At 43.3% G+C, this 70707-nt stretch overlaps 3 protein-coding genes and 1 long non-coding RNA gene across 12 annotated transcripts; 2 read left to right on the top strand and 2 right to left on the bottom strand.

The window, feature by feature from the left end:
• Positions 1 to 14364: 14364 nt before the first annotated feature.
• Positions 14365 to 19011, top strand: LOC310825729. Its single transcript, XR_014555492.1, has 3 exons — positions 14365 to 15199; positions 15517 to 18807; positions 18874 to 19011. It is a non-coding gene; the product is annotated as an uncharacterized lncRNA (long non-coding RNA).
• An 815-nt stretch (positions 19012 to 19826) lies between these two features.
• On the bottom strand, positions 19827 to 37794 carry PUS7L (pseudouridine synthase 7 like). 5 transcript variants are annotated; one of them, XM_083699186.1, is made up of 10 exons: positions 37712 to 37754; positions 37286 to 37466; positions 32933 to 33855; positions 30663 to 30822; positions 28634 to 28829; positions 27586 to 27684; positions 26998 to 27079; positions 23484 to 23761; positions 21172 to 21225; positions 19827 to 20235 (listed from the first exon to the last, which is right to left on the bottom strand). In XM_083699186.1, exons 3-10 carry the CDS (start codon positions 33837 to 33839, stop codon positions 19909 to 19911), a joined length of 2103 nt encoding a protein of 700 aa, XP_083555312.1. In that variant the 5' UTR covers positions 33840 to 33855; positions 37286 to 37466; positions 37712 to 37754; the 3' UTR covers positions 19827 to 19908. The 5 variants fall into 5 exon arrangements, with proteins under 5 accessions (XP_083555312.1, XP_083555311.1, XP_083555313.1 ...); XM_083699185.1 differs by lacking the exon at positions 37286 to 37466 and having other exon boundaries at positions 37712 to 37794; XM_083699187.1 differs by lacking the exons at positions 37286 to 37466; positions 37712 to 37754 and adding an exon at positions 36607 to 36675.
• On the top strand, positions 36999 to 51973 carry IRAK4 (interleukin 1 receptor associated kinase 4). Of its 4 annotated transcripts, none has more exons than XM_083699305.1 (12): positions 36999 to 37195; positions 39804 to 39976; positions 40963 to 41108; positions 41911 to 42090; positions 45118 to 45278; positions 46267 to 46331; positions 46790 to 46904; positions 48330 to 48439; positions 48850 to 49033; positions 49313 to 49375; positions 50280 to 50438; positions 50535 to 51973. In XM_083699305.1, the coding sequence occupies exons 1-12, from the start codon at positions 37034 to 37036 to the stop codon at positions 50568 to 50570; spliced, it is 1554 nt and encodes a 517-aa protein (XP_083555431.1). In that variant the 5' UTR covers positions 36999 to 37033; the 3' UTR covers positions 50571 to 51973. The 4 variants fall into 4 exon arrangements, with proteins under 4 accessions (XP_083555431.1, XP_083555430.1, XP_083555433.1 ...); XM_083699307.1 differs by lacking the exon at positions 36999 to 37195 and adding an exon at positions 37855 to 37916; XM_083699304.1 differs by having other exon boundaries at positions 50280 to 51973.
• Positions 51974 to 56715: 4742 nt separating this feature from the next.
• Positions 56716 to 70493, bottom strand: TWF1 (twinfilin actin binding protein 1). Of its 2 annotated transcripts, none has more exons than XM_083699448.1 (9): positions 70366 to 70493; positions 67355 to 67432; positions 65914 to 66092; positions 64296 to 64391; positions 62132 to 62236; positions 60551 to 60676; positions 59258 to 59408; positions 58634 to 58755; positions 56716 to 57696 (listed from the first exon to the last, which is right to left on the bottom strand). In XM_083699448.1, exons 1-9 carry the CDS (start codon positions 70388 to 70390, stop codon positions 57526 to 57528), a joined length of 1053 nt encoding a protein of 350 aa, XP_083555574.1. In that variant the 5' UTR covers positions 70391 to 70493; the 3' UTR covers positions 56716 to 57525. The 2 variants fall into 2 exon arrangements, with proteins under 2 accessions (XP_083555574.1, XP_083555575.1); XM_083699449.1 differs by having other exon boundaries at positions 65914 to 66087; positions 70366 to 70489.
• Positions 70494 to 70707: the final 214 nt, after the last annotated feature.

Genomic DNA, 70707 nt, shown 5'->3' with positions numbered 1-70707 from the left:
GTGTGTGTTGCTGCTATTGTGCCAAACAATAATCTTCCGAGAGTTCAGAAAATAAATGAAAAGGTCAGAGAAGTATAGTTTCCTTGCACTTAAATCTTCAAAGGCAAGAGGCAGCTAATCACCAGGGATGTAGTCTAGCATAGTACAAAGAGCATGAAACAGCTTATTCTAAGAATGGTTTAATAATCAGAGCATTTAGAACGGGGGACGGCAGCAGGCACACAATGGCAAGCTTTTGTCTAAGAGCATCAATCAGAGAATGTGGCATTTCCATATCCTGAACAACCGTTATACCACAAGGTCCAAAAACAAGAGTTAGCATTAGCATTGCCAGTCAAGCAGCTATAGATCTTGCACTGGAGCCTTTGGAAATAATTATTCCCAGTTTTTTAAAAATGTGCTGGTTTTCTCTGCACGATACAAAAGCATTTATGAGGACATTTCCTCACACTGCCACCACATTTGCAGCTCTCCAAGCAGGGCCGTAGCTAGGGGCGCAGGAGATTGGGGGGTGCAAAACTGGCTAAAATATATGTCCATAAATATAAATTATTGCCTCATAAGAAATTGTTTTAAATAGAGGGTGGATTGATTGATTGATTGATTGATTGATTGATTGATTGATTGGATGGAGGGGGAGGGGGTGGAGGAGAGGCAGAAAGAAGAGCTAATTTGTTCGTGGCAACCGGGACAGTTCTGCCGGGGCGCAAGATCATCTAGCTATGGCTCTGTCTCCAAGTAACTTACAGGATTCTGCCTTTTAAAGAACAACTAAAATGACCTAGTATCATCACACTGATGCATGCTGTCTCAATATTTCTCCATCGTATTCTAAAGTGGGAGGCGGACAGTTCTGAACTGAAAAAAGATATTGGATGTCTTTGTGGCAGCAATAAATGGCAACAGGTTTAGGTAGGCTTTTTCAGCAATAACTGCTGTTTTATCTCTTGAGTAGCTATGCTTGCTTGGTTGCTTTAAATCAGTGTTCCCCGAACTTGGATTTCCAGCTGTTTTTGGACTACAACTCCCATCATTCCTAGCTAGCATGACCAGTGGTCAGGGATGATGGGAACTGTAGTTCAAGAACAGCTGGAGACCTAAGTTTGGGAAACACAGCTTTAAATGTATAACATTTTTCTATTACATTGAAGTGCATTGTGGTTGATACCTTGTTATTGGCTTATATGCTGCTGCAGAGGGGCATGGGATGGGCTAGAAAGTGGAATAGAAATTTTATAAACAAGCATATTGGGATACATAGCTATGCAGAGTACTCCAGTCATGAGTCTAGTCCTTAGTATTTTATGCACAAGCAATCATTGGGGGTGGGGGTCAAAAGGGTTAATTGGCTGGAATTCTCCTCTGCTGTATGTCAAATTTAAACTAAAAATAAAGTCCACTTCTCTTATTTTGGGTCGGAGAGCCCCCTTTCTCCAAGTTGCCCTCAGTATTTGTTCACAAACTCTGGCATCTGACAGTTACACATTCATAATCCCTCCAGGACTTCCGCTACTCCTCTGTTTTCATGGTGAGATAAACTTCATTCCACAGCCCTTTGGTAACTATAATTAACTCTCCGAGATTAGTGGAAGAAAAAAAGGGCTGATGGGGAAGATCTGGATTTTGCCTGTTCTGTAATGCGAACAAGCTTCTGTTCAGTGTTCCTTATTTGATTACTGTTGAGTGCAAAAATTCTGATGCAATTGAAAGAAGAGGGTTCTTCTGACTGTTATACACTGTCTTGCTGAGGCTCATCTGCCCTATAAAAATATTCAGCACTCCAGACATTACCATCACCCACATGAATGGACACAATGGCTAAGAACTGAAGTTGCACCTCTGCTTGCCTACCTAGGTAGATCTGTGTAGATCTGTACCCAGAGCACCATATCCTTCGTGGTTCCCAAAGGGGCTGCAGAGGTAATGGAGTACAGGAACGTCTGCTCCACAGGGTGGTGAAATTTTCCATAAGGGAATTGTCTGGGCCAGAGGCACCAGCATGTGAGGGCAGCGGTGTGGGCAATGTCGCATGTGAGCATTGTACGTCCCTTTCAGAAGGAGGCGTTAGGCCTCTGACAGGATGTTGGCTTGCTTCCCAAACCTGGGCGAGCTTTGGGAAGATGGAAGAAGGGCTCTTGGACCCTGTTGGAGAATCATGCCTCCCTCCCTAAGCCAGGCAGGTGGTTCCCGGGCTTTGGGAAGGAGGCGCCAGGCTTTAAGAAGCATCTGAAACAGCGTCTCCATCCCCATTGTTCAGCCCGGACACTGAGGTCCACCTCTGAGGGCATTCTGGCGGTTCCCTCACTGTCAGATGTGAGATTACAGGGAACCAGGCAGAGGGCCTTCTTGGTGGTGGTGCCCACCCTGTAGAATGCCCTCCCATCAGATATCAAGGAAATAAACAACTATCTGACTTTTGGAAGACATCTGAAGGCAGCCCTGTTTAGGGAAGTTTTTAGCATTTGGTGTTTTATCGTGTTTTTAATAATCTGTTGGGAGTCGCCCAGAGTGGCTGGGTGTAAATAAATTATTGTTGTTGCTGCTGCTGCTGCTGCTGCTGCTGCTGCTGTTAAATGCTTTCTCTAATTTGCGAGGAACGTTTAGGGAACTAGCCTAGTTTCCCTGGTCCACTGACTGCATACCACTGCTGCTCCATAAATGTGAAGAAGAAATGCTGTTCCTTTCATGAAAGGAAAGTGAGGATTGGGATCCTGCCACCTGAGGTGGCTGCCTCGCTCTGTCTCATGGCTGAGACGGCCTGCTGAGGTGGACAGGGCCCGATGCAACAGTGGGCAGAAGAGGAACAAATGGTAACTCTTACTTTTGTACCACAGATTTCATTCCAGTCATGCAAAAGTCAGAGGTTTGTATATACCATGTATCTCCTGTTAGAATTCCTGCTCCATGATTGCAGTCATGGCATTGTTGTCTATCGCATGGCGGTATATGTTTTGACTCCACAGAGTGGGAAGTGACGGGGACAGGATGTTTGTATTACTGTGTTCCATGAAGTGGGACTATTGTCTTTTGTTCGTTTTTCTCTTTGGTGTCTGATGCCAGAGAGAGAGGAAGCCACGTTGCAGTGCTCCATGTGTGTTTATATGTAAATAAAGTAGATTAGCCAAAATGCTGAGTTACTGAGGTCTGTTACACAAGCTGCGAAGACTCTGCGGATCCCTAAGTGTGCCGATGTCTGTTGGCATTGGTCGCTGTGATGTTCGGGCAGAAGAAAGCTTTTGAAGCTCCTGAATGATCAACCAGGAGGGAGAGAACATGCCAGTTGGGCATGTGTCTTTGCCAAGGTCCTACTCAAGAGTAGGACGAGCTCCTGACATCTCCATCCTCTTTCCAGGCAACCAGCAGTCATGATCACAGGTCCAGCCAAGCAAATACACTCGAGGGGTGTGTGGCGTGGGACAGGGGTGCCAATTTGAACAAAATATTGAGGGGGTCCAGCTAAGACCCAGCCTGCATAATTGATCACAAGATGCAGTGCACACACACCATTTGAATGGCAATGCCCATCAACTGGAGGGGGGGCTCAAATAGGTTATTGGGGGGCCAAAGTGACCTTGGTCCCTAGGAGTTGGTTTGTATGGCCTGGGGAGAGTCCCAAGAAACTGGGGTCCCATTTGGCCTAGTGTAGTGCTTGATAAAATAATCCCAGAGATTTACTAGGTGGTGATCTAGCAATGGTTAATTACTATGGTCTTGAATGCTAAAATAGAAATGTCATTATTGTATACAATTAGTAAACTGTCCAGAATTTTTGTAAAGGGATTGTTTCATTTCCTTAAAAAGTAATCTTAAACATACTGCCCACTTATGTTAAAAAAACCCAAAAACTAAAACCCAACAACGACCCCTATGGTTTTAATTCTATATGGAACCTTTTCCTTTTTTTCTGAGATAAAACGATTGATAGGAAATTAATACTGAAGAAGAAAAGAATAAGGCACCCAACGTGTTACAATCAGGTTGCAGAGAGGTTTCGCCTTAAAAGCTTAAGTGATAACATGGAATAAAAAGTGCTAATGCTGTTGACATGAGGCACTCATATTAACATCATTGGTGGTACAAGTGTGTGGTCTTCGGTGTTTTTAAAAATTATGTAACAAAACATGGTGCTGTCAAGTGATTAATCTACCCTTGTTTATTATTTTTCTTTCCATCTCACTTCTTTTCATCCCTGTGGCTTTCTTTCATGTCAACTAATACCTTAATTGGCATTAAAAAAAAGTAAAACGACACGGGCCTAGCAGACAAAAAGATTTAACATTGTTTTCATAAGCAGGGATTTTCCTCCATCTGCTGCTTAATTAAGTATCTTCTACTTTCAATAGGTCCGGTGATCTTCTTTTACCACTCATGGTTCTGCTTGACCAGCCAATGGGTACTGGTTCAGAAGATCATAAATCAACCCATGGCCTAGAGAACATTACCTTCAAATGAAAATTGCTTCTGTTAGCCATTTTTCACTTGCCATTTGCCAGAGTGGACTACCAATAAAAACATTTATGATAGGAATATACATTCTATCTTGTGGGCTGGATGCTTTCATATGCAAGAAATGGAAGATACATATAACCACCCGTTACATGGACAGTGCTTTAAAACTGCCTCTGTGGCGGTTCTTACTCCATAATGCAATAAACCAAGGGTGGGGAATCTGCAGCCTGACCTTCAGCTGGACTCATCATCCTGACCATTGGCCTTTCCGGCCAGGCTGATGGTAGTCCAATGAAATCTGGTCCACAGGTTCCCCAGTTCTGCACCATTTCAAATTCTGAGTAGGCAAAGGACAAAGTGCAATGCAGGTAGTTGGACTAGATGACCCCTGAGGTCCCTTTACAGCTCTACGATTCTGTGAAAGTGATGCGTATATAGCTCACTGTACAACTGTAGCCCATGCATATTTCTTCACATGGGCATGGGACTTTTCAAGCAGGCACTATGTAGTAGGTGGAGATTGCGTCTGGAAAAATGACGCTATCCATTTTCAGTGGTTACACAGAGGAAAGTGCCTTATACGGAGCCAGAACATTGGTTTACTTGGCTCAATATTGTCCACATGAAGAGTGTGGAACCTCAAGTCAAAGGCCAACTGTTGCCCTCAGGTCTCTCTGTCTGGCACCTGGGACTCTCTCCATTCAGCCCCAGTGCTCCACCTCCTTAGCTACTGTCCCTTCCTCCAGGTCACACCCCTCACCAGTCTACTGTTACAGATAGGTAGCTGTGTTGGTCTGCCATAGTCAAAACAAAAAAATTCCTTCCAGTAGCACCTTAAAGACCAACTAAGTTAGTTCTTGGTATGAGCTTTCGTGTGCATGCACACTTCTTCAGATACACTGAAACAGAAGTTACCAGACCCTTCTATATAGTGAGAAGGTGGGGAGGGGTATTACTCAGAAGGGTGGTAGGAATGGGTGATTGGCAGATAGCTGTGATGAGCCTGTTGACGACTCTTAACGACTGCAATAGGTCTTACAGGAAAAAGCAAGGGGTGAGAAGGTGAAAAATGGCTTTGTCATGTATAATGAGATAAGAATCCAATGTCTTTGTTCAGACCAGGTTTCTCCATGGTTTTAAGTTTGGTAATAAGTTGCAATTCAGCAGCTTCTCTTTCCAGTCTATTTCTGAAATTCCTTTGTAGTAAAACAGCTACTTTGAGATCTTGTATAGAATGTCCTGGGAGATTGAAGTGTTCTCCTACTGGTTTCTCTGTCTTGTGATTCCTGATGTCAGATTTATGTCCGTTTATTCTTTGGCGTAAGGTTTGGCCTGTTTGTCCAATATAGAGAGCTGAAGGACACTGTTGGCATTTGATGGCATACACAATGTTACTGTGTTACAACATTCTACTGTTACAACATGTTACAACAGTCTACTGTTGTTGTTTTTTACATTTACTCTACTCCTTTTTGAGTGTTTTTGCTTGGCTGGAACATGTTCTGGAACTCTCATCACGCCTCTTGCTTTCCTGGATGAAAGATAGAGAGGGGTGCATGAGTAAGTCTCCCCTCTCAGCCTTGCTGCTGTGGAGATCCATCAGTCATCCTCCCTGACATGCATCTGTGACTCAAGCTGCCATGCAGGCTTGAGCACACATTACTCAGCAGTGTAAACTGCACAACAGATCAGGCTTGAGGCATGGATACAATACTAAACTACACATTTATTCTACATAAATCAGGACAAAGAAAACATAGCTTCTTTCCTTGCTGTTCTTCTCGGAGAGAGAGAAAACAAAAGCAATCTCACGTCAGCAATCTGTGCTGGAATGTAAACAGACATGTGACATGTAACAATCCACATATCTGCAGCAAAGGGTGGAATGGAATTCCCAACACTGTACAACATTTTGTCTCCACCCTCCAGCAGCTTGTGGTCCCAGGAAGCTTGCCTCGAAGGTAACATGTGTCTTGGTTTTAAAAACCCACCCCTGGTCCATACCCTCCAACATTTCTCTGATGAAATAGGGATGTCCTATTACATCATCATCACCATCACCATCATCATTTTATTTTTTTATATCCCGCTCACTGGACTGGATTGCCCCAACCACTTTGAGTGGCTCCTTGACTCAGGGGTTGCATAACTCCATATCCTCCAACATTTCTCCCATGGAAACAGGGACATCCTACCATACCCTCCAACATTTCTCCATCCAAGGTGGATGCATTCTGATCTGAAAGGAGTAAACAAGCATTAGATGCATCTGATTGTCTTGGGAATTTCCATGGAAAGGGTGGGGTATTTTATATTTGAGTTAACAGTTTTACAAAGATCCTTGGATTTTGTCCTCAAGTATTATCAGCTGGTCCAAGACCCTAAAACAGGGTGTTAGCCATTTATTACATTATTGTTTACATTTCTCCCCCCTCCCTTTTCAAGAACTTCAGCGCAGTGTAATGCCCTCCTCCCCCATCATATTATCACAACAATGGACAGTCCCGTGAATTATGTTAGGTAGAGAGATAGTGAGTAGACCGAGGTCACACCATGACCTTTATGGCTGAGCAGGGGTTTAAATATAAATTTCCCTATTTCAAATCGAATACTGTATCTTTCACACCACTCTTGCTCAAAACTGCTTGGGGAATTCCTTAACCTCTGGTGGAATTGGGGCCCCTCCCCCTTGGTGTGTTGACATCATACCAGTCATTTGTCAAAGACATTTAGGCATGGATCATTTCCTGGTTGACAGCTCTCTGCCTGAGGTTGAATACTTAGAGCTGTGCAGGCCAGTCTTTTGTATCGTACTTCCTTTCTTATTAATACGCATCTTAGACTGCCCAGTGGGCAAAGCTCCCTCATGACTGCAAAACTATATCACTATACAAACGGTATCAGATAGATGTTTCATGTATATCATTCAAGCTGTCTGCATTTATTTTACTTTGATACTTGATTTCCATATTTATATACTGCCCAATGACAAAGGAGGGTGGGGATGTTTTAAATTGTTAAATATTACACGTTAATTTAGAGTTCTGTATTTGTGGGCTGGAGTATTGTTTAGGAGCTTTCATCGGGGAGTTTATTGTTTATTAGCGCATATACATTAGTATTGTTAATTGTTTTGATTATTTTGATTATGTTTTGATTATGTTTAATTTTTTTATGTATTTTGTTCTTTGACTACTTATGTATTTTGTGCTTCATATATTGCAATTTTTTGTTGTTATGAACTGCCAGAGACCTATGGGCATAGGGTGGTACACCAATTTAATAAATAGAAAATAGAAATAGAAAGGTTTCTCTGGGTGGCTTACAGAGAAAAATTAAAGTCATATGATGATAAAACATAAGTATGAAATCTAGAATCAGATAAAGCCAGCATCAGAGAACAGTATCAGTAAAATGATATGAAGAAAGATTGTAAGATTAAAAATCTTGGGGGAATACAGCGGCCATCATCTCATGCCAAAATGCTACAGTGTGGGTATTAGGCAAGCCTCTCTGGGGTGGACACTCCACAGCCAGGGTGCCATCGTTGAGAAGGCCCTGTCTAGTGGTCACCTTCCCATTTGTCAGGGAACTCAAAGAAGGGCTTCAGAACCTGATCTTACCTTCTGGTAACTGGATCCAAGTTGTTTAGGGTTTTAAAGATTAACAGCAGCACTTGAATTGGTCCCAGAACCGACCAGTTTAATTTTCCGGCCATATGCATAACCTTTTGCAGTAATCCAAATGAGAGGTTACTATAGAACATGGGCAACTGTAGCAATGCTATCTCTGTCCAGACAAGGTAACACTTTATCAGCCTAAGCTGATAAAAGGCACTCTGAGCTACAGAGGCCACCTGTGCTTCCGGGGTGAATTCAAAAAACACCTCCAAACGATGAGCCTGGTCCTTTATGGGGAATGCAGCCTCCTCCAGAACAGGTTGAATAACAGCTAGGTAGACAAAACACTAATAGTAGGAGCTCTGTCTTACCTAGATTGAGACTGAGTTTATTGTCCTACTTCCAGACCAGATCATTACCATGCTCAGACACTGATTCAGCCTGCTACCTCACCTGAATTTGCTAAAAATGAGAGATAGAGCTGGATGGGTAGAAACCTATTAGTCAAAATACAAGCTATGAAAAAGAAAACTCCAGTGTTTTTCAATACCTTTTTGCTCCCTTCTCATGTCTGATTTCACAACATTAACCTAGCAGATGCTCTAACTTGTCCCAAGTACAGTGGTACCTCAGGTTACATACACTTCAGGTTACATACGCTTCAGGTTACAGACTCCGCTAACCCGGAAATAGTACCTCAGGTTAAGAACTTTGCTTCAGGATGAGAACAGAAATCGTGCTCCTGCTGCGCAGCGGCAACAGGAGGCCCCATTAGCTAAAGTGGTGCTTCAGGTTAAGAACAGTTTCAGATTAAGAACGGACCTCCGGAACAAATTAAGTACTTAACCCGAGGTACCACTGTATCTGCTGTGAAACAATAGACAGGGATGGAACTGCTGTGACATTTAATTCCAGTGTTCATCAACAGGGTACCTTGAACACTTACGGTTCCAACCTTATACCCACTTTCCTGGGAACAAGCCCCATTGAACTCAATGGGGTTTTCCTGGAAGCGATTAACATGGAAATGAGTGCTAAACTTCTGTTACATTCTACTATATTTCCACAAGTGGCTTTTATGGCACGTGAAAGCTAAAACAGAACACAGAGATTAGCAGTTGCTGAAATGTCAGATTTAAATGGAATGAACTACCATGTGAATGCAGATTTACTGTGTTATTCATGGATTGGGAAAATCTGGATTAAATTGGGGACGGGGCATGCAGACTGCCAAGTGGACGAGGACAATGTCATGTGGGTGAAATTGCAGACATCGGACACATCCACTCCACTTTCCCTGGAAGAGGGATTGGAACCAAAATAAAAAACAGCCACCCTTAAGTCTCATCTGTAGACCAGCTGACTTGCCCCAGTCAAATACTCAACAGGTTTTTCAGCACAGCTGCCAATTCCTATCTTTGTCAAGATCTGTGTAAACTCTACAGCAGACCTTCTTGCAGACCAGCAAGAAGCCTCAAATGCTGGGTGTGCTTGCAGAACTGACCTCAGGAAACGTAATACTCTGTCTCAAAGTGAAAGCTGCTCTTGTCTATATGGCTGTACAGTGGTACCTCGGGTTAAGTACTTAATTCGTTCCAGAGGTCCGTTCTTAACCTGAAACTGTTCTTAACCTGAAGCACCACTTTAGCTAATGGGGCCTCCTGCTGCTGCCGTGCCACCAGAGCACAATTTCTATTCTCATCCTGAAGCAAAGTTCTTAACCTGAGGTACTATTTCTGGGTTAGCGGAGTCTGTAACCAGAAGTGTATGTAACCTGAAGCGTATATAACCCGAGGTACCACTGTATAGGTCCTTTGGCCACTGTGAGAGGAAACACAAAGTCACACACACACACCTTGTTTATGGGGATACTTTGCCAAAGAACCCCAACCTGAGCTATATAGCTTAATAGATGCAAGGAGAACTCAGGGGAAGTTCACACTGAAACCAGAGACGGCTGCAGTATGGAGGAGTGTGACAGGGAACGCGAAGCAGGATGGCCGACATTAAAGGTCACATTTTTTGCCTAGCAACTACAGTACTATTTACAGGCTCCTAAGGTGAGGGCACTGAAGGGTGTATAAGGAGATGGCTTTGAGGGAAAGGAGCAAAGCTGGAGTTAAACAAAACAGAAGGAAAAACTAATGCTTCATTCAGACAAACTTGTTTGGCTCAAAGAGGCCAAAGGGGAGGAAAAAAGCCAACACCTTCCTCTTTATAGAGTATGAACTGAAAATCCATGATATAAAGGCCAGAATGACATGCCACCACAAGATGGTCTTGCAGTAACAAGCCAAAGAGTTGGGGTCATTCTCTCCTCCCCTTTTTCTTCTTCTCTCTTTACCACACTTGCTTTTCCTCTGGTGGCAGCTTTTTCTAGGGGCTCCTCCACGTGACCCATTTATTGAGCATTGTCCTGATTTGCTTGCACAAAGCTTATGGTTAGACGACGGAGAGGTTAGACCAGTCTTTACTGAGCCTTTGTTCCAATTTGTTTATGGAGACGCTATATGACAATGGGCATTCATCCTGGTTTGCTTACCGAGTGTTTTAAGAATTCCCATTAACCCTCCCCCCTTTTCAATGCAATTCTATGTCAGTTCCATAACCACAAAAGTCTGCTTTTTTGGATTTTAAAGCAGATCTGTATTTTCCAGGGACGTCCCTGATTTAGAGAAACCATCCTGGTTTCTGACTGGATCCCAGAATATCCCACTTTCCCTTAGGATGTCCCTGTTTTCATTGGAGAAATGTTGGAGGGTATGGAGTTCTCCGACCCCCCAAGCCGTCTGAAGGCAATTTTATATAGGGGAGTTTTTGGGGTTTTTTAAGTGTTTAATGTTTTATTATGTTTTTGTATATGTTGGAAGCTGCCTGGAGTGCTGGGGCAACCCAATAGGATGTGTGGGTACAAGTAGTAAAATTATCATTATGCAAAGGGAGGTCACTATTTTCATCGGAGAAATGTTGGAGGGTATGGTACAGCGCCAGTACCACTGTTAGGTGGCAGTGAGTGTCCCATGGGTGGTGATGTGGCGGAGCAGGGTGGCACTTCCTGTTTTGCCCCAAGTGGCAAAATGGGACGTACTACCCCTGACCTCAGGATCCCAGAATTTACAGCTGTCAGTTCTGAGGGAAGGCAGGCAAGGAACCACAGCCCAGGTTGTTAGCCCCGGTGTGTGATTCCTCAGCTGGAGAAGGCTCAGGTGACGTTCACATGCCTCATCAAGCCCAGAAGCTATAACAGGCAAGCCGTCTTGGCCAGGCCTACGTCTCTGCAGAGAAATGTTGGAAGGTATGAAATATCACAGGGGAGGCGGGTGGCGCTGTGGTTTAAACCACTGAGCCTCTTGGGCTTGCTGATCAGAAGGTCGGCAGTTCGAATCCCCGCAATGGGGTGAGCTCCGTTGCTCGGTCCCAGCTCCTGCCAACCTAGCAGTTCGAAAGCATGCCAAAAAGTGAAAGTAGATAAATAGGTACCACTGCGGCAGGAAGGTAAACAGTGTTTCTGTGCGCTGCTCTGGTTTTGGTGCACCAGAAGCATCTTAGTCATGCTGGCCACATGACCCGGAAAAACTGTCTGTGGACAAACACTGGCTCCCTCAGCCTATAAAGCGAGATGAGCGCTGCAACCCCAGAGTTGTCTGCAACTGGACTTCACTGTCAGGGGTTCTTTACCTTTTTATGAAATATCACAAGCTGAAACCAACCCCAATTTCTGCAGAAATGCATCCTGAAAATAAAATAAAATACTAGAATGGTTTTAGAGGCCTTTTCCTAAGTCAAGGCCCTTTTCCTCCTAAACAACATTTAACTAATGAAGAGAAAGAGATACATTGTGGGGAAATTTAACTGAGTAGGCGACTTATGAAATCTTGCACAACAGTGGAAATCTTACTTGTCACAGAGGCCCCTTTCACTTAAATGGCCTTTTTTGTAATTCCTATGCAAATAAAAGGATGAAGACAGTGAAGTCGAGAAAACGTATTTGCCATTTCTCTCTCACACTAGAGCAACAGTAATTCAAAAAGTGCAGCGTAATATGTAGTTGAATGACTTCTGTCACTGGCAGACCTACATTTGGGGGCCCTGAAGCCTGAAGAGTTGTGAGGGGCCCTTCACAACTAGCAATGAGGTCTAGGCATAGCTGCCAACTTACAGATTTGAAAATAAGGGACCTGCAGCCTCACCTGTTCCAGGCACTCCAGTCTTCCTGTCCTCCTGCAGTCTGGTCAAACTCATGCTGGTAGCTTCGAGAACACTGTCCAACCAACTTTGTAACCAGAGGTTCAACTGACTAGAAACTGAATCACATGCACCACAAGGCCTATGCAGTCTCAACTTAAGATGGCTCCCCGACCTGGCTTTGCACTGCAAGGTTTGCAGCAGCATGTGCAACAAAATGGCATCCAACATTCAAAAAACCCCTCAGCTTGCATTAACTATCCACACACAAGGCATGCAAGCTCCACCCCCAAGTTGTTCTTAGACTTCTTATTGTGTGAGCAACACGGCCAAGCAACACAGTTGGAGCCTCCCACCTCCCTGGCCGGCAGGAAGGGAGGGAGAGGAGCTGCTTCCTTTGAAATTTAAGGGACATCATTTAAGGGACATTTAAGGGACATCCATCAATAAGGGACAGCAGTGGGACATGGCGCTGGGATAAGGGACTGTCCCTTCAAATAAGGGACACTTGACAGCTATGGGTCTGGGTAGCCACAGTTATCTTCTTCAATGGGTTTGTTCACAACACCCTTTACAACATCTGTGCTACTGACTCTCAAACTTTGGGATCATTGACATATATAAATCTACTACAACAACAACAACACAAATCAATTTGTGTTTTGCAACTCAACTTGCGTTGGCTCGTCCCTAATTCAGTTTCATTAGTTTCTTAATTGCTGCTGAGAGCTCTGCTTAAGAAGGCTGAAGCCAGCTAGTTCTCATCAGCACCTTCTCTTGTGTCCTTGGAGCCTGATCAGCTGCAGATGGAGTCACTCCCCCTTCAGGCTGCTGTTCAACAGGCAAAGCTGACTCCTGACACCCCATTCCTGATGTAGAACTTCCCTGACACCTTCTTCACTGAAGGGGAATGGGGGGTGCTCTTTTGGGACCCGTCTCAAGTGCCAAAATGTATTCTGCTAGTCCTCCCCACCTTTGTATTGGGCATTAGAAACTACCTTTCATTCCTTGACACCAACCTGAGACGTGACATCTCTCATAGCACAGTGTGTGTGGGTGTGGGTGTGTGTAGGGCCGGATTTAGGTTTTATGAGGCCCTAAGCTACTGAAGGTAATGGGGCCCTTTATATTTCCAGCTGTCCTTTGTCAACAACAAATTGTCGCTATTTTTTGTGTTGAATATATGCTATATGGTAATTTATGGACCTAATAGGTATCTAAAGCCATTTGCACATGTTGCCATGCAATCAGTCCATGCAGAATGTAGGCACCCTATATATAGAAAGGGGCAAACCAGTGATATTTTAGGGAGCAGGCTAGCAGGTGGGGCCCATTGCTTACATCATAGGAGCCTACACAACACAAAACACTGTTGATGTATGTAGGTTTTATTTTATTTGTTTTTTATCTTTTATTTTGGAAATGTACATCCAGGTTTTTTCCCCTTTAAATTTTTTTGGGGGCCCCAAGAGAGTGGGGCCCTAAGGTATAGCTTGTTTAGCTTATATGTAAATCCGGCACAGTGTTTGTGTGTGTGTGTGTGTGTGTGTGTGTGTGTGTGTGTGTGGAGGACCAGACTACTGGCAGTGGCCCAGAGGTGACCAATGGCCATACCTGCTTTAAATTATACTGACATAACCTCCCCAAGTTCCACTTCCATTTTGTTTTCTTCTCTATTTTTTGGATCTTTTAAAGAAGCCTGCATTTTCAATATGCTTACACTATGCTAAATCACCGGAGGAAGAACTTGTATTAACTCACATTCCAGACTCAGACTAAAATACAATACAGTCAATAGAAGCATCTCTAAATATATATATTAAAAAATGGATACTCAGATGTGAATACCTCTTGCCATTTTTGAAGGGGAGGGTTGGCACGTATGTCATTCCAAATTAAGTTTTCCTAGGTTGCTCTGAATTTCTCAGATATGACCTATGAACTTGAAGTCACAAGTTATTAATGGTTTCTACAGCAAAAAGAACTGAGGAAAGAGGCCGGGGTAAGGGTGGGAAAGAGTTATTTGCTGTCTTTATTTTTGAGTACATTTTTTTTAAAATGGCCATTAAGGAAATAAGGAGTAAAGGCATAATTCATGCCTTTGCTATTATTTAAGAACAAAGCCACTTGCTAGAAATAAATCTTTCATATGCAATGAATATTATAGTCAAATAGTACCACAGGGCAGTTGTGCTCCATATTTAAATGGGCATAAAGTATCTGTTTTAAAGATGATGGAACTGCATGAATCTGAACATGTTTTATTATTGTTATTATTATTTGAATTTATATCCTGCCCTATACCCGGAGGTTACACACCAATAACATTTACTTGTTAATATTACTAATGTTATATTTATTTCATCAAGGAGATAATCATTAGCTGCATGTGCAAGTCTGGATTTGCAATCTGTATAGAAAAGGTTCGCTAGATGCAAGCTGACTGCAATGTAGTTACACTAATTTAGGATCTAGCTGTAAATTACATATACCCTTAGCCTCTGAAAATCTGTAATGTATACCATATGTCACGATCAGAGGAATAGGAAGAGCAGGGAACAGCCAAATTGAACTAAATTTATCAACATGTGCAGGAGTAATCAGAACTTCAAGCTTGAGGTTGTCAAACAGAGGTTACATTCACAGCAAGGAATGGTCTATATAGTCAGAGTTTGTGAAAACAGTACTGGGCCATAAGTGAAAAAGCAGGGAGAGATTGAAGCAGGGTTAGCCTGGAGTAGCAAATCAATGGCTTAAAGACATCTCATCAGGAGCATTTCTCTGGTGGGTTATGTTCAACTTGCAATGAGCTAAGCTGAACTTAACCCACTAGGTGGATTTATAACCAACCCTGCTGGGGTAGCTCAGTCAGTAGAGCATGAGACTCTCAATCTCAAGGTTGTCGGTTTGAGCCCCACGTTGGGCAAAAGAACAAGACAATTCAAGTTTAGGGTGGATTCATAGTTGCACAAGAATGGTGTAATAAAACAAGGAGCCAGTGTGGTGTAGTGGTTAAGAGCGGCAAACTCATAATCTGGGGAACCGGGTTCGTGTCTCCGCTCCTCCACATGTAGCTGCTGGGTGACCTTGGGCTAGTCATACTTCTCTGAAGTCTCTCAGCCCCACTCAACTCACAGAGTGTTTGTTGTGGGGGAGGAAGGGAAAGGAGAATACTAGCTGCTTTGAGACTCCTTTGGATAGTGATAAAGCAGGATATCAAATCCAAACTCCTCCTCTTCTTCTTCTTCTTCCTGCATTTCAGGTGGTTGGACTAGATCACACTTGGTCACCTTCGACACCACAACCTGGAAAGATTCTTGGACAGAGGATTCAGAAGAACTGCAAGAACCTCACACATGCATCCATTCTTCCGGCTGTTGTGCAGAAGGGAGCTGCACATATCTCCTGCTGTGAGACAATTTTATATTCCATGCAAGGAAGAACATCGTTTACATGGAGATTTCTGTGTGATTCCCAATTCACGCAAGTGAAGCCACTATCAGGCAATGATATTGTTCACACGTTATCTGTACATATGCTGAACTGTTCCTAAGAAAAAGTGTGATTTTTTTAGCTGATTTTTAGAATGACTAAGTGAAGCTGTTTCCGGAATAAAGTTATGTTTTGCTCATGCATACATGCAATCTGTCCACACAGCTGTGGTTGTGAGCACACAATGGGGAATGGAGAAGCTTGTCGACTCTAGAACATGCACCAGCGCCCGTTGAGCTTTGGCTCAGACTAGCATAGCTTCAGCATTAGTATTTCCTGATCCGAAACTCAATAATGACTGATCTGAAGCTCAAGAATTGCAACTTTCACATATCACTGCTATATGCTGAACAAGACAATTCAAGTTTAGGGTGGATTCATAGTTGCACAAGAATGGTGTAATAAAACAAGTAACAATGCCCTGGGAGATTTGCCTCATCAAGGATTAAATAGCCTAGGATTGTATATAAAACAAACAGAATTTATTTTCCAGGACTTAATGCAATATATTTTTCATCTACAAAAAATGTTGTAATTCCCAAAGAATTAAACAAAACTTCTGTAAGGCAATTCCTTTGATTGGACCAATTTCTTTTGCTGGTAAAAGGATGCAAGCTTTGTGATTTCACAGATTGGTTTCATCGGGCTGAAGAGATTGGCAATTTAAATTCTCAGATATATGAGGAATAAAGGGTGCTTTTTTATGTAACACAAATAGTGGCATACTAACTCTTTTAGCCTAACACAAATGCCTATGATAAAATCTAAACAGCATCTGTATATAGATGGTTATTGTCCAAAGGCAAATGGTCAACCATGGTTTTTTATTTGATAGTCACAAACCTACATTTCTGAAGGACCATTAAAATACAGAATGCTCCATTTCCATTCATCATCTATCGAAAACCCCTCTGACACATTGTCCAATACCGTAACTCAAATTTGGTGGGGATGTAATGGGTAAAGTCTGTGCTTCCAAAACTCACTTCTTGTTCTCAGGAAATCCTATAGCCTTTAGAAATAGAATCAGAGGCTGAACCCCATAGAATAAGATGCATCAACCTAGGAAAAATCTGAAATAATACCAACAGCATTCTACACGTCATTTAAATAAATGGCTGGCATTGCTTCCCTCCCCCATTAGTTCCTGCAAAGTTACAGCGCCACCTGCAGATGAAGCAGAATGCATGCAACTAATGTCTATACGCTGCCTTACATAATATTTTTAATCTTTTTAAAACTGGTTAAGATTCCAAATCATCCTGCTTGTGATTTGTGGCTGCATCTCCCCACCCTTTTTTTTTGGCAGGGGTTCACACACTGCACAGTGACATCCTTCCCCTCTCAGATATGCTCTAAAAACATTGGGAATACAGCTAACTGTTGTGCCTTTTAAGAACAGGGTGTGTATTCCCACTGAAAAGGTTCGCAATGAGTAGTCGTTTAAAAGGCTCATCTTTTTGGTTGCTGATTTAAGATAACTAAGGACGCTCGTAAGAGGGGGCCACAGTGTTGTTGTTGCTTCTTAAACTGTAATGGAGAATCCACTTGTGGAAATGAAGGAACTCAGTCTCCTCCCCATATAGGCGCTGATGCAGTAGGTTGAGTTAATGACTGCTGTAAGGCAAATTACGCAGTATTATTTAACTGGAGATCATGTTGTGCGAGTATGTGAACTCCATTCACTCTACTGCACTATAGCTTATATCAGAGGTGGGTGGATTTCAAGCTAGTGGGTTTTATTTTGATTTTTGCGTACAACAGCCCTAATGTCTACTAGCTGGAACCAAGTGGAAAACAGTTATTTTCATGGAATTGCATAATTAGAAGGGACCATGAGGATCATCTAGTCCAACCCCCTGCAATGCAGGAATATGCAGTTGTCCCATACAGGGGTCGAACCTGCAACAGTTGCATTATCAGCACCACAGCATTATTAGCTCTAGCCCACTGAGCTATCCAGCTCTTTGAAAGAGGGGTGAACATATACTTAGAATAAGGGGAAAGGGAACCTCAGAATACATCTCAACCCAGAAATTTCATTTTCAGTAGCAGACTTGACCTTGAAGTCCTTTAAACACAAAAACCCATTCCTGGTTTACATTATATTTTCATTCCATTATACAACAGTTTAGTATTCACATAGGCTAATATGACAGTGCAGCCTGTGTTGAAGCGTCAGAGCCTATTAATATAACACAACTGCCCACTTGGAACAATGCAATTCTCTGATGTGTCATTCTGGAGCCAGGGCCCAAAGCCTTATCTTAATAGCTGTTACTCCAGTCCATATAGGGCTTCTTCATTTACTCACACTAGAAGGATCTCAGGGCTTAGCGACAGTTTGTGGATAAACAAACACAAGGAGGTCTCTTAGGACGATATGCTGAACCGTAGTCAATTCAAACCCAACAACCCCACATGTGTTCCCTGTGCTTTATGCAAAGAGAGCTGTGTGATCTGGGGTCAAACCCAATGGCTCCATTTTCCTGACTTGCAGAAGGCGGTATTGAACTGGAAGTATAAAGGAAGGGCAGAGCAGGCAATGGAGTGAGGGGAGCAAAGACCTTAGATATGGATGGAAGAACCAAAGACCTAAAAAAGAGAAAGAGAAGAGAAACAAGCAGCTGAGGAAAAGAGGAGCCAAAGGAAAGGGGGCTGTGGACAGGAAGGAGAGTGTGGTTTTGACAGGATGCAGCAGCAAGACAGACTAGGGAACTTAAGTCCAAAAGGCAGAGGGTCAGGAGGACAATATGCTCCTACCTAATGATGCTATGTCAGAAGGTAGCGCTGAGTGACCACTGCATTTCCACCCCCATCGTTCTGCCAGGACACTGAGGTCCAGCTCTGGGGGCCTTCTGGTGGTTCCCTCACTGCGAGAAGCCAAGTTACAGGGAACCAGGCAAGAAGGCCTTCTTGGTGGTGGCCCCCGCCCTGTGGAACGCTCTCCCATCAGATGTCAAGGAAATAAACAACTATCTGACTTTTAGAAGGCATCTGGAGGCAGCCCTGTTTAGGGAAGTTTTTAAGGTTTGATATTTTATTGTGTTTTTAATATTCTGTTGGGAGCTGCCCAGTGTGGCTGGGGAAACCTAGTCAGATGGGCGGGGTATAAATAATAAGTTAGTCTTATTCTTATTATTTACCATGCAGGATTTGTCTACGGCACTTCAAATAATTTTCCTAGCACTACGATGCAATGGCTGGGACAGAATAAGTTCAGAGTTAGTATCATCAACTTGCAGGTGACACACACAGTTCTGTTCGGGGCCGTCTTACCCATAGGTGCTAGGGGTGTGGGGCACCCGGGCGCCGGACTCTCAGGGGTGCCAGGCTGAAAGTCCAGGGCCTGAGAGTTGAGTTCGGGGAAGCGCTTGCTCATCGGTCGGAGCGCCGTGACGGGCTCTTCTGCTGTGGGTGGCTCTGCACCGCAAGTTGGGGGGCAACCGAGCCAGCGAGACACTGAGGCAGCCGTCTGGCTCTGCCCTCCTGTGCGCCTGGGACTGGGGGGAGCGCCAGGCAGATCTTTGCACCCCGGCGCCGCATATGCTTAAGACAGCCCTGGTTCTGTTTTTCATTCCATTTTGTTATCTGCACTTTCACCCTGCTCTTCGGCCCCAAACAAGTCCCAAGACCAGGCTGCCATAATGGCCAATAAAAACAAAGCGATTAAAAGCAGAGTGGAGCGGGGGGCGGGGGGAGAATCAGTGTTAAAAGAACACTGAAAGCCAGATTTCGAAAATCAGGCACGTACGGTTTTCACCCAGTGCCAAAGAGCAATTGGAAAGCTCCAGAGAGTTGCATGAAATGCAGGGCCTGTGTTATGAATACCTGGATGCAGGCTAGGTGAGCAATAACAAGCTGAAACATAATGTGTGGACAAGACAAAGAATTAGACGCTGGTCCAATTTAGGAGCACAGGGATGTTGGGTTTACCTGTTTGGGAAGCATAAGGCTGACAGCTTGGCTGTACTCCTGCACTGTCTTGTTACAGTAGATCCAAGGTGGGATGATTTGGTCCAATACATTTTGCAGCCTGAGGAGCAGCCCCCACCTCCCCCAAGCCAAGGTGCAGCACCATTTCTTTTCTACGCAGCCCCATGCCATTTTTATTGAGCATGCCATATTTATACACAGCAAAGCTCTGCCTTTTCTTTTTCTTTTAAAGATTGCACTTCATTATTTCCCCCAAACAAACAGTTGCGTAACACGAAGGATCGAGCCAAAACGACACCGAAAGAGAAGTTTCGGGATCTTTGGGGGAAATGTCCCCAGTTCCCACCGGTTCTTCGCCGCTTTTTAAGAAACTGTACGACAGATCGCGCGGATACTTCAGGAGATGTCGGTAGCACCCAGGCACATTCAGCTGTAATGAAGGAAGCCTGAACTGGTGCATCTGCAACCCATCACGGGCAAGTCTTTTGTGATACCACTCCCCGACTTTGTTAGTGGGATAGCGGACATTGTAGCCAGCCATTGGGATAATCACCTTTGGGAAGAAAAAAGTAAGGTGAGCGTATCTGTGGAAGGGAAGCAGGCTTGCATAAAAGCACATGTATACATGCCCAGGAACACGGGTGGTGCTGTGGGTTAAACCACAGAGCCTAGGATTGCCGATCAGAAGGTCGGCGGTTCGAATCCCCGTGACGGGGTAGGCTCCCATTGCTCGGTCCCTGCTCCTGCCCACCTAGCAGTTCAAAAGCACGTCAAAGTGCAAGTAGATAATTAGGTACCACTCCGGCGGGAAGGTACACAGCATTTCCATGCGCTGCTCTGGTTTGCCAGAAGTGGCTTAGTTATGCTGGCCACATGACCCGGAAGTTGTCTGCGGACAAATGCCTGCTCCCTTGGCCTATAGAACGAGATGAGCGCACAACCCCAGAGTCGGTCACGACTGGACCTAATGGTCAGGGATCCCTTCACCTTTACCTTTATACATGCCCAGGAGATGTCAGAACAAAGGAACACAGAGGAATTGTTGGTTACGGGGCGAGGGGAATGGAGGAAGGGTGGCAGCGAGAGAACCCTGCAAAATACACACAGATCTGGATTTTTGGTTTGGGCTGGCATTTCATTCTATAGTCATACCTTGCATCTTGAATGCCTTGGCTCCCAAACAAATCAGCTCCCAAACAATCGGAACCCGGAAGTGAGTGTTCCAGTTTTCAAACGATTTTGGAAGCCGAACGTCCGGCGTGGTTTCCGATTGGCTGCAGGAGCTTCCTGCAGCCAATCAGAAGCCACGCTTTGGTTTCTGAACGTTTTGGAAGTCAAACGGATTTCTGGAACGGATTCTGTTCGACTTCCAAGGTACAACTGTATTTATATTTTCCAGTGATCAAGCTATGCCTGTAACTTACAAGTATAGGTCATAAGCCTAGTGCTCCTTTAATACTTTAAAGAAATGCATTTTCCCAAAACGTACCTGATTTATTGCATATTCATTGGCCTCTTCTTCTGCAGCTGTTACTACATGGACCTGGTATAAAAAAATGGGGGAAAGTATGTAACATGTTTTTATTGACTTATTCCAGACATTTCTATTACCACCCTTCAAATAATTCCCAGGCCAGTTTGCAATGCAGTATTGAAGGTTAAAAACATAAATGCAGGGATTCAGGCTGCAATCCTAACCCCAGTTACCAGGCAGTAAGCCCCAGCGGGTCTTGCTCAGAGTAGACATGGCTAGGCTAGGCTTGTACTGTTAGAGCTCAACTAGTAAAGGGAAGGAAGAGACTGTGTTAGCCATCAAGATATAGCTGCTTCAATCCTACTGGTTCCCCAAGAGGGAACAGATGCCCAAAAAACTGTCTGGTCTTTAGATCTGATATTAGATTTAGGGCTATTTTGGGATATTAACTGGCATGCTCACTTCATTTTTTGTGATATATTTCAAAAGAAAAATGAATTGTTGATCTGTTAGTGCTGCAGCGATGCTATCATTTTGATGGCAATTTTGATTATGCACAATGGTTGTTGAATTATTGTATTCATAGGGTTGCTTCTTATAAACTGCTTTCAGCACAACATGTGAAAAATACAGTCTATAAACAGGCTAAGGATGGATCTACACACAGGAAAAAATGCTATAAATAAGTCAGAAATTAAATCGTTATAAAAAAGGGGGAATCACTACGGACAATTGCACAGAATTTATTTTACCCTCTGTCGCCACCTGGTGTTGCATATTTATAATGAATTCAATACGGTATTTCCATACTAAGTTAAAGGTAAAGGGACCCTTGACAATTAAGTCCAGTTGTGAACGACTCTGGGGTTGCGGTGCTCATCTCACTTTACAGGCCAAGGGAGCTGGTGTTTGTCCGCTTCCGCTGACAGTTTTTCCAGGAGATGTGGCCAGCATGACTAAGCCGCTTCTGGTGAAACCAGAGCAGCGCATGGAAACGCCGTTTACCTTCCCGCCAGAGTGGTACCTATTTATCTACTTGCACTGGTGTGCTTTCGAACTGCTAGGTTGGCAGGAGCTGGGACTGAACAACAGGAGCTCACCCTGTCGCAGGGATTTGAACCACTGACCATTCAATCAGCAAGCCCAAGCGGCACAGTGTTTTAACCCATAGGAGCTTCTCTTGAGTGGAATTTCACTACTTGGACATTGCCACTGGTGAGAGGCAGTGGAATTTCTGTAGAATGCGAAGCAATCATATACCAACTGTATGCCTACAATGCAGTTCTATGCACGCTTACTCAGAATTCAATTCCATTGATTCAATGGAGCTTACTTTCAGGTGAACTGGTATAAGATTGCAACCCTCACCATCCTTTAAGAGAAAACATTTCCAAGTTATTTATTGCAAAGGCAAATGGTTGGCTTCAACCAACACAAAATTAGAAACAACTGTTTGACTTGGCTGTGTACTTATCCCATTTGTAATCACAGAAAACACCACTTTAAATGGTAAAGAATGTGAAATTAATGTTAGCCATGCTGAAATAACTTCATGATTAAAGACTACATGGGCTTCCAACTGGATGACGTCTTTTGATTTTTATTTTTCTGAAATAGCATTTTGAATAATCCAGAGTTTATTTTATGTTTTTAACCTATCTAAATATCTTTGCCCTGCCTTTCAGCCCAGGTGAAATATAGCTGTGTTAACTGGGCAGTGCTGATTCTTCTGAGATGCCATCCACATACAATTTCATTGGCTCCCTAGCCATTATTTTTGAGAAGATCCAATTAAACTAAGCAAAAACAACAACAACAAAACCAAACCAAATACACGGTTCTAGTCCACATGATAGGGATGAGTTTGAAAGCAAGCTGGTAGTATCTACAGAAGACATTATGCACATGGATAAAGGTTTTTATTGGTTTATTATTATTTTTTGCAGAAAACAAATATAATTATAGGTTGTTCTGATTGATAAGGGGGTATGTTACCTGAACTTGCACCATCAATTTATTAAACATGTTGACATCATGAATTGATATCCATTCATCTTATTCCAAAAGGAGCACTATCCCATTTCATGCATGCAACATCCTGGGCCACATTATAGTTCACACAAAAAAGGCTTGGTTCTCATAAACATGCATAGCAAAATAATCTATATCTGACTGGTTCTGCCAAACCAGACTGCACCTTTTGTAAACACAGCATGTTTATTTATGGAGTACCAGGAAGATGAAAGGCCTCGTTCGAATTTTAATGAAATTTAACAGACCCAGAGAGGATCAGATTTGCTATCCGTGCCTTTCAAGCTCCTGTTTACCTTGTCATTCAGCGAACAGCTTTCAGAACGTGTTGCCAAAAAGATGAGGTCGCCAGCCACAACTCTTGTACCGTAGATCTTAATCCGGTACGAAGCGGCTTCGTTCCAAATCTTACTGCAATATGCATGGACGTAAAAAATACGCATGGAGTGAGGAATACTGAGCCACCCTCGTGCACATCCCTCGTGATTTATACCATAGCGATTCAAGGCACGCAGTAGCATCGTCTCTCTGACTTTGAAGTCAGGCAGCATTGCGAGAGTACCTTTGGCGTCCTCTGAAAAACAGAGAAAACTGATCGTGAGCTTCTACACATTCTGCTTCTATGGTCCACCTTCATAGCACAACTTCTGTTTCTCCTCCACATATCATATGAGAAGCAGTGGGTGTTTGAAAGGTGCTGGTTGCTTCTTTTGCCCACTGATTTCCCCCCTTTTGAGTCCTCTCCACCACGTCCATTATGCTCTGTGTTTGTTCCCGGTTGAGATTGTGCCCTCTTGGCTTCGCAAAGATGCTTAGACTACCAAGATTCAAGGAGCCCCCACTCTAAGCTGTCGGATTTATTCATTCATTGGTTTGAAAAAAGCCTGAAAGGATCCCTTTTAAAAGCAAAGGAGGCTAATGTGCAGATTTGCTCTCCACTTTTCATTGTTAAAAATAGCACTTTTGGGGCAGATAAATATTTATCTCAACTACTATGATGATGATGATGATGATGATGATGATTGATGATGATTTTTTACTTGTTTCATTTCCTCCCCCCCCCCCCCCGTCCCAGTTTACTTAACAACGACAACAACAATTTATTATTTCTACCCCATTCATCTGGCTGGGTTTCCCCAAACACTCTGGCAGGCTCCCAACAGAATATTAAAAACACAATAAATACATCAAACATTAAAAACTTCCCTAAACAGGGCTGCCTTCAGACCTTTTCTAAAAGTCAGATAGTTGTTTATTTCCTCGACATCTGATGGGAGAGAGTTCCACAGAGGCGGCACCACTACCGAGAAGGCCCTCTGCCTGGTTCCCTGTAAACTCACTTCTCGCAGTGAGGGAACTGCCAGAAGACCCTCGGAGCTGGACCTCAGTGTCCGGGCTGAGAGGAGGGGGTGGAGATGCTTCTTCAAGTATACTAGGCCGAGGCTGTTTAGGGCTTTAAACAGGCATAGGCAAACTCAGCCCTCCAGAAGTTTTGGGACTACAACTCCCATCATCCCTATCTAACAAAACCAGTGGTCAGGGACTTTGAATTGTGCCAACACTTTGTATTGTGCTCGGAAACGTACTGGGAGACAATGTAGGTCTTTCAGGACCAGTGTTATGTGGTCTCAGCGGCCACTCCCAGTCACCAGTCTACCTGCCTTGCTCTAGACGAACCATAAGTTGTACCCAAGGTTTGTTCCTGGCTTGCTGTTCATGGTTGTCTGGGGAAGACAAACTATGAGCCTGGGTTTGGACACAATACTAACATAAAACCATGGCTTAGCTTCAGGAGACCAAGGTGAGAAGCAAAGCGGCCATGATTTCTGCTGCAGCTACGTGCATGCAGATGCATTAGCTTAGCCATGGTTTGGCTTAGTGTCACGTACAAACTGGCTCACTGTTTCCTTTCCACTTTCTGCACCATTTCTTCCTGCAACTTCTTATCTTCTTATCCCCACCTTGGCAATTTCAGGTGATCTGGGATCACAAGGGAATAGGGTATCATCCTGGCACTATGCAGCCCATGTGATTTGACTACATCACGGCATCGTTAAGGACAAGCGAAGTCAATGGAAACTGAGAGCCAGAGAAGGCAGTGAGAATGAAAAGAGTTGCATTTCCATAAGGAAAGCAGGAAAATCATTAAGAAAAAGAAGTGCTCTTTTTGGCATGGGTGGTAACATTTGTGGGAAAAGAGGGAGTACTTCAGATTTCAAACTTAGAGAAAACTAATATTTCTGTTTCCAATTCGTCACCCACACACACCCCTTAATTCCTCTAACCAAGGAATGTTAGGTAAACGTGCTTTTGCTTCAAGTAAGTAATGCTTAGAGAGTCCACTCTTCTGAATGTGTTAGAGGCAAGGGGAATACTAAATGTGTCCATCAACTCAGCTCAAAGGGGGAAATTATGTATCAAAAAATAAAAAAAGTTTTTCCTTATTTTGCTTGATTTTCATCACTGAAGAACAGCATCATTACAGCAGAATCTGAAACATCATTTTCAGAAAACCCCTTTCCCAGAAAAAAACAGCAACACTCGCACCTGCAGATGCTATCAGACACGGCCATTCCCCTCAGTTACTCACTTCCTTTCTGCTAACCTCCTAACATGGGCAAATGTATAATCTTGTGAGGAGAGGGGGTCCTTTCTGCAAATAGTGCCCCCCCCATTAAAAAGGTGCTGAAAATGATGTAATGCTGTGGTATATATTCTGCAGCTCACTGCTCAATTAGGTGATGATTACTTCCCTTTTTCTATGCAGCTCTTCAGGGCATGGGAAAGCAATTAATTCCTGGCTGTCTGAAGAAAAGGTTAGTTACATCACTGAAGCAGCCAACTCTCTAAGGAGCTCCAGTTACACTGAGAGCGACAAAGAAAAGCCCTGTGGAAGAAAGGGCAATATGGAATGGAAACTTTGCAGCAAACGTTCAGAAATGAAAGCAAGTGTTTAAAATTAGAGGAGAGATTTTCGTGGGCAAAGACCTAAGGTGGGTCGCTGAAGGGTGACAGTAATTGCCGCAGTCACATAAAAGGGCACCATGCCCATATAATAGCTTGTCAAAACAACTAAGCCATATCTTGTCATTGTAGTTCTACTACTTGCACTTGTATTTTTAAATAAATAAATAAGGTCTGGTGGAGACAGATGTGGAAGATGTGCTAACTCAAGACATGGGCCAAGTACTGTGTAATTTAACCCATTGTTCTCAACGCAGAGCAGAAAAAGGCACACACACTGCCCTCCAAGGAACTTCAAGCATCAAACAAAGACTTTCCTATTTCAACAGGCATTCTGAGGGAATTTTCAGCCTTTAAATAAATGAATTGAATTGTTCTTATTCCTTGTACGCTTTAAATACAGTCATACCTTGCTTGTCGAATGCCCTGGAACTCATACATTTTGGCTCTTGAACGTTGCAAACCCGGAAGTGATTGTTCCGGTTTGCAAACGTTCTTTAGGAACCTGAATGTCCAATGGGGTTTCTGCGGCTTCCGATTGGCTGCAGGAGTTTCCTGCAGCCAATCAGAAGCCGCGATTTGGTTTTCAAATGTTTTGGAAGTATACATTATGAAATTCTGAATATATACATTATGAAATTCTGAATATTAAGCAGTATATCAATATCTTTAAAAAAGCAAATACTGAGAACCTTTTAAGATACACATACACACGCGAGTGCATAACTATTTACCCACTTCCTCTGATTTTAATATTGCTTCTGTTAATAAACCCAAACTATTTTTCCTCACTACGCAGCAAGGTTTTCTTCCTGCGATATGTTTCATAGGAGATGGCATATTTACCGGTCTGAAGGAAGTATTTCTTCGCTTTATTTACAGGATCATCTGAATCTTCTGGCGTGAAAAACAATTTCACCGCTTTGACCTTTAAGGCAAGTAAACGCAAATGACATGTTGCTCTGTGTGTTCTTAAAAGTTTATTATGTTAGTACCAGCTTTGATTCCGAATGACTGGACTTTTACAAGGGCAATCTATGTCCAAATGTGGCACACACTAAGTCCTCATGGGCTGTTTGTGGTTTCTTCCCCTCCCACTTTGCATTTTCTAAAGATTTTTATGTACTTCTGCAAACCTTGGGAGTCCCCCTATGTCTGCACAGTGGGTGCTGTTTTGGCTACATAAGGAACAACACTCACAGTGTAAACAATGGAAATTGAGGGAATGATAATCCAATTTTTAAAAAAGAGCCTGCTCTCTCACACACCGCCATAAAGCTCACTGAGTGACCGTGGGCCAGTGCATCTCTTTCAGACTAACCTAGCTCACAAAACTGTTGCAATGTTAGAATAGGGAAGGAGAACTTAGTGTGACCCCACCCCAATAGCTCTTAGGAGGAAGGGAAGTATAAAATTATATATGTATGTGTGTACCAGTTCTTCATTCAGCAAAGCCAATCCAATTTGATCTGTCTGTATAGTCTGCCTTTGTCCAAATCGCTGAGGTCCATAGAAATTTATAAAACCATTTTTCTGCAAAGCAGAATATGAAAAGTTAAACAAAGAATCGTAGCATTTTAGCATTAGAAGGGACCTAGGTGGCTGTGTAGCCCAACCCCATGTTCAATACAAGAAGCTTGCAACTACACCTGATCATTTTGCATCGGCTTGAATACCTCCAGTGAAGGAGACCATCGGCTCTTACTGTTAGGAAGTTTCTGCTAAGGTTTCGCTGGAATCTGCTTCCCTGCAATTTCTTTCCCTGGGCTCTAGGTCCTGCTATCTGGAGCAACAGAGAAGAAGTCTGCTCCATCCTATTTATTACTATTCGTTTTCTTACATTTATATATCACCTTTTCCTTCTATATCTACAGTTCCCAGGTGGTTTCCCATCCAAACACTGACCAGATCCATTGCTGCTTAGTTTCAGAAAGATGGTGGCCCCATGTGCCTTCTGGCCATTACTCTGAGACAGCCCTTCAGATATCTGAAGAAAACAAATCATGGTCCTCTTTAACCTTCTCCAGCCTTCAACCATTCCTCATAGGGCTTGTTCTCTAGACCACTTGGCTACCCCTCTCTGGATATACTCCAATTTATCAATATCCTTCTTCAAATGTAGCACTCAGTGTTCCCCCAATGCAGAATAGCATGGAACTATTACTTCTTGTGATGTTGTTGTTGTTACTATTACTACTACTACAGTAGTTTATTTCCCACCCTTCATCCTAAGGTTCTGGGGCAGATTACGACTATTAAAACACAACATTAATATTAATATACAGTGTTACACAGTATTAAACACAGTTTAGACTTACAAAAATTAGGTGGATCCAAAAATACACACCTCAGGTGCCCAAAGCTAAGGCAAAGAGGTGCATCTTTAGCTTGCAATGCTGATCGGGACACTATGTAGTATTTTAAAATCACAGAGGCATGGAAAGCTAGAGGCAGCATCTTTTGAAATGTACTACTGCTTTACCTTGACGTTCTCAGTTGCTTCATATACTCTCTCCTTTAGGCTCGCAGAACAGTCATTGCTTTTAAGTTTTAAATCTCTTACAATTATATCAAAATGGTTTCCTTGCAATTGACCAAGTCTCAGCGGCTGACTGGCAGAGTGTACATTAGACACACCAATTCCTTTTTTCCCAATGGTGTTTCCAAGTTCTTTCAATCTGCAGAAAGGAAACATTGGAAATGCAATGTCATTTTCTAGACGCTGAATATTTTAACAAAGAAGCAGTTTTCAAAAAATGAGCTTCCTATAGCATTTTATTGGCAATGGTTTTGCTGGGGGAAGGGGAAAGCATGCCCTTGCTTGGACCTTCCAACTTTTGATATTTCGTTGCTACCACTTAACACTGCTGAAAAATACGCATTAGCAGAAATTCTGCAATAATGTGCTCTCAGCCCCACAATGTGCTAAGATTGTGGCCTGATTTTTGCAGGAGGAAGGCTAAACAAAATGTACTTAGTGATAAAAGCATTGCACGCACACCTTGCCACTTTTTAATGTGCATACCATATGTGTCCATATGAAGACCACCCAGACAATCAATTTTTAGAGTGCTAATATTGTACATGTATTACCCAGCTCATGATAAGTGCATAGGAGCAGGCAAAGCATGGGCGTAGTCAGGGAGCAGGCTGTGTGTGGTGGTCGAAACTACAGAACTCCATTTGGTTTCTCTCCCTGTTGTCATTCCTATGCCGCTTGAAAATATTCCTGTTTTTGCTCTTTGGGCTGATTCTACTACCTATTTTTGTCTCTCAGCTCAAACTGTGTTTTTAATTGTGGTTGTATATTTGCACAGTCGTATCCTACTTTCCCATTTTTAATTTTTGCAAAATGTCCTGGACAACTAACAACCACAAAGAAGTAAAAACAACCAGTGTGCAGATTATTGGAAATGAGAGAATAAGACTTTCTCAAGCTGTGGAAGACAAGCTAAAGAAGACACTGTATTCAAGTTCTGTTTGTTTATTTGTTCACTATATAGGGACATGCATTGTAAGCAATATGCATGATGACTAAATAAAAGTAGTGCAACTGATACATAGAAAGGTATCCTTGCACCGAGGAATAAGAATTTAACCAAGACTGGCAGGCAAAGTTGGGGAGTGAGAACAGCGTAGTATTCAATAAAAAAGTATAAGCAGAAATGGCTTAAAAAGGGAGGGCTAACTAGTAACAGACTCTACAAAATACTTTTGCAAGAGAGAGGAAAAAAGGGACTTAATCGACATTGCATTTTCAATGTGTTGCCCCAATCTCACACACAATTCTGTGGCAGTTCTACTTGGAAAAACATTTCTTGGCTTGAATGGGGATTTCATGTGTGTTAGAAGTAAAAGATTAAATGAACACTTCAAGGTCAGATATTTGAACTGTCAGCTGTGTTTTCAATTACAAGCATGTACATTACACACCCAAGGAGAGAAATGGTCCTGCGAGTTTATTTTTGTAAGGCCGACAAGGAAAGAGTCATTATGCTTTAGAGAGCGTTGCAGACAAAGTTTCCCTTTGATGAACAACAGATTCTTGGGGATCAGAACGATGAGAATGCAAGTGAAAGGTTCAGCCGATTAACCGTGAAAATTGCTTTAAGACAAGTAACATTACACCATTTTGCTACATATGCAGCTGTAGAAATAAACACCCAGATCAACATGTTTCTCATGTACTAAATGAGCAACGCTTTGAAAAGAAAGGAAATTATTTCTATCTTAATGGTACTCAAGAACACAGCTTATTAATCAAGAGTCCAGAGAGCCGGACAGAAAAGTTGGGAAGTTCACATTTGGCTCCTGGGTTCCTACCCCTGCTCTAGATGCAAAGCATACCAAAGGACTTTTAACTTTATGTATTGCTTCAAGTGTTAAGAACTCAAAACAAAATGGAACTCCTTTCTAACCAGCAAAATTAAATACTAGATCTGAATTTAAAAAGAGAGCTAGAGTCTAATTCAAACCATGATGTTAAAGTGCAACCACAAATCTCTCATTACCTTTCAAGCGTCACCTTCTTCACAACCATAGCTTGGTACGTAATGGCCTTCTTGTCTTTAATGCCTGCGTAACTGAAGTCTGAAGGGAGCACGCCAAGTTCAGCAGACAAGAAGCTAATGGCTTCAAGCGTCTCCAGGTTCTCTTTCCGGAGAGTAAAAGCTGAAACCACATTATTGCAGAGTCAGTGGACCCAAGTGGATGGCGTTGCTCAGAAAACATGAATGGTGTCCTCCCCAAATGACTGAGCTAATGGAAGATCTGTTGATAGGACAGTGTAGGCATCGGCTAAGCAATTGAGAAAAATCGGTTATTTACTTATTAATCCTTGTTCTATGGAAATCAGTAAAACTAAGCTGGAGTAGAAATACCCTGTTTGAAGCAATTTCTAAATGTTAGCAGATGCAGTATCAAAGTTATTGCTGCTGTCTGTAGGTAACCAGGGTGGATAAAAATCATTTTTTAAAAAACTTTTTTTTTAAAAAAATGATTTTTTAAAATTTAAATCACTTTTTAAATTTAAATTGGATTTTGAAAATAAAATGCTTTTGGAGGAAAAATCTTTCTAAAGATAGTTTCCTTTTCAAGTTACATTATAGTAAAAGGCTATTCATCAGGAAATAAGGATTTGTTTTAAGTTTTTCATGTTTGCTAAAACTCAGTCTGGGTTTTTTTAAAAAATAAAAAAAATATTAAACCACATCAGTTAACAAACATGGATACATATGGATACATGGATACATAATGTTATTGTTTTAGTTAAATAAATTGTTTAAATTGTTATTAAGGAAATGATTATTTTTCTCCTTCCAACGAAGTGCAGCAGAAATGCTGTCCAAATATAAATAGGTAACTTATTAAACCTCACAATAATTTCATAATTACCTGTCTAGGTATTTCTAATAGTATAGCCAAATCAGTAATTTCTGATATAATTGTAAAGACTACTCTGAAAATTTATTATTCCTAAAATGAAACCTTCATCTGGTTGTAAATATTAAGATTATACCAGCAAGAATGAGTCTTTCTGTAAAAAAAAAGAAAGATTTCAATCAAGTCTTACTGACTAGTGATTTAAATCGATTTGATTTAAATCAAATCCACCCTGTAGGTAACCATAGCTCACGTAAACTAGTAACATATTTTACTCTATGCTACACAGCAATTACTTGCAGAAATGATATTCTTGCCTGTGCATCACTGGTTCTACCTAGTGCCCTCCCAATGCTGATAGACTACAACTCTCATCAGTTCCAGCCTGGCTCACATGCAACATTAAACCATAATTTAAAACAAACCATAGTTTAATAAAAACAAGGACTTTGCTCCTCTCCCAGTTCACGACTTTGCCACTAGGGGGCGGAAGCAAGCCAGGAACAAGCAGGTTTGATTTCTTGTGGCATGTGAACCTGGGCTCATCGTTTGTTTTCCTCCAAACAAACCTACAAGCTGAAGCCGAGACGTCTGAGGCAAACATGAGCCCACTCGATTCCTGGTTGTACACATCACAACAAACCAAACTCTGGCTTGTTTCCTCCCCGATGCAGCACAGTCAGGCGTAAGGGAGGAGCAAAGTGCTTGTTAAACCATAGTTTATTTTAAACAATGGTTTAACCTTAAGAGTGAACCATCTTATTGTGACGTGGCTCTTTTTAACAAGTGCTGACTTCATTCAAGCAAGGCTGATCTTACACCTTAATTTACACTGTCTTACACTGACATTTACTATTGTTGTACTGTGTATTTTGGGTCTATGGACTGCAATAAAGCTGTCTGTGTGTGACTTCATTCATGTAGATTTCATTAAGACAGTGATATAGGTAAAGGGTAAAGGGACTCCTGACCATTAGGTCCAGTCGTGACCGACTCTGGGGTTGCGGCGCTCATCTCACTTTATTGGCTGAGGGAGCCAGCGTACAGCTTCTGGGTCATGTGGCCAGCATGACTAAGCCGCTTCTGGCGAACCAGAGCAGCGCACAGAAACGCAGTTTACCTTCCTGCTGGAGTGGTACCTATTTATCTACTTGCACTTTGACATGCTTCCGAACTGCTAGGTTGGCAGGAGCTGGGACTGAGCAATGGGAACTCACCCTGTTGCGGGGATTCGAACCGCCGACCTTCTGATCGGCAAGCCCTAGGCTCTGTGGTTTAAACCACAGCGCCACCTGTGTCCCATTAGACAGTGATACGTTAGTCTATTATGGGTTGGTAGATTTTCAAAGGACATATAAACCCCTCCAAGGAAGTGACAAAATTGTTGTTGCATACTTACCTGTGTAAATTTCTTTTCCCATCCCACTGTCAACAGCAGCCCTTTTCCTTGAACCACTTTTCTCACGAAATCTTACTATAATGGCCACCTTTTGTTGAGCGTCGGTGAAAGACTTGGTTTCCACAAGCTTCCCAAATTTTTTACTGATAAAGTGGTGAACCATCTTCCGGTGTTCCTTATCTCCATCCGGTCTGAAAGCAAACTTTGATTGTTCTAGTTTGGCATCTAAAAATTTCATAAAGCCACATGCTTCCTCTTCAGACACCAGCTGGCAAAGATCTTGGTAGTCCTGATTTGCCTTTACAATAATTTCGCCACATTTTGTCACCGTGGCTAAGAAAGGGTATTCCTGTCTGATGGCACCATGCAAGCTGGCTCGATTCTTCTTGTCAAGGACTCGACCAAGAGAAAATTCATCTGGAGGAACCCCTAGTTCAGATTTAGATTCCCACATGTCTTTCACACGGCAAGCAAACTGACCGAGTTGCTCCCTTAAGGGCTTATCTAATAAGGAGTCCAGGGTAACAGCTTTGGCAAGGTGGTTTTCAGGTACATTATCAGATTTATATTCTTCACTTTCTTCAGCAGAGAAAGAAGGACATTCTGGGGAACAGTGAACATCATCATCATCCCGAATGTTGCAATATTCCTCATCTGTGCACAGTTCTGGACGACTCAGTCTCAGCTTTTTGGGATCCTGTTGACAGAACCCAGCTTGTTCCGACAAGCTCTCACAGGATTTATTAGGAGAATCTGCTGTGATCTCATTAACTAACTGCCCAAATGCATTAATTTCTGTTACTACAAAGTCCTTTGGGAAGGTTTTTAAGCTGCCACAGAAGCCAATGTGATCATTCACGTAAGTGCAAGAGTGGAATGCCACTGCCCTGTCAGAATCTTCTTCCATTCCAAAATTATACAGCCTGGAAAAATGAAGAAAAGATGGAGCCAAGTCTTAGAAAATCATACACAATCACTCTCTGTTAACTTAAATTTGGAGGAAGTAGCTTATATCGCTTTTCTTTCTTTCTTTACACAAATCAGCACAATTTTAACATCTGTATGCTGTACAAAGGCCAAAATCTTAAGCACATAACATTTTCAAAGGATGGTCGAATAAACAGGATCTTTTCTTTAGCACTGAAGACTTAGTATTCGTGCTCACTGTTGCCCTCTGCTGCAACATACCCATAATTCAGTGAGTATATAATGAATGGATAGAAGGAAGTGCTTTGAGCAGGGTCAACAGCTTGGGGCAACTGCTGATGGGCCAGGATCTCAGCAGGCCCCATTAGTTCTGTAGCAGTATCACCTCCTCCCTAGACAGCAGGTCCCCCAGAGAAGATGCTGCCCCTTTTGCCTGCAAAAGGAGACATAAATGAGTTGCAATTGCATGGAACAGCTACCACTGTCTTCCATTGCTCACTTGCTATCTCACTTGCTATTGTGGAAAGGACTGGGTCCATCACGCTGTGCCGAGAGTAGAGGTGAACAGGCAGGGAAGCTTCTGCCTCCTCTTTCCTCTTGCCTTCTCTCTTTGGGTGAAATGCTGGGAGCAGAGCTAGACTGGGCCTACACAGAACTGGCCAGAGAGAAAAGAGAGCAGTACTCTTCCCACTCCTTTGCTCCCTTTAGACATTTAAAGCACACTGCTTCTCACAAAGAATCCTGGGAACTGTATTTTACCCACCATGAAGCCAAAATCCCTAGCATCCGTAACTCCAGGTTGGTACCTTTCATGCAGCTCAGTTGGTAGAGCATGAGACTGATAATGTCAGGGCCATGGGTTCGAGCCCCCCATTGGGCAAAATATTCCTGCATTGCATATCCTATGCCCTTTTAAAATGTGGCTCTACATGGAATTGGCAGAAATGACCGACAGAATCCGAGACCTGGGAGATGAGCAAATGGAAGAGGATTGGAAGAAATTTAAAGACTACTTGCAAAAATATTGCAAAATGTTTGAATGTTAAAATGATGCAGGATATAAAGATATTACAGCATTAGTGGCATAGCTGAAAGAAGTATGTAAAAATGTTTTATAAGAAATAAGGGTGAAAGACTTAGAATAACATTATGTCAAACTTAAATTATGTTAAACTTAAATAATGTTATAAGGGGGAAAATTGGAGGCATAATAGTTGAAAGGTATAATACAGAATAAGATTTGAAAAAGGGTAAGGCACTGCTGAATATGATTGTGTAAAAAGGGAACACAGAAAAGGGAGATGTGAGGAAGTCAGGAAGGAAGGATATGAAAATAATAAGTAAGAAACTGGATTTATATATCTTTTTAAAGTCTTTTTTTCTTCTATTTTTTATGTTTTGTATGGCATTTTTTGTTTTTATTTGATTGTGATAATGCTTTTTCTTTCTTTTTCTTCTCTCTTGGTTTGATTGTGAAGTTTGTTCTTCTGTTTAAAATTCCAATAAACATCTTTTTTTAAAAAAAAATGTGGCTCTTTATTTTGCGTGGGGAAGGGGGTGTTATTGGGTTGTTATTTTTATTACATATGTTGTGGTTTTATATTTTGATTTTGTTCTGTGAACTGCCCTGAGACCTCTGGGTATAGGGTGGTGTATAAATTCAATCCACAACAACAACAACAACATCCTTGTGCTGCCTTCCAAATCTATGATTCTATGTTTCCCCAGTAGTGATGTATGGAAGTGAGAGCTGGACCATAAAGAAGGCTGATTGTCGAAGAATTGATGCTTTCGAATTATGGTGCTGGAGGAGACTCTTGAGAGTCCCATGGACTGCAAGAAGATCAAACCTATCCATTCTGAAGGAACAGATAGGTAGCCGTGTTGGTCTGCCATAGTCAAAACCAAAAAAAATTCCTTCCAGTAGCACCTTAAAGACCAACTAAGTTAGTTCTTGGTATGAGCTTTCGTGTGCATGCAGTGTGTATCTGAAGAAGTGTGCATGCACACGAAAGCTCATACCAAGAACTAACTTAGTTGGTCTTTAAGGTGCTACTGGAAGGAATTTTTTTTTATTCTGAAGGAAATCAGCCCTGAGTGCTCACTGGAAGGACAGATCGTGAAGCTGAGGCTCCAATACTTTGGCCACCTCATGAGAAGAGAAGACTCCCTGGAAAAGACACTGATGTTGGTAAAGATGGAGGGCACAAGGAGAAGGGGACGACAAAGGACAAGATGGTTGGACAATGTTCTTGAAACTACGAACATGAGTTTGACCAAACAGAAGTGCCTGGCGGACATGACTAAACGACTAAACAACAACAAATGATCTCACCGTGATGAAGCCACACCCACATTACTTCTCTCTCTCTGAGAAAGAGAGAGAGAAGGGGGTTCAGCGATCCTTGCAAGAGCAGCCCCATTCACTACGGTTGCAGGAAGTTGCCGCTTGTTGCTTCCTATTGCTAGCCAGGCTCTACTTCAGTTGTGGGCTAATGCGTAGACCTCCAAATGCTACTGGAGAGCAGCTCGCATCACCCCTGGGCATTAGCCACACTGGCTGGGATTTGCAGCAAGAGAACATCTGGAGGACCACGTGTCTCCTTGATCTTAAGTTCTCTCTATCTTGCAGGCAGAAGCTCCCAGGTTCAATCCAGGTAGGGCTGGGAATGCTCCCCCCCCCCCGCTTTCTGACCCCCTTGGGGAGCCGTTGCCAGTCAGAGTAGGCAACACCAGCGGTCTCTGACCTGCTGTCAAGGTTCTTTTGCGGGCTCGCACAACGCCGATTCCGCACCGCCGGCGCAACGCTCCAATTGCAATTGTATCCAATTGAGAAGAGAAGACTCCCTGGAAAAGACACTGATGTTGGGAAAGATGGAGGGCACAAGGAGAAGGGGACGACAAAGGACAAGATGGTTGGACAATGTTCTTGAAACTACGAACATGAGTTTGACCAAACAGAAGTGCCTGGCGGACATGACTAAACGACTAAACAACAACAAATGATCTCACCGTGATGAAGCCACACCCACATTACTTCTCTCTCTCTGAGAAAGAGAGAGAGAGAAGGGGGTTCAGCGATCCTTGCAAGAGCAGCCCCATTCACTACGGTTGCAGGAAGTTGCCGCTTGTTGCTTCCTATTGCTAGCCAGGCTCTACTTCAGTTGTGGGCTAATGCGTAGACCTCCAAATGCTACTGGAGAGCAGCTCGCATCACCCCTGGGCATTAGCCACACTGGCTGGGATTTGCAGCAAGAGAACATCTGGAGGACCACGTGTCTCCTTGATCTTAAGTTCTCTCTATCTTGCAGGCAGAAGCTCCCAGGTTCAATCCAGGTAGGGCTGGGAATGCTCCCCCCCCCCCGCTTTCTGACCCCCTTGGGGAGCCGTTGCCAGTCAGAGTAGGCAACACCAGCGGTCTCTGACCTGCTGTCAAGGTTCTTTTGCGGGCTCGCACAACGCCGATTCCGCACCGCCGGCGCAACGCTCCAATTGCAATTGTATCCAATTGAACGGAAATGCCCCTGCGAACACTTAGGACGATCCGCGCGGCGCAGGAGGACCCCTGGCGGCAATAGCGCTGGAGCGACTGGAAAGAATCTTCCATCTAGTAGAGGGGGGATATAGAAGCGTAGCCAAGGAAGTGAGAGCATACCACTTTCATCTAAGTAGGGGTGGAGCCAGCGGCAAGGAAGGAGAAAGAGTAGAGGAGGAGATAGGATTGTATCATTGTCTCACCAGAGATAGAACAAAACCCCGCGCAGGGTAGCGGATTAAAACATTTGGGTCGAAGAAGCGATAAAGCGTAGCGAAACGCCACGCTACCCCCCTTGCCCAGCGCCTCTTTGGTACTTCCCGCATAGGTTTGTAGATCCTTTCTCGATGGGGCCGAGCTTGTTTAATAGAGCGCATGCGCACAACTCCGAAGGCGAGATGGGCGCGGCTTGCTTCAAGGGAAGCGAGAGCGGTGGAAGTTCCCGGGTGACGTCAGTGGGCGGGGCGAGGGAAGGCGCGCGTCTGCATCTCCGGGCTCAGAAGCGGAGTCCTAGCTCGGCGGGTGAGAGCTAGCTTGTTTTCTCTTTCTTTCTTCTGAGGCGGTGCTGGGCTTATTTGTGTTGGGGTTGTTTTTTTTAAAAAAAAATAGTTTTTATTGAGTTTTATATTTTTATATTCAATTCAATCATCCTTATCACAGAAAAAAGAGCAAGAGAGAAAAACAAATCCCCAGCCACCCCCACTCTCCTCCCCGACTTCCCTCAACTTCCTCCTCTGGTTCTTTAAATATTTTTTTTCTTCTGCTTATTTTATTCTACCTTAATTTGTAACCTTTTAGCTAAATATTATTGCATTTATATCATTTTTATACCCTGTTTTCCAAATAACATCATATATTTTCTTATTTACCCAATTGGTACTGTTACCGGAAAAATCCGAGGGCTCCCTTGGACAAAACAAAGACACCAACCAGGATAACTTGGAGCAAAACAGCAGCCTGTAGGCTTGGCCTTTATTGAACTGTTGCAACAGGGTGTTCCCCTCACTTGCAGGAGAGAGGAAAGACCCAGAAGAATAGTGTGCAAGGTCTTATAAAAACTTTTGAAATTCCCCTCCTCTAGGTCAAGCCCACCCCCAGAAACATCATGCATACATTACAGAAAGGAGGGGTTGAGGGAGGAGTTGGTGGTAACCTGAGTGTCTTGTCACCTGGCTGGTTCCTCCTTTGCCCCCCCCCCCCCCATGAGTCACTTCCAGGAGACAAAGGGGAGTTTGCAGTTTCCTGCCCCCAGAGGGAAGATCTGATCTTGTCCTTTGTTTCAGTCCATGCTGAATCCACTCCCATATGCAAGTTCTTTGTGATCTTGATTGTCTTCTGTCTGGGATCATCAGGATTGGCATAAGAAATGGGCAGGGCTCCTGTGGATGTGTTGAGATGGTGAAGGGATTATGGCTGACCAGAACCAAGCCACCCCCTTTTGATAGTCCTTGTCATATGGAATAAAATAAAAATGGAACAGTGGAAATCCCATGTATGGTTGATTTTTCTATGAATTTATAACAGAAGTGTGGCGTATGTAGTGCGTGAGAGTGTGTAGTGTTTGTACAAACTGGATGATGGGGGGGGGGGTTCCTGCTACAGTTCCTCTTAAACTTTATCCTTGTTTTCTTAATCTTCAGTGTTTAGTCAAACCCTGCAAGCGAGTCTACTTCTTTACAGTGTTTCTGTATATACATCATACATGGTTCCCAGCCTTTTTAAAAGTCTCTGTTGTCTTTATGTGTTGGGCTTATTTGGGTCAGGTGCAATGCAGGGTAACTACCACTGTTTGGGTCTCTGCCAGCTATGAACTCCCACCTAAAAACACTGATCCGGAAACGTCCAAAATAAAAATAGGAACCTTCCTCGTTCTGTCCTCCCCTCACAACTTGCGCACAGGAAATGTTTTCTCACAATGCACTACAATTTGGTAATGCCTTCATTCTACCACCTCTGTCCCCATTGCACACTTCCACAGGCAAGTTTATTATGGATGTGTGTACATCTAAAGCAGTTTCTCCCAAACCTGGGTCTCCAGCTGTTTCTGGACTACAACTCCCATCATCCCTAGCTAGCAAGATCAGTGGCCAGGGATGATGGGAATTGCTGTCCGGGGGGAAGAGCTGGAGAACCCCAACTTTGGGAAATGCCGAAGGAAAGCATGTCACTTCCCCACAAAAGAGTCCCGGGAACTGTAATTTAAGGGTGCTGAAAATGGTAGTTCTGTGAGTCTTTTTTAAAAAGTAGCTGAACGGGAAAAAGAGTGTGATTTCATTGTCATAGGTGCCACGGACGTTGGACATAAATATGACAGGTGGGTTTTAAACCCCCATGAAAACTGTACCATGCTGCCAGCTTCACATCTTCAAATAAGTCATATTTTAAAGCAATCTCTTTCACATTTGTTAGGAATCGGAGATGAGTGACTGCCCTATAACCCCTTCAATGTGTGTGCGTTGCCTTGGCTTCGGCATGATGAGGCAACTGGCTGATTTTATTGATCCGCAGGATGGATGGAAAAAATTAGCAGCAGATATAAAAGATCCCTCTGGCGCAAACATATACAGCCAACTGCACATAAGGTAGTGTACTGGTGCCAAGGGTGTGTGTGTGTGTGTGCTTTTTTATCCTTATCTTGCAAAACTAAGTAGGGTTTCAAATTGGATGGGAGACCGTGTGTTGAGATTCCTGCATTGCAGGGGGTTGGACTAGATGATCCCTGAGGTTCCTTCTACAAGTTCTCTACAAGAGATTGTATGGCTGTTGTCTTTTGACATGGAAACTTTTAATATGTGATATTGCACACTTTGCTGTTGACATATTTAGATTTTCTAACCCACCAAGTGTCTACCAAGAGGGCCATTTTAGGGAGGGAAAGCTCCATTTGTGTAGCTTGTTCCAACTCCTTAAAAAATATTAGATATTCCACATGAAGACAGATTAATATAGCTACAGAAAACAACTATATTAATCTGTCCCTATATACAATATCTAATACTTTAAGGAACCATTCTCTGGTAGTTTTGATTGATAGATGCTTCTGGCATTGAAGAATAACAATTCTAGCTGCTGTTTGGAATATTTCCCATCAAGTTTTTGCATTCTTTGTTTTATATATCTTTTGCTACAATTTAGCATCTTAAACTGATACTTGGTGTATGTTATTTGTATAGCTTGAACCCAATAACTTTGACAGCTTACTTGATGGAGCATGTAACCACCATCTTTTAAGGCCAGCACCCTCACTGTAGTTAGAATTTTTTGTTGCAGTCATAGCTGAGTTCTTAACGTGGTGGCCCTGTTCATCCCATATACTGTCAGACATCCTTTTGGATGTTAGACACATTAATGCATGAAGAGCTGGATGCTCTATCAACTGAGGTATCCAGCTATCTATCATAAGCTTGCACCAAAGCCATATTTGAAGTGGAATATATAATGCAAGCAACATTGCTGTTGACATATTAGCTTTTGAACTTTGTGACTAAAAATTATATTCTGTGTATCTTTTTTTTGCAATCTTTTTTTCAAAATTAATTTGATTTTTCTTCTTTTCTTTTTTTTAAAGGCGTTTTGAAGCATTAAAACAAGTAGGAAAGAGCCCCACTTGTGAATTGCTTTTTGACTGGGGGACACAAAATTGCACTGTTAGTGATCTAGTAGACTTGCTAATCAGGAATCACTTCTTCGCACCAGCCAAACTTTTGCTTCCAGGTAATTTTGGTCTTCACGGTGTCTCTGGCATGTATTCAAAGGGGAGGTATGGTGGTGTTCTTATTTATTTTAGATGGCGGTTTTTAATACAGCAATTGTCTTTCAGGTGAGCATCTTTTCATGTAGCCATTTGTGAAATCCTTAATTTGGTTAATAGCTGAGAAAGACATATAAAGCACTCCTCTTTTCTGAAAAGGATCTTCACCTTGGGTCAGGAGTAACTATGGTAGAAATCCAAGTAGGCCTGTAGCCACACCAGAAACAGAGTTGGAACTATGGATTTGTAGCACCACCAGAAAACTATGTTAAAAATCTGACAAACGTATATCCCACGTATTTGTATCATGCAAGCTACATTGTGATGATTTGGCCCTGAAAGGCATTCTAAAATATGTTGAATCATGCCACAAAACCTGGTTTCCTTGTACTCCTAAAATGCAAGGTTTTTCTAGAATATTCCAACTTTTTACATATTAGCATAACCCTAGATTGTTTCACTCGGGCAACCACCACAAGGGAAGGCACTTTATATTGATGCACAACATTATTGCTGCAGGTGAAGCTGGCACATTGTGTATTGCCCTCCTTACTAGTCCAAAACTGATACAGAAATTAGATTCTGTGTGGTTTTTGGTGATGTCTCTTTGCCCCAAAGTGTGATTAGATGCAACCTTAAGACATTGTGGAGATAGAGTCCTGTGCACTATTAAGCTATGACTGTTCTGTTTGTTGGTACAGAACAGCTTTCGGCAACCTGTTTCCCACCTAAAACCTGTTTTGACTGTTTTGTATTTTATGGCAGATTCCATGAGGACAACAGACACTACAGTGCCCTTATCTTTACAAGAAACTACGTGTCTGAATGAAAAAGAAAATCAAGTGGCACCTGTATTGCCTCTCTCGGTTCCAGAAAAAGGGTGCCTAACTTCAGTTTCTTGCAGCCCAAGTACAAAAGAGAGTTGTTTGCCTCTTAATGATTCAGGTAGGCAATTATTCCTTCTGTCACTCCCCTCCTGCCTTTCAGTCCAGTCCATTATGTATTGTAGAACATGATATTAAAGGGACCCCTGACCATTAGGCCCAGTCGTGGCCGACTCTAGGGTTGCAGCGTTCATCTCGCTTTAATGGCTGAGGGAGCCGATGTACAGCTTCCGGGCCATGTGGCCAGCATGACTAAGCCGCTTCTGGCGAACCAGAGCAGCATTGCATGGAAACGCTGTTTACCTTCCCGCCGGAGTGGTACCTACTTTGATGTGCTTTCAAACTGCTAGGTTGGCAGGAGCAGGGACCGAGCAACAGGAGGTCACCCTGTTGCGGGGATTCGAACCGCCGACCTTCTGATCGGCAAGTCCTAGGCTCTGTGGTTTAACCCACAGTGCCACCCGTGTCCCTGAACACGATATTAGGGGACGTAATATCAACCACATGCAAAGCTGAGGTGAAGATTAGGGTTGCCATATGACCAGAATTTCCCAGACATAGCCGGGATTTAGCTGGAAACAGTGTCCTGGCAGAAATCACTGGAATGTTTGGGAAAATCCAGACGTATGGCAACCCATGTCGGAAGTGTAGATTTTGGTGAATTTCCTTAAAAATAGCTCCAAAAAACCCTTCAAAATAAAGCACAGCAACTTTTGTGTCCAGAGTTTCTCTTTTTAAAATATGGCAACCAACATTTAAAGCAAATTAAGGGACATTGAAGAATAAAACAACAAGTTAGCTGTAAATAAAATTTGCTCCCCCAAGTTCTATGGTTTAAATACAACAGATAACAGGCTCATTTATATTTCATAATTAATAATTCCAGTCCCATGCAGGGACTTTATGTTAGCCCGACTGAATTTTTTTTCCTCACCTTTTGTCAATGATAGATATTTAAACATCCCCAGAAATGAGAGACACTGTGGATGTTCTTTGAATGTGCCAGAAACTGTAAAACATTCTTTACTACTGTCCATTGTGCAACCAGCCATGCAAACACATGCTATCCTCCTTTTTGGGTAGACTTAATATCACAGGACAATGAAAATATCAGATTCTATCTGTTTGATGTTAACCCAGAAGTAACTGCAAGGGTGGCTGAGTTTTTGTCAATAGTATCTCTTAGAGTGATGAATGGCACTATTTAGCAGAAAGAAACTCCAATGAAAATCCTCATTATTGCATATTTTACATGGCTGTTTTTGTATATAAAATTTTATATATGGACGTTTTATGGTGGCCTATATAAACCAAATAAAGGTTTGGTGAAGTAAGTAAATATGGCAACCCTAACAGACTAGCAGGTTATATAAATCCAGAGTTGTTTACTTAAGATGATTGCCTCCTAGGCAGTTCCAGGGAGGAGGAGCAAGGGGCAAGTGGTCTCTTTACGTGCTGGATCTTAACATTATAACAACTACTGTCAGAGCCACCCGAGGTCCCAGCTCACAAGAGACCAAAATCCAGTCCAAGTTATATACAAAAGGTTTTATTGAAGAACATTGTTGTCGTTACATCCAAGCTCCGTGGCTCAGCATCTGTTACCCTTAGATGTTAGAAGTCCCCTCTGAGTCAGTCCCGCCCCTGCACCAGCTTAAGAGGCTTGTACTGCTCCACCTTTTCCTCTCCTTCCTTTTCCGCAGGGTCTTCCTGCCCCCCTGTGCTCCCTCCCTTCGGGACTCCCCCGAGGCTGAGTCTTCTGACGCCTGCTCCCCCCTCCTTCGTGCTTTGGGACCAGGCTCCTCCTCAGGGCTCTCCTCATTTCCGCGCGCCTCCACATTTGAACTTGGCGCGCGTACGTTGCCTCTGACCTTCCTTTCGACCGTTACGCTACTCTCGGTACTACACTCCTCCCCTTCCGGCAGGACGTTCTGCTCCGAACTCCTTCCCCTCTCTGCTCCCTGTTCTGCTCTTTCTGACACACTGGCAACTCCACCCCCTTCACTCCGTTCCGACGGAGAGGCCGGTCCCGATCTCCAACCCCCACTGGGGATTCCCTCTTCGTTCCCCTGCTTCTGACTGCTTCCCTCTCTACTGCCCCTTGGCCTGACCAGGGGGGCTCCCTTTTGGGAATCCTCGGATTCACTTGACGGACTCACTGACAACCTCGGGTCATCGTCGTCCTCTTCCTCGTCGCCCTGGGACCCCTCCCCCTCGCTCTCTGTCCCTGAAACCCTGACAACTACTATAGCATTGTTTTAAGCAACCTGCTGTCGAAATATGCCAAATTTCCGTTCTGAAATAAAATGTTGGAATGTCCCCCCCCCCCAATCTTCCTTTGCTAACCAACCTATTTGCTTAAAGATATCTTTACTCATGGCCAGTGAGGTTGGGTGGCAAATCGCTCCCCCCCCCCCCATGGAAAAGTTTTTGTTTCAGAAGCAAATTGGAAGCAGCAAGCAGAAGCAAGTTGCAAATTCAGTATTTGGCAAGCATGGCAGTTTTCAGGGGTTTATCTTTTGTTTACTAAATACAAGGAAAACAAACACATTAAACTCGATCATTTTCTGGGGCATCAGAAATTGTTCCAGTATGAGCAGAGAGTTTCTAATTTTTTTTTTAAAAAAAAAAAAACTTCCAGAAAACTCTGGTCACTGCTTGTAGACTTTTTCAGGGGTGGAAAACTGTTTTTCTATCAAGGACCACATATGCTTGGGGCTAATCTGTTTGGGGTTGCATGCTGATAGCAGGTAGGGCACCTGTGCTCTCTCACCTACTTTCTTTGCCGCCTATTTCTCCCTTGTTCCTACCTGCATGAAACCAGCCTGAGCGTTTCATAAAGCCCTGAGTCACAGATAGCGCTCCTTTGACTTATACAGCCTTGCATAAGAATAGCTAACTGATCTACTTCTTGCTTTCTCTCCACCTTTTGCTGGCATCTCCTGAAAAGGAAAGACAAATCTCTGTAAGGTAAATAAATCATGGCAAGATTTGTGGTGCTGGGATTTGATTTTTTTTTAAAAAAAAAAAAAACACACCCCATAAATAATTGAATTTGAGATCTCCACTCACACTTCTTCTCTTTCAGTATTGCAGAGCTTTCCGTTTGATAAACTGAAACATCTTACAAATAACTTTGATGATCGAACTGTGTCGGCTGGTGGCAACAAAATTGGCGAAGGAGGTTTTGGAGTGGTATACAAAGGATGCATTAATGGCAGAACAGTGGCAGTGAAAAAACTTACTTCTGTAGGTTTCCTGTTACTATGTATATCATCATTTGCACCGTGAATGATCTTTTTTCTCTCTCTCAAAGTGTAAGCAAAATTGAGGCATGAAAATGGCCAGAAAACCATGTGATGAGGCACCCTATGTATCACACAACTATCATATAACATTTAAGAGGAGAGCAGAGGAAGTATTGCAAATTTTGGGGCTTTTAATATTATGCATTTTTTGTAATAAATCCAATAAGGAATAATATTTTACTGTGAAATCCTATTCACAAGCAAGCCCTATTGAATTCAGTGGGGCTTTCTCAAATGCAGTCTAAACATGCCCCTTCGTGTAAACTTGTTGTTATCCCTTGCACCCTAGACTATTTTTCTTTTCTTTTTTGGCCCCTTAGTGCCCTGGGCTCATTTGGGAGGAAGGTGTGAGATAGAAATAGAATAATAAATAAATATTGCATAAAAGTGATGGTGGAATAGCTCCCAGCAAACTCTAGATCAGTGTTTCCCAACCTTGTGCCTCCAGATGTTTTTGGCCTACAACTCCCATCATTCCTGACCACTGGTCTTGCTAGCTAGGGATGATGGGAGTTGTAGGCCAAAAACATCTGGAGGCACAAGGTTGGGAAACACTGCTCTAGATCCTTGAGGGTAGGGAGATTATTTATGTATCCTCCCCCCCCCCCCCATTGTGGCTCCTTGCTTGTGGAATTCTCCCACCAGTCAGTTAGCTTCCAGGCTGCTTGTTAATAAATACAAAGATGCTAATGAGTTCACTTGGCATTGGGTTTCAAAGGCTCAGAGCTAGCTTTCCCTACTGCTGTATTTCTATTGATGCACCTCATTGAATATCTCTGAGCAATACCTGGAAGATACAGAAAACCTTGAGGGCCTGGCTCTGGAAACCACCCTATTTGCCACTGTTAAGTACAAAGCTTTCATTATGTGGTTGGCCTAGAACCGGTCTGTTTCCCATTAACCTCCCATTATTTTAAATGTCATTATAGGTAACCAATGTAAGTATCGAAGACCTGAAAAAGCAGTTCGAACAAGAAATCAGCATTATGGCAGAGTAAGTTGTGAGCGGTTTCCCCCCTCTATACAACCACAACCAAAATCGTAGCACAAAATCCAGCTCCCCACTATTCCCCAGTTCTGACTGCTTATTTTACAGAAAAAAATAATAATGCATGCTGGGGTTAAAGATGAGCATAGCGCCTGGTGTACTTTGATCCTCACTATTTTGAGCACTGCTTGGCAGTGGCCCTCCAGCAAGGGATGGGAATTTTCCCCATCCCTACGTGGAAATTCCAAGGATCGAACCCAGAAGCTTTGGCATGCATGTTCTCCGCCACTGAATTGTGCATGAAAGCAAACTATTGGCATCAAATTAACTTATGTAGTTCGCGTTACTAAGTTTGTTGATCAAGATTATGTCTAGGTTCATTGGAGCCCTCTTATTCCTAACCTTTCAGAACAGTAAATACGAAAACCCAGACTAACAAGGCCGTTTGTTTGTTTTTGTCACAGATGTCAGCACGAGAACCTAGTAGAATTGCTTGGATTCTCAAATGACTCCGATCAGCCTTGCCTAGTTTATGATTATATGCCTAATGGCTCATTGCTTGACAGGCTAGCTTGCCTGGTAAGTGAAATACCTACTTATTGTCGATGCCTCTTTGAAACTGCTAAACTGAGAGGGGGAAAACTGAAATATCTGGAATCTACTGTAGATGTGAAGTATCTGATCACAAGGCCCTCTTTCCCTTACGGGCCTCTCCTATTGATTGTGATGGATAGCTCTGTACTTGCAAAGATATGTGTGTACAGAGCTACCTTTTAATACAGTGGCAAGGGCAGCCTTTCTAGACAGAAGCTTTGTAGACAGTATAAACTGGAGCACATAATATTTCACATTTTGCAAAGCTGGTTACTTGAAACAAGAACATCAGGCAAATATTATTTGGTGGCATTGATTGGTTTTCCTCTTATCACTGTGTATATCACTGGAATGATGTCAATCATCTTTTCATTGTTTACTTTGGCACAATATTATTCCATTTTGAGGGGCGATCAGCTTCATTTTCTTAAGAAGGCTATGGTGTTAGCTTTAAAGAGGAAAACCTCTCTGTTTTGGTCTGGTTTGGATAGTTTTATACTGCATTGGGTTCAGGGTTATGTGAATGAGCCTGCTTGGGCTTATGCACCTCCTTTTCATCTGAGATGGCCATAGTGAGCAGATCAGAAGCTTTGACTTCCTGTTTTAAACTAACCCAGAATTTATTGTTGTGTCCAAACTAAGGAGAACTCTGGTTAATTCAAACCATGGTTTGTTGACCAAAGCCATGGCTCAGTGAACCATAGTGCTAACTAGTCTGGTCACAATTCTAGTTAATTTAACACAAACCTTGAAAGCGTCCAATTTCCTTCTAGCAGTACTGAACAAGGATGAGAGAGAGGGGGGCATGGGAGCCCCATTAGGCTCCTTCATGCGATAGATGAATGCAAAGGCCCTGGAGATGAATGTGATATTCTCCTTCTTCTTTGTCGATCACTCGTAGCTGAGTAAGATTGTCTTCCATGAACACGGTCTTAACAGTGAGTCCGTAAGTGACTGTGAAAGGCAATTCTGGATCCACATGTCCTTCCTCAGTGGGGACATAGGTTTCTGGGTGGGAGTCATTTTGCGGTGAGAGTTTGCCAAATGTGCCTTCCTCGTAGCATGTTTCTCCCTTTCATCCTGAGTTTGAGCATCTTCAAAACCCATGCCACCTTTGGTAAAGGCTGTTCTCCAATTGGAGTGCTTGCAGGCCAGCGTTTCCCAATTGTTGGTGTTTATATTACATTTTTAAAGATTTGCCTTGAGAGAGTCTTTGAACCTCTTTTGTTGACCACCAGCATTAAGCTTGCCATTTTAAAGTTCAGAATAGAGTAGTTGCTTTGGAAGGCGATAATCCACATAACATGACCAGTCCAGCGAAGCTGAAGAATCATTGCTTCAACACTTCGATATTCTAGGCCTCTCTGCCTAGAAATATTGACTCACTTGCACTTTCCACTTGTTTTTAAGGATAACACGGCAGCAATTCCTTGGGAAACAAGATGTAAGATTGCTTATGGGGCATCCAGTGGAATCTGTTTTTTACATGAAAATAACCACATTCACCGGGATGTTAAAAGGTAAAATCTAAAAAACTAATTATTGCACTAAGGACAGATAGTTCCATCTTTGTTTTGTCAGTATTCTTCAAACATGCTTTTTCAATTAAAAAAAACATTTATGGTGATCTGCGGACAGGGCAATATTTATGTTCTGCGTTTTTCTTGACATTGAATAGAAGAAGGCAACAGTGTGAAGATAATTGTTGCTGGGTGTGTGATTGTTTAATAGAGAAAAGAGTTTTGGATGTGGCCATAATTCTCTTTTATCCCACAAACTACAAGCATGGAATAACAATGAAACCTGCAGCATTAGCTAAAAGAACAGCTCCCACCTTACTTTTCATTTGATTATTGAAGCACCATCTCCTTGAGAAGGGGTGTTGAAGAACCTAACAGAATTCAGTCCCTTTTTTGTTTATGTTTTTCAGTGCAAATATCTTACTTACTGAGAACTTTGTGGCGAAACTGTCTGACTTCGGACTTGCAAGGGCTTCAGTAAGGTTGACGCACACTATCCTAACGGACAGAATAGTGGGAACAGCAGCCTACATGGCCCCAGAAGCTTTGCGTGGGGAGATAACCCCGAAATCTGATATCTTCAGCTTTGGTGTGGTGAGTGAAAAAATACCGAAGTTATTCAGAAGTTTATATATATATGAGAGTAGAGCTATTAATATGTGCAAGGCTAGTAGTCTGATAATAGGCAGGTTCAGCAAAGGGAGTATCAGCTGCCTTGGGATCAATTGTTGAAGGAAGGCATAACAACCCTTTCTTTAAAAGCTTTCCTTATACAAGGTTTTTCATTGAGTGGTTCTGTGCAGTGGTTTCTGATAGTAGTTCATGACATGCATTTCACTGTTTTTTGTTCTTGTTTTCTGATCTTTCTTTTAGGTGTTACTTGAAATAATAACTGGACTTACTCCTGTGGACGAAAACCGGGACCCCCAATTATTGGTAATTTCTTCTTTTAGAAATACTTTTGGAATAAATACACACTGCATTTTTCAGCAAACTAGAAGTTAGCTGCTGCGTCAAGCTTGTTGAAGAGTCTACAGCATCAAAAGACCATGACTTGGGTTAAAACAAGAATTGACTAGAATGTCAGTGAATCTACCACCGTTGTCTTGTTGTAATTAAGTGTGTTACTACAACGTCTGTGGGATGCGGGTGGCGCTGTGGGTTAAACCACAGAGCCTAGGGCTTGACGATCAGAAAGTTGGCGGTTCGAATCCCCGTGCCGGGGTGAACTCCCGTTGCTCGGTCCCTGCTCCTGCCAACTTAGCAGTTCGAAAGCACGTCAAAGTGCAAGTAGATAAATAGGTACCGCTCTGGCGGGAAGGTAAACGGTGTTTCTGTGCGCTGCTCTGGTTCGCCAGAACTGGATTAGTCATGCTGGCCACATGACCCGGAAGCTGTATGCCGGCTCCCTCGGCCAATAAAGCGAGATGAGCACCGCAACCCCAGAGTCGGCCACGACTGGACCTAATGGTCAGGGGTCCCTTTACCTTTCTGCATAAGCATGCAACTAGAGCCAAGGATCTCTTTAACTAAAGTCATGTTGCACTAGGGCAAAACACTTGTTTTTTCCAGGAGAGGGATTAACCAACAGGACAAGAAGCCAGAGTTGGCTACAGAATATGGGCAGCATTCAGATCAAACTGATGGGAGGAGAAGTATATAAAAAGGAACCATTGATATGGGATGGTGGGGAATAAATGCGACTACCCTCTCTTTTTGTCTTGGCTTGTGTGAATGTGGCAGGGCCTGGGACATTATGGTTCCTCCTCCTTGGGCTTATCTTCCCTCCCAGCCTCCATAGTTCTGCTCTTCCTCTGACGCTATTTCTGCTTCCAAACAGCTGTCTATCAAAGAGGAAATTGAAGATGAAGAAAAGACTATTCAAGATTACGTTGATGAAAAGATGAGCAGCTGGAATATTGCATCAATTGAACAGATGTATTCAGTTGCATGCCAGTGTCTGCACGAAAAAAAGAACAGGAGGCCAGATATTAAGACGGTACCAGGATATTTTTATGCTCTTGTCCTTTGTATGGCTTTTGAGAGTGTGTTTACGTTTGGCGAGTGTGAATTTATATTTCCGCTTCCCTTGCAGGTCAGACGGCACTTGCAAGACATGCTGGCTGAGTAAGGTCTCTCCTGTGCTGTGACTTAAAAGCAAGTCCATTGACGTACTGAGGTCTTGTGACCACTCTGTTCCCTAAGGTGTAAAAAACTAGACGCAACAAAGGATATTGATTTGGGATCAAATAAGGCCACAACTTTATTGGTTACAGATGTGAGTTTTGTCCATAGGCATTGGGATAAGCAACTGCATGTCACTCCCACCCACTGGGAGTGTTTCTAAGGGTGAAGGCGGGGGGGGGGATGCCCTAGGACCTACGTCAAATTGGGGTGCCCTCCAAGTGGATCCCATTGGAGGAGTGGCATGACCCTCGCCCCTGCCTGGGCATTGGGCAGGAGCCCCTCCTCCTGGATCCTTTTAACAGGATACCCTTACCTGTGGGGGGGTAGGCTACAGCCTCCCCTCCAACCAATACTAGGTTTACCGAATGCCTATCCGCCTTACGAATTTGTGACGCTTCCTATGAGGTAGGCGAAAACCCAAATCGCGGTGCCAATTAGCCAAGTGGGGAAAATTCCTGCCCGGCCCTTGAAAATTAGGCCACCGATATTGTCCATAGCAAGGTCGAACCATCCCTGAAAAACCCTAATCTGAGGGAGAGTGGGTGGAAGGACCAGCACGGCAAGAGAAAGGCTGAAAGGCCCCACCAGCCAGACATTTAAACTTCCCCTGAGCACAGCACAAAGGGCCACGATTGGTCGGTTGGTCCCATGCCCAGGGGAACGCCCATTAACACTTACCGCCATTGGTCCATTTGGCAGGGATACAATCTGACCTGCGATAGGCCGGTTTTCCAGGTCCTGCCTGCAAAGCCGCCCACCTGATAAGGGGGCAAATGGACTTAGATGCTAATTTTACATTTGTGTTCCTGTGCCATTGCTTACAATTTCATAGACTTCTTTAAAAAGGGAATGTTATTTTGAGGCCCGGTTACTTTGTCATGGATCTTGGACTGTACAAGGGGGACACCTTTCTGACAACCTTATGTGTATGCTGTTGTCCTTGCAAACTTATCGCCCTCAATTCTGCCTGCCTGCAGCTTGGAGAACAACACTGTAGGTTTGGCTCCTTCTAGCAGAAATCCAGGTGTTGATATATTCCTTAAGCATCTCTGCTACAAATCTGAAATGTTTCTGTCTTAGCAGCTTCCTGATCCACCTTGTTCTAAGCCTGTGTGTGACACTCCGATAACAAGAAGGTGCAAGAGCTGCATTATTATGTGCAAATCCACGCTAGCAGTTTCCTGGTTTCCTGTTGAGATCTATTTGACTAAAACTGCTTAAGAAAGTTGTCTGCAGCCGACTTGTCAATCTTGATTTTTTTCCCCCTCTTGAAAACTATAGCTGCTGGAGCCCATCTTCCAGACTTGCCAGTGTGCCTAATCAAAAGTAAATGGAATCAAAGAGGAATTGGGTATACTTGCTGCTTCTGTAATTGATTTCTGAAATAATAGCTAACACATGCAAGCAACTAATAATAATAAAAATGAACAGCTGGGATGGTCAAACAGCTCAGTGCTGGGATGGTACTGTAGCTTCCCCGTCCCCACTTTTCAAACTATATAAAAACAATTGCTGATGGTTTTAATTGGGCAACTTATTCCGATTTGTGCCAGATGCAGAAACGAGGCCGTTTTTATCAGTTCTACCAATGGCAATTGCAGTCTGACTTTAAAAGGGAGCAAAGCAAACTTGGTGAGACGAAACAGAATAAGCAAACGCTGCCTGTAGCAAGTAGATCTCTAAGCTGTTCTGTGGAAAAAAGCAGCAGCTAATGAGGCTGCCGTTCGCATAGCTCAAGCCATGTAAAAGCAAGTGAAACGGGGGTGCCTAGAGCAACAGTTTAGAAGAGAGCTAGGACTGCATGGTCCAACACACTTGGCCAGGTGAAAAATCCATTTTGTAAGCTGCATAAATGTGCTTGAGCCTTTGCCAACCTTGTTAAGTGGAGGAAGTGGCAATGATACAATCCAGATTTGTATATACCTGTGCTTTTGGTTCGGGGATTTTTACCAGGCTTGGAAGCGTGCAGGCTATACCGAATTCATGGTCTCAAAGATGTTTTTGAAAAGGCTATTCTAATATTCAGGAAATGCTAAGCTCCTTGCCAAATTATGTGCTCTAGCTGTGACCTAAATGGCTCTGTTTGCTCACGAAGCCAAAGCCAATCTTTTTCAAGAAGTATATTTCGCAGTTCTCATGGGAACCATGAAACTCTGAACCTGTTCCGCCACTGTATTTTTGCCAGCATAAAGCCACATAGGCATACAAAGATAACCAAATCACAACAGCAGCAAGGATACTCATTGCTAAAGGCTGGAAAACTCAAGATTTGCCCACAGTGGAAGAATGGCAGATGCAACTGATGGACTATATGGAACTGGCTGAGATGACTGGCAGAATCCGAGACCTGGGAGAAGAACTGGTGGAGGAGGATTGGAAGAAATTTAAGGACTACTTACAAAAACACTGTAAATTTTATGAATGCTAAGAAAGATGTAAGATCTGTATTAATATGGCTCCAACAAATTAGTTCAAGGAATACAAATTTAAATGTAATTGAAAGGAAAGACAAATTTTGGATATATAACATTTTAAAATTAAGTTCTCAAAAGAGTGTTTTAAATTCTAAAATTTGAGAAATAATATTGGATATAATATATGATATAAATTGAAATAAGTAAATAATTTGCTAGGAAAATTTATGAGGTCAGGTTGCAGGAACAAGAGATGTGAGGAAGTCCAAAGATGAGAATGAAATGTGGTTATTGAAAAAGATTATGTTTCTATGTATGTTGTTTATTGTTTAAAAACTTTAATAAATATTATTTAAAAAAACAAAACAAAGATAACCAAAGAGTATGTGAATTGCCCTGGTTTTTTTGTTTCTGCGCCATTGTGCCTTTTGAAGAGTGCTAGAGATTCAATCCTGCTTATGTTGGCACATCAACTTGGACTATCAAACAATAATTTTGTGCTGTCAAACAACGCTACTACCCTTTTCTAAGATGGAAGACACCATACGCACCATGGACAATGTATTTTCCTTTTCAGTTCCTGTATTTTCTTTTCCAGTTCTTGTTTCTACTTAATGCATATGAAGACTTTGAGATATTCATGAGACAATGACTTGAGAACCTTTATAAATTCAAAGTAGATGATGAAAGAATTCATTTATTCAGCCAGAAGATAACATCTAAAAGATGAACATAAGTACCTATAATCAAAATCACTTTATTCAATAGTTTAGTCTAACTGCATATATCTGTTTTTCAAAGCAAGTTTCTTCCATAAATTATTTTGCAAAAATTTTCTAAGATAGTCACTGCCCATCTCATAGTATGTTAATATTTAATTAACAGACACTCAGGGTTGATCAGTGTAGAATAAATGTCATCCCTGGCATGCTTTCCTATAGATTTTATTTTGGTCTGGCGACTCATTGATCATAGCATGATGATGTGTCTGCCTATAACCCTACTTCTGAAGATACATCAGGTGAGAAATTACAGGGCACAAACTCAACATTGCAGTGGGTGAAATGATGCACTTACTGTGCCTTTGTGCGGCCAGGTAATACATGCGGGCAGTGGAAAACAGCACAGAGAAGAGCAGAAGCCTCATAAACAGAACTGCAAGACCTCGAGGAACGACACTCTCCATATGAACCTACCTGGACCCTGAGATCATCTTCTGAGGCCCTTCTTCATGTGCCTCCTTCACAAGAGGTCCAGCGGGTGGCAACACAAGAACTGGCCTTCTCTGCAGTGACTTCCTGTTTGTGGAATGCTCTCCCCAAGGAGGTTTGCCTGGTGCCTCCGTTATACACCTTTAGGTGCAAGGCAGAAACATTCCTTTTCATCCAGGTCATTGGCTGACTAACATCCTATATCCTTTTAAATATGCTTGGGGGAGGGAAGATTGGGGAGTTACTGTTTTGTTTTGTTCTTGTTGTGTATTTTTGTATTGTACTTCTGTGCGGTGCACTGCCCTGAGATCTACAGATGAAGGGTGGTATACAAGTTTAATAAATAATAATAATGTATTTGGGGCCACAGAGGGAAGTGAGTTTTTTCACCACTGGACTAGCCTAGAACACATGTCACAAGGGGTAGCACAGCAGTGGGGAATCTAGGCCCATTTAGACCTGGCAGAAGTCCTGCATGAAGTGGCGCTGGTGTGTATTTTTGGGGAGAGGGCAAAGAGATGATCCTTTTCAGTAGTCGGGATCCACTGAAATGTTGTGCTTGGAAAGCAGTTCTTTGTTCCACTGTCACAGTGACAGGAAAGAGGAAAGGCACTCACCCGACCCCTGTCATATCGGGCAGTCACCTGACCCTGCCCTTTGCAGTCTGACCCACCCCAGTGATAAAACACTTGGCTATTTTCAGAATAACGTATCCATAATGGTTAACTGCAGCCACATTTCATGCACTCCATGCTCCTGCTAAAACAGCCTCTTAGATTCCTTGAATTACCCTTCCACAGCAGTTTACTTGGTGCACAAATGCCAACACCTGCTTATCTTGAGAAGATAAGAACTAAGAACAATGTGCTATTTGTCATGGGCTGCAAAAGACAAAAGTATTAGGGTTTGACGTGGGACGCTCAGTTACAATTTATCTCCTTTGTACACTATTTGTTCCATGGAAAAGATTAGCAATAGTTATGCAGTTAAAATATGTCTGCTTAATCTGCAGCAATTCACTATACAAAACCGTCTAGTGGTGCATGTGTTCAAATATGCAACAGAAGGCACATTTCGGGGTTTTTTCCATTCTGTTTTAAAACAAGGAGCCTATGCCGCTTTTCATTTGCGGCAGTTCCATGTTGCCGAAAGAGCATAGCCGAATTCTCATCGTTCCAGCCAATGCCATTTTAGGACGGGAAGTGAAGTTCTCAAGTCCTTCCACCAGCTCCCCTGGGTTCAAATTTATTGGAGCGTTCTGGGAGGAGAAGCAAGCTATGCAGCTACTGTAAAGAGGGAACTATTCCCCTAGCAGAACCGAAGTCAGATGCAGTGTCTTCATTTCAGGAAGTAACCAACATGGCATGCTCCATGTGTTGTTGGAGTACAGTTCCCATCATCTCTCACTATTGGTCAGGTTGGCTGGGGCTGGTAGGAGTTGAGTCCCAACATCTGGTGGGCTATTCCTGCACTGAACCTGGAACAACCTACAGCAGGGATGGGGAATCTGTGGTCCTCTAGATTTCATTGGATTCCAACGCCCTTCAGCCCCATACAGCTTGGCTATAGGTCAGGGATACCCCAGCAGCACCATTCTTGATCTACAGCAGTGATGGCAGGTTGCCATCCAAATTAGCTTACAACTCAGTCCTTTTGTTATTCCAGTAAGGAAGTGTTTAGCCATGATCACAGTAGAGCGGCATTAATATGCTGACATTACAAGAGAGCCAAACGTTTAACAGTGATCTGCGAAAGTTCCATGGAAAGGTGAAACGCTTTCTTTTCAGCACAAAAAAAATTCCTTCCAGTAGCACCTTAAAGACCAACTAAGTTAGTTCTTGGTATGAGCTTTCGTGTGCATGCACACTTCTTCAGATACACAGCAACCTTTCTTTTCAGCAACCTTTTAAATTTAAACAAATTGTTTCCTTTAAAACAAGCTCTCGCCTGCCATTTATACTGGGAGGGAGAGACAAAAAGCCACGGAAGCAGTTTAGTGATCTGAAGGTTAAAGACCAACTAAGGCAGGGAACGTCGGTTACATAAAGCCCTAGTGAATTCAACAGAATTTACTTCCAAAACAAAATGCTAAAAATGGCTAGGAGATAAACATTTGGGGACCTCAGTAAGACGCACAGATTATTTAACATAGAAAGCTGGGATGGTGACCATATGTGTACTTTAACTGTTCACTTACTGGGAAGCAGTTGTTCATGGTTTGCATCAGCTGTGGCTGTTGTTCAACCGAAACAGATAGTTTTTGCTTAATCCGATTGCATTAAATCAGCTGGGAAAGGCTTGCTTCCTCAACCTAAACATATTAGTTTGTCTCAAACTACAACCATTTTATTATTTCATACCTGCTGCCTGGAGAACATCTTTACTTAGATACAAGAAACACATGAGGATACGCTTAATGGTTTGCTCATGAACCGGGCCAGAACTGAGAGTCAATCACATCACAGCAGTTTTCATAATTTAATTAGATCAGAATGATTTGGATGGTGAAAACTCTTATTTCATAGCACTTGGTGTTGCTTACAGAATCACATTTTTCAAACATGTAGTGCTTAACTTTATTGCCAAACATGATTTATGTAAAAAATAATAGTGTTATTCTCTCAGAAGACCAGAAATGTATTGTTAGAAGGCTACAAAGAATATAATTTTGGGTCCCTGTATCAAATGAGTCAGGTTTCAGTCTTGCGGCAGCCAGATCTTAAACATCTAGTTGGAATAAAGGCCCGTGGATCTCCATGGAATTTGCTTCCAAATAAATGTTTAGGATCATGGTATGAAAACAGTAGAATAAAATATTGCACTGTTAGTTTGTAGAAGGACAGGGGAAGTACAATGGATAAAAACAGGGCCCAGTCCTGCCAATTTTTATTTTAAAGCAGCAGCCCCCTAAAAAGTAGATAATGCGAGAGAGAAAAATTCAATATCTAGCTAATGATCCATTTTATGTTGTCACTAAACTGACTTCAGACCTATATATGTTACATATAGAGTAGTGTTGAACTGTAAGGCTATGATATTAATTCATATTAGAATTAACCTTATACAAGCTTCTAGTTTTAGTTTAACCCAATTCATTACAACCACAGGCTGTGGACCTTGTAACATCTAAGGTGGCGTCTCAAGTGCAGCGAAAAATCACAGGTCACCTTATTCTCCTGGAAAAAGAGGGGTGTGGAATGCTTTCAGTTCATTTCTAAAGGCTAGGGTGGGTTCCCTAACCCCCACCGTAACGCTTCTGTTCCCGGCGCTGCATTTAGTCAGTAGGTGTTTCGGCTTCTGCCGGGCCCCTGATCAGCCTTCGGATTCCCCTTTTGCCTGCGGGTCCTTTCGGCTTAGCAAAACTCTGCTTGTGTGCATGTTGCTTGGGATGAACTTCTTCATAAAGGAAGTCGGCAGTTAACTCTTCCCCATCGCCGATTTCAATCTAAGTGATTTGGAGAAGAAGCGTAAGGATAAATGCGAAGGATTTGGTTCTTGCACTGCTGACAGTTTCATACCCCTTATGACTCTCATCCAAGGAAACACATGAGAGGCACCATCAGTGTAACATCTTTGCATGGCTGAGTGTTTTATGAAGAATGGATGCCTTTTCCAGACTATTTAAAGAAATATTATAGTATGATGAACGGGCAGGCAGGATTTGAGCTATGAGCAACCAAAGTACTTCGATTATAACATTATGGTTATTATTTGATAGATAGAAGATAGGGTGCAGCAGAAGTAAAGAAACAACAACTGGGAAAAGAGGTGGGAAGTCAACAAAAATGAGAGAAAATACAAAATTGTGTTTTGACTGTATATGTTTAAAATGTTGAAATTTAATAAAATATAATTGATTTTTTCCCCCTGCATGGCTATAAAGCACCATGTACTCTGATGGCGCTGTATGAAATAGCATGCAGAACCATCTATTGGTGGATCAGAATTAACTAGTGGTTATTTTATATTGGTTAAACTTGGCTAACAGAGAATAGAAAGGATAATATTAAAAAATTATGTAGTCCAATCTTCTGCAGGATTAGGTAAACCTAAGTATTGAAATCAATGGACATAGGTGCATCTAGTTATCCATAGGAAAAATCGATCGCCTTGCATCATAGTGATGGCAGCTCATTGGCCGCTGAGGAGGCCCAGCCTGCTGGTGAAATGGTATGCCAAAAATGGGGGAACCCAAGATTTGGCAGGCCATCCAAATTTGCGTTCCAAACCCCTGCACTTCTGTACGTGCACAGTCTTTGTGCAACAGCGCTCAGCACTGTCTGTTCCATCCATCTCTCAGGTAAAAATAAATGAGAAGAACAAGCATACAGGGACCTACATCTGTGGGATGGCGCAGCACAAAAATTACGCAACCCCCTTACCTTTCTGATGATCTGCATCCACAGTTGTCTTTCTACAATTTCTAGAAGAGGACTCTTGCAGCTAGAGTAGAGCATCCGTTCTCGTATACTGCACATATAGCCCGGCATGGAGTAGATAAAAACTGCAGAATGTTTCAAGCGGTGAGAGATTATTCCAAATATAATCCTTTCAAAAGACTTGTTGCAAAGGTTGAATGATTAAGCACTTCCTTTCTAAGACTGGAATACCATATATATATATGTACACGCACACAGTGGTACCTCAGATTACATATGCTTCAGGTTATAAACTCTGCTAACCCAGAAATAGTACCTCGGGTTAAGAATTTTGCTTCAGGATGAGAACAGAAATCATGCTCCAGCGGTGCGGCAGCAGCAGGAGGCCCCATTAGTTAAAGTGGTGCTTCAGGTTAAGAACAGTTTCAGGTAAAGAACGGACCTCCAGAATGAATTAAGTACTTAACCTGAGGTACCACTGTGTGCATATATGTATGTGTGTGTGTGTGTGTGTGTGTGTATATATATATATATATATATATGGGATACTAAGCTGGAAAAAAACCCTAAATCAATCTTGCTGCTATAAAGACCTACTCAGGTTCATACACAGAAATACTTGCATACCTATTGATTCCAAGTAGTCTCCTTCGTGGGAATGTTTGTAGAGGAAAAAATGGTACCGTGCTGAGTCCTTTGGAATTCTTTTCGGCAAGTCCTTCAGCTCCGTTGGGAGTGTACTAGCCAGTTCGATCGTTTCATTTTTCATATCAATTTGCTGTTAGCACACATAATATTGGTTGGAATTAAGACGCGTAGCAAAAGCCGTTCTGATTCGCGCAAAATACTACTAGAGCAGGAGCGGGGGAAATCTTGTGGACCGATCTTGGCCCAACGATTCTCTGAAACAACCCACCTCTTTCACTGAAAGAAGTAGGGGGAATGCCTCAAATAGTGCTTTTGGAATCCACAGCTAGGCGGGATTCTACCCCCAGCTTCAGCAGATGAGAAGGGAGAGCTTTCTTGCACAACTGAACTCAGCACTAAGCAGGATTGCCCACCTTCCTCCACACCACAATCAGCTGATGAAAAGAGAGGCTGAACCTGCTTGGTGTGGATGTTTACAAGTGACAGCAATACAGTGGTACCTCAGGTTACACACGCTTCAGGTTACAGACTCTGCTAACCCAGAAATAGTGCTTCAGGTTAAGAACTTTGCTTCAGGATGAGAACAGAAATTGTGCTCCGGCGACGCAGCAGCAGCAGGAGGCCCCATTAGCTAAAGTGGTACCTCAGGTTAAGAACAGTTTCAGGTTAAGTACGGACCTCTGGAACGAATTAAGTACTTAACCTGAGGTACCACTGTAGTGGGGCTTCTCTGCTTTGCAGCTTTTGCTTTCAAAACACAGGTTTTTCTCTCACCCCTGTCACACGGTGCAGAGGAGAGAAATAAAACTACATTTTGCATGCAAAAGCAGCAAAATGGAAGAGCCCAGCTCCCTGCTGTCACTTGCAAACTCCAGCCTTGTTTCCCCACCCTCTCCATTTCCATGGGAGGGAGGAGAGAAGCAATTTGCTAGTCCGATGCTCAGATCTTCCCAAAGTGCCAGCATTGAGTTGACAATAGGTCTTCCCAAGCGGGAATCCCACAAAGAGGAATTGTGGCAGGTGGGCAGCCCCGCCCACCTGTCAATCATGTGATGGCAAAATGACCCTCACCGGTGAAATTTGATCCCGATAAGGATCTGGCCCATTGAGGCAAACTGTTCACCACCCAGACTTGTAATAAGAAATCCGGCTTGTAATAAGATGTGGAATTTTAAAAACAGAGACCCTTTTCTATTTCCACAAACAACAATGAGAAACCTGTACGCTCATAACGCTCAGGATTACCTTCAAAGGATGAAACTGTGTACTCACCAATTGCACATAGTTAAGCTGCTTGTTTTTCAGTTTTTCCAGCGCCTGAAGGGCTTCTTTAGCTATAGGGAATGCTACACCTTGTAGAGTCTGGTGCTTAGTGTCAACACTGACGTCAGTTTGTACCTGAAAAGAAAAACAAGAGAACAAAGCAGCTTGAAAAAGGTGACAGGTTAGAGAATCCTGATTGTGCTCCACACAACGTAGAGCCATGTAGAAAATTCATATGCAAAAGAGGAGGAGGATCCTCGTGGTAGAATTTCAAATCTTGAACTTTAAACTGTTCCGTACTCATCAAAACCTTTATTTCTTAATGAGGCTTTAAGAGGGTTTTCTTCACAAAAAGGAAACGGCAACGTGCCAAATAGGGCTCACACAGGAGAGTGGAAAGTTTGTCTCTCTTTCTGTGTGAGAGTCAGACAGAAAAAAGGGGATTTGTTTCAATGCAAAGAATTTATGTGGAATAATAAGTGGATGGGCTGGTAAAAGGTAAAGGTAAACGGACCCCTGACCATTAGGTCCAGTCGTGACCGACTCTGGGGTTGCGGGGCGCATCTCGCTTTATTGGCCGAGGAAGCCGGCGTACAGCTTCCGGGTCATGTGGCCAGCATAACTAAGCCGCTTCTGGCGAACCAAAGCAGCGCACAGAAACGCCGTTTACCTTCCCACCGGAGTGGTACCTATTGATCTACTTGCACTTTGACATGCTTTTGAACTGCTAGGTTGGCAGGGGCAGGGACCGAGCAACGGGAGCTCACCCCGTCATGGGGATTTGTGTTGTGTTGTGCTTCTGGCAGAAACAAAAATCGTTTTAGGATCAGAACAGCACGTTCGTATATAAAAACCTAGCAGTCCATACCCAAAGAGTAGAAGTAAAGGTAAAGGGACCCCTGACCATTAGGTCCAGTCGTGGCCGACTCTGGGGTTGCAGCGCTCATCTCACTTTATTGGCCGAGGGATCCAGCTTCTGGATCATGTGGCCAGCATGACTAAGCCGCTTCTGACGAACCAGAGCAGCGCACGGAAATGCCGTTTACCTTCCCACTTTGACGTGCTTTTGAACTGCTAGGTTGGCAAGAGCAGGGACCGAGCAACGGGAGCTCACCCCGTCACGGGGATTCGAACCGCCGACCTTCTGATCAGCAGGTTCTAGGCTCTGTGGTTTAACCCACAGCGCCACCTGCGTCCCGGATGGGCTGGTAGACACCAGAAAAGCATTTTTTAAAAACATTTGGAGGAGAGATTCTAGAGCTACTGTGAGATCCTCATTTTGCTTTCTTCACCAACTAAACGAATGTATGCAGGAGATAGTGTGGCAAATTTTAATTCCTGTTTTATAGCGGGCCTTAGAATAAATTCTTCCCCTCAAAGCATAAACAGTCACAGATATTCAAAACCAAGCCGTACCTGGGAGATGCATTCTTTGTGCTGATGTTTATGCACAAGGTAATTAGGACTAGAAGCAGCCCCCACCCACCCTGGTAGGCTCTCGGAAGCTATTTCACAATTTGGCTTACGATACACTCCTGTCTTTCCTTCAGCGTTGCAGAAATGCCAGGCTCCCAAGCCTAAGTGCAATACCTCGTTAATCTTGATCTGTCGAAGTTCTTCTTCGGCTGCGGTCAGAGGGGCAGGCGAGGACTGAGTTACCAAGTACTTTCGGTAACCGTTCAGCGAAACATCCTCCTGGGAACACAAAACACCCAGCCGTTTTCCCCAAGTTTCCAAATTCTCCTCTGAAGCTTCCCAACTTGGGATCTTCTGGCTGTAAGAACAGCTTTATGAGTGCTATGTGGGCCTTTTGGCTCCCGTGTTAAGAATGTGGGATAAGCCTGCTGGATCAGACCAAGGACCCATTGAGTTCAACAGTTACTCCCTTACCTTTCTTGCCCTGGTCTGGCCACAGTGATCCATGCGATGGTCACTTGGTCACTTCCATGCTTGATTATTGTAACTCACTGTACGTGGGGCTGCCCTTGAAGTGGACCCAGACATTCCAGCGGGTGCAGAATGCTGCAGCAAGACTCCTTATGGGGTCCTCGCCACGGGACCACATTCATCCAGTGATTTACCAGGCTGCACTGGCTCCCGGTGGAGTACAGGGTCAGGTTTAAGGTGCTGGTTTTGACCTTTAAAGCCCTATGCGGCCTAGGACCCCCATACCTACGGGACCACCTCTCCTGGTATGCCCCACGGAGGATCTTAAGGTCCATAAATGACAACACTTTGGAGGTCCCGAGCCTCAAGGAGATTAGATTAGTCTCAACTAGGGCCAGGGCCTTTTCAGCACTGGCCCCAACTTGGTGGAATGTTCTGTCACAAGAGACCGGGGCCCTGCGGGATTTGACATCTTTCCGCAGGGCCTGTAAGATGGAGCTGTTCCGCCTGGCCTTCGGCTTGCACTCACTCTGACCTCTTATATGGGATTTGGTATATAAATTTTCCCTTGGCTTTTTTGCTGGCCCATGTAGGACCAGCATGGATAGCTGGCTCAGGTGAATATATGATGTTTCCTCCCTTTATGGTCTTGATTTATGGGCCACTACTAAAATGAGGCTGCATTTTAAGCTGTATTATAATTAATTTATAATATATTTATATTTTTTTTTCTTTTTTCTATTATGTTTTATTGTAATTTATATTCGGTGTTAGCCGCCCTGAGCCCAGCCCTGGCCGGATGCCCGCAGGAAGCTTAAAGGCTGGACCTGAGTGGAGCAGCATTTTGCCCACCTGCGGTTCCGACACATAATGCATCTGGCATTCTGACACATAATACATCTGACTGTGGAGGCAGAACATAGTCATCATGGCTATTGATAACCTTGATCTCCATGAATTTATCTAATGCTCTTTTAAAGCTATCCTGTGGTGAACGTAGGCGTGGCACTGCTACGGAGTAGTCCCAACACAATAGACTATTTTCCTGATGTCCATGCACGCAGCACAGACTTCTGTAAGGAGAAGGCTTTGGTGCAACCAGCTGTATGTACAGCTAGAGATGCAAAGACCCCTTTCTGATGGACATCCATGCTGCACACACCGATAGCTCAGTTGGTTAAAGCATAGTGCTGATAACGCCAAGGTTGCAGGTTCGATCCCAATATGGGGCAGCTGCATATTCCTGCCTTGCAGTGGGTTGGACTGGATGATCCTCAGGGTCACTTACAATGATACAATTCTATTATCTATATCGGGGGGGGGGAGCGCATGATGCTGAGAGCAGAGTTCTGCAGCACAGCCCTGATTCTTAAAGGTAAAAGGACCCCTGACCATTAGGTCCAGTCGTGGCCGACTCTGGGGTTGCGGTGCTCATCTCGCTTTATTGGCTGAGGGAGCCGGCGTACAGCTTCCGGGTCATGTGGCCAGCATGACTAAGCCGCTTCTGGCAAACAGAGCAGCACACGGAAACACCGTTTACCTTCCCGCCAAAGCGGTACCTATTTATCTACTTGCACTTTGAGGTGCTTTCGAACTGCTAGGTTGGCAGGAGCAAGGACCGAGCAAAGGGAGCTGAACCCGTTGCGGAGATTCGAACCGCCAGCCTTCTGATCAGCAAGTCCTAGGCTCTGTGGTTTAACCCACAGTGCCACCCACGTCCTGCCCTGCTTCTTACTCCCTTGTTAAACCATCAAGGGGCCTATAACGCCTGCACAGGACTTAGTGGACTTTAGTTGCCACGTAGAAATGGAAGAAAGATTGCTTCCGAGGTGTCACTCAGAAGCAAATCCCTCTGCAGAATACACACCTTGTTGGTTCCAAACACTTCGTCTTTAATATGCCCACCTCCGAATTCTTTCTTCAGGGTTGCCCGGGTAGCTGCATACAACATTTTCTGACGAACCTGCCAAGAGAAGATTGAGTTTTTGCCTTTGAAGCCAGATAAATGGATGTTTCAGGCAAAAGTGACTCCCCAAAGGCATAAAACCATTAGGCCTTGCTTTCTGTTATGACAAGCTTCAGCCACAACTCATGTAGAAGGTTTCAGATTCAATCCCTGGCATCTCCAGGGACTGCTCCACCTGAAACCCTTGAGAACTACTGCCTGCCAGTGCACTGCAGACACTGCTAAGCTGGCTCTGGGTACAACCCAGTGAACCTTCCCCAACAAGCTCACTTCACCATTTGTGACTGAAGTACTGGCCATCTTACTGCTCGTAAAAGCTCTACGAACACCGAGCCCTGTATCATTGGAGGAACCAAACAGCAAATGTTACCAGCTTCATCCCCTAAATGTATTTGTTGTGCTTTAAGATCTCATTCCTTCAACCACTAGCCCAATACAGCAGCCCCACATAGTGGCATAGAGGAAGTCATGGTGGTAGTAGTAATAATAATAATGATGATGATGATGATGATGATGATGTATTATTTATACCCCGCCCATCTGGGCGGCTTCCAACAAAATATTAAAATACAGTAATGCATCAAACATTAAAAGCTTCCCTAAACAGGGCTGCCTTCAGATGTCTTCTAAAAGTCTGGTAGTTGTTGTTCTCTTTGACATCTGGTGGGAGGCTGTTCCACAGGGCAGGCGCCACTACCGAGAAGGCCCTCTGCCTGGTTCCCTGTAGCTCAGTACCGGGATGTTATTCCATGCAAGAGTTGTGGCTGCCACAATCACATTCAAGATCAACTGTGTTCTCCAACCTAATTGGTTGTCTCTTAGCCAGGACTCCTAAGTCTGGCTTCATCCATATGGTTAAAATATTTCCATACTGGCCACAGCCATGTGAGAGAGCGCTATGGGGCTACGTGGGTGTGTAGGGGAAGGAGAGGTTCAAACACTTGTTGTGAGAGCAAATAACTGTTACAGATGTTGCCAGGATACAACGCCTACCATCCCTAACCATTTATCATAATGGCTGGGGCTGATGGGAGATGGAAGTCTAGCAATATCTGGAGGGGCACACATTGTCCAGCTCTCTATTAATATAATATAGCCGTACCTTGGAAGTTGAACAGAATCTGTTCTGGAAGTCTATTTGACTTCCAAAACGTTTGAAAACCAAATTGTGGCTTCTGATTGGCTGCAGGAAGCTCCTGTAGCCAATCAGAAGCTGCGGAAGCCCCGTCAGACATTCCAAAAATAGTTCACAAACTGGAACAGTCACTTCCAGGTTTGCGACGTTCAGGAGCCGATTTGTTCGGGAACTAGGCTGTTCGCAAACCAAGGTACAGCTGTACAGAGTTTGGTCAACATTGCTGGCTGACCTTTGATACCAGTTGGGTTTTTTAAGTTGCCCACCCCTGGATTAAAAGGAAGTCAATAGTACGCTTAAAAACAAAACACAAAACCAGTCAATCATGGCTTGGAAGTTCAACTTGTGTTTATAAGTCACTTGATATTTCATTCCATTACTTACAGGAGAATGGTCTGGTGACCATGCAATAAAGATCCACTCATATCCTTGGGCATTTTGAGAATCTAATCTATAAAGAATATAACATGGCTGCTTTTCTTCAAGGAGTGGGAGAACAAAGGAATCGTAATCCGCTTCCCAGGATCCAACAGCTTGTCTTGCTGATCCCACAGTCAGCTGTTCTGTGAAGACAGAGTTGGTACATGGCAGGCAAAAACTGATACTGTACTTTGTTTTGAAATCTGCTGAATGTACACTAAGTAAATGCTTAAGTACAAGAGGGTAAAGAAGTAGTACAATGAGTAATTCACTTGATTAACAGAATTTTAGGAAGGCAGACATTTAATCTTTTCATAAAAAATTACTCGTTTTGCTCTGGAATGTTAGGTGTCTAAAGACAGAAGGCCAGGATTGTATATTTCTCTAATAGATATGAATATTCATCATTTTTTAAAAAAGGGATATTTGAAATGCAATTTTGCATCTAGAAGTTGAGAATTGGTACAAGGGATTGAAGAAGAAATCGAGCATTTATCCTTGGAGATACATTATAAAACTTTTAAATAATAATCATAATTTAAATTCTGAACCAGGGTTACCCATCAAAGAAACAAACTTCAGATTGACAGCTGAGGAAAACACAGGCCTATAAGGTCTCAATAATATTTTAAATTGCATTTTAACCTGTATTTTAAATTGGTGTTTTTTTCCCTATTATATTTTTACTGTAATTTTACTGCTGTTAGCCACTCTGAGCCCGGCTCTGGCCGGGGAGGGCGGGGTATAAATGAAATTTCTTATTATTATTATTAATATGGCTATAGATTATTTATTATGTGGTATTGACCTGAGCAGCTCTGCAGAATTTCAGGTAGGGTTCTCTCCCAGCCTTGGACCTAGAGATATTGGGGGGGGGGGGCTGAACCTGAGATCTTCTTCATGCAGAGCAGATGACTACCACTAAGCTACAGACCCTCCTCTTTCAGTTAGAGGAGTAAGTGGTCCTTAATTAAGGTGGTCCTTAATTTCAGTGGATCTACTCTGAGTAGAACTTGCACTGGATACAACCCAAAGCAACCAGTATACCGGGAGATTTTGGTCAATGCTGGTTTTCCTTGACTCTGACTGGAAGATCCTACCAGAAAACAATGAATCCTACGTGAACCATTGTAAAAAAGTACTCTAAGCCTGAAGTCCAATGCTCACTTACTTTGGAGTAAGCCGTACTGAACGCAGGAGGAATTGCTTCCGAGTAGACATATATAGGTTTACACTGTTAATTATGTTTATGATTTTATTTAACCACAAAATTAATATTAAGGTGGCGAACTTTTAAGCAAATCTTATTGACAAGTAGCCCTTGGTTCAAGAAATGGTATATTCAAGATGGGAAGCAATGCTTCTTTGTAAATGAAAACCGAAGTTAAGGAACGTAACCACTTACCATTTTCGATAACTATTTTCAAAAACCTGTATTGTCCATTTCTGGCTCTAGCAAAGGTTTCTTGGACTTCGCTGCTAGCTGCAAAAATACAAAAGGAAAGAAGATTGACCCCATTTGCTTTGTACAAAGTGGTACAATAGAGCACAGTTGAACATTATGAAATGTTAAAGTAAGGGCATCATCTATATTACTCTTTTTTTGGCAAACCTTTGAAAGGAAATGCTCTCAGCTGTTCTATGTACCTTTACTGGCATCAGCAGAAGAGGGGGTTATCATAAATATTGACTTTTTTCTCGAGATATGTAAACCTCTTAGGAGGAGATAAAGTGGTATACAAGTCAAAGAAATGTGGACTTCATTAGGTGTACATCAAGATAGTGGTTCAGGCAAGGAATTGTGCCATCTAAATTCCCTTTGGTGTTACTAAGTTTCTTTTGCTGACATGCAACAAAGTTACATTGTTTTATATGATGTTACTCTAAGCCTGCTTTAACCTAAAGCTTTAACCACAATATCTGATGTGTTTGGACGATGTTTTTCTGGAGGATTTTTTTTAGCGTATTGGCTGTGGACACTGGTAAATCTACAATTCGCAGCTGATTGGTGACAGGTGAATGCTTTCTATCAAACAGACAGATCAACAAAGGTCACAAGCGGACCTGCACAAATATGAGCAATTTTTACCGATATCCCCAGGATGGTTTTGTGACAGAGACCCCTGCAAGTAAACTAACTTTTCTGATGAAAAGCTCCATGTAATTAAAAGGTTGCATTTATTTTTAACACCGAGTGGTTTAACCAATAAAATATATTGTTCATTTTTTAAAATAAGCATCCTTTTGATCAACAAACTAAGTGGTATCTGCCTTAAAGTGTTCATCTGAACTTCAAACAATGCAACATTATACTTAAAGTACAATCCTTTGCATGCTTACTCAGAAGTAAACCCCACTATCTTCTATTCTCTAGTGTGCTGTGGATTGTGTCCAGGTAAGCAAGCACAGAATTGCAGCTGACGAACACTATCTTAACCATGTCTATTCAGAAGTAAATTCCCAGATAAATAGGGTTAGGATTACAGTCTCAATTACTGATGCCACAACCCATCACTTCAAATTTCCTAGGGGTTTTTTAATGTGTGTGTGTGTATGTATTTATATAATGTGCTTTTAACTGCCCAGCTATGACAATCAATAGATGAGTCATGCATAGCAACGTAAAAACATTTTCCTACAGGAACTAACATACAAAAAGAGTCACGTGAATGTTACTGAGCTACAACCGCTGTAAATTGATTTTTTGCCTCCTTAGGCTAAGGAAAGCAAAAACACTGAATTGTGTCAGCTCCACAAAGCCACTTTGGGCAGGGATAAGTCCTCCCCTTTTGAATGTTTTGAAGAACATTCTAGGAAGCGAAAGAATTTTTTCAGAAGACCCATTAAAAACCATGCCTTAATCCTAATCACGCAGCCCAAATGATACGTCTTAATCTGAACACCGATACACAACAGCCTTTCAAAAGATGCAACTAGTCTCTTTTGCACGTTTATTCCGCATTAATTTTCCCTGGCATTACTTAATTTCCCTATCTAAAAAAAGGAGCAATTTAACTGGCAAAGCTTCTCTCCACGCTGCAGCAAGACAATACCCAGCAATTAATAACCAGCAGTTGCTGAAGTTTTCTGCCTGTGCATCCAAACTCCACCTCACCCAGCTATGCTTTGATCTCACCACCACCACCACCTGGGAACTCCCTGATCCTGTTAGGAATTACGGGATTTCAAGGGGATTTGCATCAGGCTCCTCTTAGGGGGAAGTTAAGTCCCACAGTGGGTTTTCCTTCCAGTGTGACACATGCATATACTGTACGCTGGACCGGGCTGTTATATATTCCTATTCTGTATATGGTATTCTGGAGCGCAAAGCAAGCAGGCGAGAGTTGAAGAACTTTGCAGCACCGTTGCTCCTCGCTTTGCAGCGCAGGCTCTTGCAACGCCAGTCGCCAAGTCTGCGTGCAGGTGCAGGTCGAAGGAGGCCAGCGGCAGCCTGCTCCGCCCCCTCCGGCTTTAACGGGAAGAGGACATCTGCTCACGTCGCCCTCGCCCCAGCATCGCCCCGGGGGCAAACGAGCACGTTGCACTTTGCAAAAACTCCGCTTTGCAGGATGGCGTGCGCGTGTGTGTGTGTGTGTGTGTGTGTGTGTGTGTGTGTGTGTTGACTTCTGATTTTTTTAGCCGCCTTAGATTTGGGTCAAACTATCAGACTCAGTCGCCCGGACCTTGGACTTGAGTCCGCAGCAAACAAGCAATTAAAAAAAAACTAAGGCGCACCAGGGATGCCAACTTAAATCTGATAAATTGGGTGGGCTGCGTAATGCATCACAAGATGCGGCGCATTTGAATGGCAATGCCCATCCACTTATGGGGGAGGGCAGTCCCTTCAAATATTTTAGGGGGGGGGGGCAAAGCAACACCGGCCCCAGGAGTTGCTCCCATGCGGTATCTTAAAAGAGGGAGCGTGTGCATGCACAAGCCGGGGCTCAAATTTGATCGTCTGAAATCCACACCCACTGACTTGGACCCTCTTCCCCTAGTGGGTGGGGGGTGAATCACGGCTGTAGCTCAGTCTGTAGTCTCAGGGTTCGAGTCCCACGGTGGGCAAGATTCCTGCAGTGCTGGGGGTTGGGCTACATGACCCTCGGACCCTCTTGCCGCACTACAATTCTAGAGGCGGTGAAAGGCACTCTGCGCGCGCTCAGAGGCTGAGTCGCCGCCGCCCTTCCCCTTTCGGAACCGGCTTTAGGATGCCATGAAGTTGAGGGTGGAAAGGGAGAACCGGCTCCTTCCAAGTTACTTTTGCATTCAGACGCCGGAAGTTTGGCCCGATCTCCGTGCAGGGCAGAGAGAGGGGGGGGGGAGAGGCGGTGAGCCATTCATTGGGAAGGATCCAGCGGCAAGGGAGTGGCGCCGGGGGAAGCCGCGGGTCCTGCTGCCCGAGAAGGGGGTCGGTACCTTGGATGCCGGTCTGGTGGGACATGACGCCGAGCAGCCGCCGCCGGGAACCGCCGCCTCTCGGGCCGGGGGCAAAGGCAGGAGGCGGCGCCGGGGAAAGCGAGCCAGCAGACCGGCCCGGGACGCGCACGTGACGCGCCGCCGCCACTCAGCGCCCAGCTCGCCTGGGCCCCGACGGAGGCTCCTTCCGGCGAGGCGGCAGCGCCGGGACTCGGGCTGGAGGCGCCGGGGAAGCGGCGGAGTCGCCGCCGCCGCCATGCGCTCTTCCTGCGCCCCGGCGCGGCTGGAAACCGGCAGCCCCCGGTCCCTGTGCAAGTTGCACCGCCAGTTGACGTATAGAAA

This window comes from Podarcis gaigeae (assembly GCF_964106915.1).
Source record: "Podarcis gaigeae genome assembly, chromosome: 10".
Lineage (NCBI taxonomy): Eukaryota > Metazoa > Chordata > Lepidosauria > Squamata > Lacertidae > Podarcis > Podarcis gaigeae.
The sequence above is the reverse complement of the archived record's forward strand: the minus strand, read 5'-3'. Positions and strand labels throughout refer to the sequence as shown.

Coding starts and splice junctions, on each gene's coding strand:
- TWF1 (XM_083699448.1), bottom strand. CDS start 70,390: ATGTCCCACCAGACCGGCATCCAAG. Junction 62,237..64,295: donor AAGTGTTTGGAACCAACAAG/GTGTGTATTCTG, acceptor TTGTGTTCCCAG/GAGGATGTTTCGCTGAACGG. Junction 59,409..60,550: donor AGCTTAACTATGTGCAATTG/GTGAGTACACAG, acceptor GTGTGCTAACAG/CAAATTGATATGAAAAATGA.
- PUS7L (XM_083699184.1), bottom strand. CDS start 34,224: ATGGGGCCTGCTGAGATCCTGGCCCATCAGCAGTTGCCCCAAGCTGTT. Junction 33,856..34,120: donor ATATACTCACTGAATTATGG/GTATGTTGCAGC, acceptor TCATTTTTCCAG/GCTGTATAATTTTGGAATGG. Junction 27,080..27,585: donor CTTTGCTGAATGAAGAACTG/GTACACACATAC, acceptor CTTGCCTTAAAG/GTCAAAGCGGTGAAATTGTT.
- IRAK4 (XM_083699304.1), top strand. CDS start 37,034: ATGCGTAGACCTCCAAATGCTACTGGAGAGCAGCTCGCATCACCCCTG. Junction 45,279..46,266: donor CAGTGAAAAAACTTACTTCT/GTAGGTTTCCTG, acceptor ATGTCATTATAG/GTAACCAATGTAAGTATCGA. Junction 46,905..48,329: donor TTGACAGGCTAGCTTGCCTG/GTAAGTGAAATA, acceptor CTTGTTTTTAAG/GATAACACGGCAGCAATTCC.